This window comes from Eubalaena glacialis, chromosome 6 (genome assembly GCF_028564815.1).
Source record: "Eubalaena glacialis isolate mEubGla1 chromosome 6, mEubGla1.1.hap2.+ XY, whole genome shotgun sequence".
NCBI classification, from domain to species: Eukaryota; Metazoa; Chordata; class Mammalia; order Artiodactyla; family Balaenidae; genus Eubalaena; species Eubalaena glacialis.
Window position 1 is genome coordinate 47135624 of NC_083721.1, and position 72089 is coordinate 47207712.

Genomic DNA, 72089 nt, shown 5'->3' on the forward strand with positions numbered 1-72089 from the left:
ACATTTAAGGAAGAAATTATACCAATTCTCTACAATTTTTTTCTGAAGATAGAGGCAAAGGGAATACTTTCTAACTCATTCTATAAAGCCAGCATTACTCTAAAACCAAACCAGACAAAGACAGTACAAGAAAACTACAGATAAATATCTCTCATAAACATAGATGCAAAAATTCTCAACAAAATATTAGCAAAGTGAATCTAACAATGTATAAAAAGTCTATGCACCATGACCAAGTGGAATTTATCCCAGGTATGCAAGGCTGGCTCAATATTCAAAAAAGAATTAATGTAGTCTTTTACATCAACTGGCTAAAGAAGAAAAATTACATGATCACCTTAATAGATGCATAAAGAGCATGTGACAAAATTCAACATCCAACAAAATTCAACATTCACTCATGATAGAAACTCTCAGTAAGCTAGAAATGGGGAAAAACTTCCTCAACTGGATAAATAATATCTACATAAAACCTACAGTTAACATCAAACTTAATGGTGAGAAACTTGAAGCTTTCCCAGTAAGATCAGAAACAAAGCAAGCAAAAGCACCACAGCTTTTCAACATTGTGCTGGAAGTGCTAGCTAATGCAATGAAACAGGAAAAGGAAATAAAAGGGATACTTGTTGAGAAGAAAGAAATAAAACTGTCTTTGTTCCCAGATGACATGACTGGCTATGTAGAAAATTTGAAAGAATCAACAAAAAACTCTTGGAACTAATAAGCAATTATAGCAAAGTTGCAGGATACAAGGTTAGTACAAAGGTTACACAAAAGTATATTTTAAGGTATTGCTTTTCTATATAACAGCAATGAACAAGTGGAATTTGAAATTAAAAACACAGTACCATTTACATTAGCACCCATAAAAGTGAAATACTTAGGTATAAATATTAAAAAAATGTATAAGATCTATATGAGGAAAACTATCAAACTTTGATAAATCAAAGGAGAATAAAATCAATGGAGAGATATTCCATGTTCATGGGTACAAAGGTTCAATATTGTAAAGGTGCCCCAAATTGATCTATAGATTCAATGCAATCCCAATCAAAATCCAGGCAAGTTATTTTGTGGTTATTGACAAACTGATTCTCAAGTTTCTATAAAGAGGCAAAAGACCCAGAATAGTCAACACAATATTTAAGGCGAACAAAGTTGGAGAACTGACACCACCTAACTTCAAGACTTACTATAAAGCTACAGTAATCAAGACAGTATGGTATTGGCATAAGAATAGACAAATAGATCAATGGATAGAAGAGAGAGACCAGAAATAGACCCACATAAACATGATCGTAAGATCTTTGACAATGGAGCAAAAACAATGCAATGGAGCCAAGACTGTCATTTCAACAAATGCTGCTGGAACAACTGAACATGCAAAACAAAACAAATGAACAAAAATGTCTAACATACCTTACACCCTTCACAAAAATTATCTCAAAGTGTATTGTATGACAGTCTCTAGGTCCATCGACATCTCTACAAATGACCCAATTTCGTCCCTTTTTATGGCTGAGTAATATTCCATTGTATATATGTACCACATCTTCTTTATCCTTTCCTCTGTTGATGGACATTTAGGTTGCTTCCATGTCCTGACTATTGTAAATAGTGCTGCTATGAACATTGGGGTGCACGTGTCTTTTTGAATTATGGTTTTCTCTGGGTATATGCCCAGTAGTGGGATTGCTGGGTCGGGTGGTAGTCCTTTTTTTAGTTTTTTAAGGAAACTCCATACTGTTTTCCATAGTGGCTCTATCAATTTACACTACCACCAACAGTACATGAGGGTTCCCTTTTCTCCACACCCTCTCCAGCATTTATTGTTTGTAGATTTTTTGGTGATACAGAGTGAAGTAAGTCAGAAAGAGAAAAACAAATATCGTATATTAACGCATATATGTGGACTCTAGAAAAATGGTACAGATGATCCCTTTTGCAAAGCAGAAATAGAGACACAGACATAGCGAACAAATGATTGGACACCAAGGGGGAAGGGGGGTGGGAGGAACTGAGAGATTGGGATTGACACATATACACTATTGATACTATGTATAAAATAGATAACTAATGAGAACATACTGTATAGCACAGGGAGCTCTACTTAATGCACTGTGGTGACCTGAGTGGGAAGAAAGTCCAAAAGGAAGGGATAAATGAATATGTGTGGCTGATTCATTTTGCTGTACAGTAGAAACTAACACAACATTGTAAAGCAACTATACTCCAATAAAAATTAATTTTAAAAAATGTATTGCAGACATAAAGGAAAAATGCAGTATTATAAAATTCCTAGAAGATACCAGGAGAAAATCTAGATGACTTTGGGATTGACAATGAGTTTTAAGATACAAGACCAAAGCCATGATACATAAAAGAAAGAATTGATAAGCTGGACTTCAATAAAATTAAAATTTTCTGCTTGCAAAAGACACTGCCAAGAGAATGAAAAGACAAGCCACAAATCAGGAGAAAATATTTGCATAAGACACATCTGATAAAGGGCTGTTATCCAAAATATAGAAAGAACTCTTAAAACTCAACAATAAGAAAACAAACAACCAGATTAAAAAAGAGGCCAAAGATAATAACAGACACCTCTACAAAGAATATATATGAATAAGCTTATGAAGAGGTGCTCATAGCCATCAGCAAAATGAAAATTAAAACAATGAGACACCATAACACACCTAGTAGAATGGCCAAAATCTGGAATAATGACACCACCAAATGCTGGCAAAGATGTGGAGCAACAGGAACTCTCATTCATTCCTGGTAGACATGCAAAATTGTACAGCCACCTTGGAAGACAGTTAGGGAGTTTCTTACAAAACTAAACATATTCTTATATCATTCAGCAATCTCACTCCTTGGTATTTACCCAAAGGAGTTGAAAACTTATGTCCACACAAAAACCTGTGTATGTTTATAGCAGCTTTATTCATAATTGCCATAACTTGGAAGCAACCAAGTTACCCTTCAGTAGGTGAATGGATAAATTGTTGTATGTCTAGACAATGAAATATTACTCAGAAATGAGCTATCAAAGCCATGAAAAGACGCGGAGGAAACTTTCATGCATTTTATTAAGTGAAGGAAGCCAATCTGAAAAAGCTATGTACTGTGTGATTCTAAATGTATAGCATGCTGGAAAAGGCATAAAACTACGGAAATAGTAAAAATATCAGTGGTTGTCAGGGGTTGGGGGAAAAGATGGATGAATAGCAGGAACATAGAGGATTATTAGGACAGTGAAAATATTCTGTATGATACTGTAATGGTGGATACTTGTCACTATAAATGTATCCAAAGCCATAGAATGTACAACACCAAGAGTGAACTCTAATGTAAACTATAGACTTTGGGTGATAATGGTGTGTCAACCAATGTAATAAACGTACCACTCTGGTGGGGATGTTGATAATGGAGAAGGCTATGCATGTGTGGGAACAAGGGGTATATAGAAAATCTCTGTACTTTCTGCTCGATTTTGCTGTGAACCTAAAGCTGTTCTAATAAATAATGTCTATTAAACATAAGCAAAACTCAAACACACAGTGTGTAGCTCATACAAGAATCTTCTTATCTCAGCTCTGTCTAACCAAGTGCTCTGTGGTTTACCAGTTACTAACAAAGATCAGTCTCATTTTATCTCTTCAAAGTCTTCATCTGATTTCTGGTTTCTGCTGCTCTTTTCCATCTATACTCATTATGATGTTGAGCTGAAAAAGTTCAGATTATTTTATGGTATAAATTCTCCCATGTGGCCTCTTCTCATCTTCTCTGTAAAATAACAAATACATGACAATTCCAATTTTCACCTAAAACTGACTGTAAAAAAACAGTCTCTTGCTTGTTTTTCAATCTGTTTCCCTGTTTCCTGTTTGTCTCTGGACAAAATCAGAAGGCTTTTTCTTTCATCTTAATTTTTTCCAAAAGTTGTCCTTGCATTTGGCCAACCTATTTTTGAGGTTTATAATATGTGAAGCCCTAAGGCGGATCCTGGGTGGAAATAAAAATTAAATAAGACCTAATATTGACTTGAAAGGATAGAATTTGTTCTCAAGAAGCAAAGTTATTTCAGGTTAACCCTTGTGAAATGTTTTTGTAGGACAAAAATTGATAGAATATTGACAATGTCATGGTTCATTCCAATATATATTCACAAATAATTCCAATAGTGGCATGACCATCAAGCATCTTTTCTTATACCCAGAATCTCATTAAAATATCTGTGAGTCATCCCATAAGCAGAGTGGCCCTCAGTCTTTGTCCACTATTTCAGCAGGTACTTCATGCAAACTTTAATTTCTGCCTCTGACATTTTTCTTTAGAGGGGCCCAAATTCACTACAGGAGCCAGACCAGGAATGAAAAATATATATTCTCTCCCTTATGCCAAACTTATCTCTCTCAAAAGTAATTGTCACAGGTTAGATTTCCAGAGAAATAGTCTGTTCAATGGAGTTTTGTGTGCTGGATGTTTATTAGAGACTGCCCTGGGGGTCAACTCTTGTGGAAGAAAGAGTTTTAAAGGATTTGTCAGGGAGAGAGACCCAGTATAATACAGACCCCTGATAGCATGGGCCAACCCCACAAATACCCTAGAGCTAAAAGAGTTCAGAGTTCTCAAGAGAAAATAAGCATAGGGAAAAAAACCAAAAAACAAAAAACAAAAAAACTTTAAAGAAAGGAACAAATCAGGTAACAAAAGAAAATTTCAAATAAATTATAATTCATGGCAAATTAAAAAGATATGGCATCCAAAGTACAAGAACAGAAGCTATTTAAAAGAAATTCAATTTTTTGTATTCATTCAGAATACAAAAGGATCATGAAAAATATAAATTACAATAGCAGAAATTTTTAAAAGTCAATTGAGTTAAAAGATAAAGGTGACCTAATATTTTAGAAAGTGGAACAAAATGATTGAAAATTAAAGAAAAAAAGACCAGCAGTTTATATTCAGGAGCTCCAACATTCAAATACCAAGAGTTATCATTATCCTATCAAATAATAGGAAAAATTTACCATAGAAATAATTCCTTCTTGGAAAATATTTATGTATTAATAAATATAAGAGGAATTCCCAGGACAATTGTGAAGTGAAATCTTAAGACAAAAGAAAACAATGATTAAAACTGGAGTAGAGTGACAGAGAGCTCCAGAGAAGTGTTTTGATTTAAATATTTAATGTTCCTGTTGGCCATTCTGATGTCCTCTTTGGGAAAAAAAAAAATGCCTATTTAGTTCTTCAGCCCATTTTTAAATCAGATGGTTTGTTTTTTGTTATTAACTTTTACAAGTTCTTTATATATTTTAGATATTAAGCCCTTACTGGATATATGGTTTGCAAAACTGTTTTCCCATTCTGTAGGTTGTCTTTTCATTTTGTTAATTGTTTCTTTCATGTGCTGAAGCTTTTAAAAAGATGCTCAACGGGCTTCCCTGGTGGCACAGTGGTTCAGAGTCTGCCTGCCAATGCAGGGGACACGGGTTCGAGCCCTGGTCTGGGAAGATCCCACATGCCGCGGAGCAACTGGGCCCATGAGCCACAATTACTGAGCCTGCGCGTCTGGAGCCTGTGCTCCGCAACAAGAGAGGCCACGACAGTGAGGGGCCCGCGCACCGCGATGAAGAGTGGCCCCCGCTTGCCACAACTAGAAGAAAGCCCTCGCACAGAAACGAAGACCCAACACAGCCATAAATAAATAAAATAAATTAAAAAGATGCTCAATGTCACTGATCATTCAGGGAAATGCAAATCAAAACCACAGCGAGATATCACCTCACATCTGTTGGAATGGCTGTCATCAAGAACACAGGAGACAACAGGTGCTGGCATGGATGTAGTGAAAAGGGAACCCTTTTACATTGTTGATAGAAATGTAAATTGGTCCAACCACTGTGGAAAACAATATGGAAGTTCCTCAAAAAATTAAAAGTAGATTTACCAACCCAGCAATTCCACTTCTGCGTATATATCCAAAGCGAATGAAAACAAGATTTTGACGAGATACCTGCACTGCAATGCAATGTTTATTACAGCTTTATTCACAATAGCCAAGATATGGAAACAACCCAAATGCCCATGAACAGATGAATGGATAAAAAAAGATGTGGTACATATACACAATGGATTCCATTGTCATAAGAAAGGAAGATATTCTGCCATTTGCAACAATATGGATGGACCTTGAGTACATTATGCTAAGTGAGATAAGTCAGACAGTGAAAGACAAATACTGTATATTATCACTTATATGCGGAACCCCCCAAAAAATCAATCTTATAAAAAACAGAGAGTAAGATGGTGGTTACCAGGGGATTGGCGTGGGAGTGGGGGCAGTGATGGTGTTTAAGGCCACAGACTTATAACAAATAGAGATCTAATGTATATAGAGACCTAATGCACAGTATAATGAATATAAACAATAATATTGTAGTATAATTATGTAATGTGATAAATATTGTAACGACGGCAATTATATTACAATATATAAATATACTGAAGTAACACACTATACATCTTAAACTTACACGATGTTACATGTCAAATTTATTTAATAAAAAAGTTAAAATTAATTTAGTTGATTATACTTCTGGCAAACAATTTTGTGTCAAAATGGTAGAAAAAAAGGCTTTATTAACCTAAGGGGAAATTTTTTGAATAAGAAAAAGGTGATGATATAGTACATTACATGGCATAGCTATGAGCAATAAATACATATCCATATGAATAGAAATAATGACTACTGATTTAACCAAAATGGTGATTTAACTTTATTGAGAGGGTAAGGGAAGTGAAAGAGTATTCTCTGAGGAGGGCTGTTGTATAGTGAGAGAGCTATATACTCCTCTACAGAAACATTTATAACTAAGAAACTATAAAATAGCAGTATAAGCACATCACTTAGAAATATAAAAGTGAATCCAGAAAAAAAGTTAGGAGAGTTGAAAATGGTTGAGGGTTGGAGAGGGCAGAAATTGTGGTGAAGGTACAGATGCTATTTTTCATTTTAAGCCATTTAAAATTATCTGACTTCCAAAATTCTGCAAATTAAACTGATAAAATAAAATATGAATTTTAAAACATTGGTAATATTGCTTGAACTTTTGCTCCTTTCCACTTCCAATGTTTATAGTAGAAAACTAAATTAGCATTTTTGAAGAAGGATACGTTAGTTCCAAACATTTGAAATTCCAAGGTTTTTTGTCTCTGTGTCCCATTTGCAGCAACATGGATGGAACTAGAGATTATCAAACTAAGTGAAGTAAGCCAGAAAAAGAAAGACAAATACTATATGCTATCGCTTACATGTGGAATCTAAAATATGACACAAAAGAACTTATCTACGAAACAGAAACAGACTCACAGACATAGAGAACAGACTTACGGTTGCCAAGGGGGAAGGAGTGTGGGGGAAGGATGGATTGGGAGTTTGGGACTAGGAGAGGCAAACTATTATATATAGAATGGATAAACAACAAGGTCCTACTGTATAGCACGGGGAACTTTATTCAATATCCTGTGATAAACCATAATGGAAAAGAATATGAAAAAGAATGTATATACATACAACTGAATCACTTTGCTGTACAGCAGAAATTAACACAGCTCTGTAAATCAACTATACACCATAAATGCCAAGGCAGGACCTAAAGGAAAGGTGCATATTAATTGCTGCATACAAGGAATGAGAGAATTGTTGGCCAAAGGTGAAAAATGAGCCTTTAGGCATCTAAAAATGGTAAGGCTTTGAAAAATGCCAGAGCAGGCCTAGACAAGAAGCAGAGCTGGCCTGATGCAGCCACAGGTCCTAAGAGATATTTGTAACCGTGGGGTATATTGGGCCCCTGTGGGGAAAAAACTTCTTTACCACCTCACCGTGACTGATGCTACGGTTATTTATTGTTGCATGGTCCCAAAACTCAATGACTTAAAGCAACAAAAAATCACTATATTATCATCTGTCATGGTTTGGGGGATTGACTGTGCTCACCTAGGCAAGTTCTTGCTCAGTATTTATCATCTAGTTGCAGTTACATGGTGGCTGGGACTGGAGTCGTCTCAAAGGCTCCTTCACTTGTATGACTGGCCATTGATACTGGCTGTCAGATGGGACCTAAGCCAACATGTAGCCTCTCCTTGTGATCTGGTGCTAAAAGTTGAATTTTGGGAAATAGGATCTTTACAGAAGTAATCAAGTTAAAATGAGGTCATTCGGATGGACCCTAATCCAATATGACTAGTGTCCTTTATAAAAAGGGGACACAGAGACAGATATGCAGAGGGAAGACAATGCAGAGAGACACAGGGAGAATGCCTTATGAAGATGGGGGATTGGAGTGATACACCTAAGTCAGGAATGTCAAGAAGTGCTAGCAAACCACCAGGAGATAGAAAGAGGCAAGGAATGATTCTGGCAGGAGTGTGGCCCTGCCATCACCTTGATTACAAACTTCCAGCCTCCAGATCTGTTAGATGATAAAATTCTGTTGTTTTAAGGTACCCTTCTGTGGTACTTTGTTATGGCAGTGCCAGGAAACAAATACACCTGGGTTTCCTTACAGCATGGTTACTGTAGGCAGTCATTACATTTTACTCTCATTTAAGGAGAGGAAACATAGAACCGTTGATGGGAAGAGTGTCAACACCACACTGTAAGAAGAGCTTGTGGGGTTTCCCTGGTGGCGCAGTGGTTAAGAATCCGCCTGCCAATACAAGGGACACAGGTTCGAGCCCTGGCCCGGGAAGATCCCACATGCCGCCAAGCAACTAAGCCCGTGCACCACAACTACTGAGCCTGTGCTCTAGAGCCCGCGAGCCACAACTACTGAGCCCACGTGCTACAACTACTGAAGCCTGCACGCCTAGAGCCCGTGCTCCGCAACAAGAAGCCACGACGATGAAAAGTCCGTGCACCGCAACGAAGAGTAGCCCCCGCTCACCGCAACTAGAGGAAGCCTACGCACAGCAACAAAGACCCAACACAGCCAAAAATAAATAAATAAATAAATAAATTTATTAAAAAAGAAAAGAAGAAGAAGAAGAGCTTGTGGACTGAGATATACTGTGTTGGCGAGCACAATTTACACAATTTACAAGAGTTGAGAAAGATGGTAAGGCAGGGCTGAGGGTACCTCAAGGGCTGAGTTTGAAGGGAGAATGTTAAGGACAGCTTAGCTCACTTATTCTTCATAAAATTTGTTTTCCCCCGGGTAAATGTTAAGAGGGCTGTTGTGAAACAAAGAACAAAGAACAAAGCAGTGAACTCCAAGGGAATTCAGCTTTTCAGATTTGGAGCTCCTCAGATGTCCCCTAACTCCCATGCTCCCAATAAGCCAAAATACTATGAGAGAGATACAGTTATTACCCACATGTGACAGGTGACAGGTAAGAAAATGAAGTTCAGTATGACCGAGTCATTTGCTCGGGGTCCCACAGTAGTATTTGTGTTCTGAACCCCAAGCCAACTACAAATCCCACATTCTCAACTATCACATAAGTCACAAAAGATCATCCAGAGGGTTGCACAGAACAGTTTAGAACTGTTGGCAGTGCAGAACAGCATAGTATTTTTTAACATTAATTTCCAAGATTCAAAAATCAGGAGAAAGTTTATAAAAGCAAATTTCAACTGCTCTTGAAAAACTGGGAGATCTGGCAACAATTAGTTCTTTTTATGCCACCTGCCTGGCCTCTCTGAACATTTGAATGTGTAACTTGCATTTCAAAATACTGCCTCTCATTATACTTCATTATTTCCATACTCGTAGTAAAAACATTTACCAACTTGCTATAATAAACTATAAAATATACTGATTTGAACAATTTCTCACTGTTTCAGGTCACCTTTTATAGTGAAAATGTTAAATAGAAGAGAAATGAGCAAAAAGGCCCAGAAGGGGTAATTTATTAATTCATTGGTTAATTAATATATAGTCATATATATAATGGTTATTAAAAAAGCAAAATAACCAATAAATAAGCTAAATACAGTAATTGTTTTTAAAAGGAAAATCTTATACAGTAGATAACTGTTGAGCTGTAATTTCTTTTTTTAAAAAAAATTTTTATTGGGCAGGAGTTTAAGTATGAACTTGATAGAAATATGATGGAATAATAGTCAATATAATTCATTTTAAGCAAGTGTATGTCATCTTTTTATTAAATACGAACTTACTATTTTACTTAAATGATCTTCATCTCTTTTTATTATAATTTTATGTTTTGTTTTTGTCGGTGAATCAATATCAATCCCAGGGAACAGAAAAAACAAAAAACTAGTTAGTCCTGTTTAATGTGTTAACAAGAAAGTAAACTCCCTTTTATACAGGAAGGAAAGCCAAATGCTAATGTGGGAAAGAGTGTATTATCAAATTAGTATGCTAATTTTGGAGAAATTAGTCATTGCATACTGATATTACTTACAGATCTATTTTCTTTGATACTCCCTTTAGAAGATAAGGATAAAAGAATATATATGAAATTTTAAAAATGAAATAAAAATCCAAAACTTTCTGTTAAAAGAAAAAAATTCTGAGAATTTTTAAAAATATGATTTCATGGAGAGATATGCCTCTGTGTGGAACTAGTTCTTCATAAAACCAGAGAGGGTAAATGAGAGGGAACACACTGAGACACTCTGATGGGCAGGTTAGGGCATCTAAGCACAGGTACATAAGCTTCCTGGTATGTCATCTACAAAGTGGAGGGTGGGGGACATACATTTAGCATATTTGCAATAAATCTGGAACATAGACTAAAAGAGTTGCTTGAGGTTATCACAGCTAGAGACAACAGGACAGGGCAAACTGGATTATTCATCCCTGGAAGACAGCTATGTAGAGACTAGCTCTACGGGTAGGCCAAGAAATGTAATTTGAGGGGTTCTAAACTATTCTCCTAGTCAAAATATTTCTTCATCTCCATAGCAACAACATATTCCACCATTAGAATGTTGAGACAAACACGGTGAATAGATTTTATCTTTCTTGCCAAATGAGCAAGTAAGAGCATGATTGAATGATTGGGGATGTTGTTCATGGATTCAAAAATGAAATATATTATGCTTCCATAGTTTAGTGGTAGCCCATGTTCCACATGACTGCCATGAAAGTAGGGGTGCAGTCTGCATCCCCAGGGCCTACTCCAATGCCTGGCGGCAGGTGAGGTGCTCAAAAATTATATTAAGAAAGAAAGGCAGGAAGAAAGGGAGAAGGACAGAAGCAAAAAATTAGGATTATGGTGTTGAAAGTCCAGGTATTGAAATGGAAATAACTTACCTGGAAGGTGTGACTCATTATCTCAGTAACATAAATCAATTCAATCGCTCTTTTACCAGCTATTCAGCAGGAAACAGCCCAGAAGAATGAGGCACAATTCTAGGAAGCCATTAGTCTCACACACCAAAGGCAAGATGATGCCCTAAATGTGGTTCCTGGAAGGCCAGGGCAGCCTGAGGAAGCCAGGCTGCATTGGAAGAATCACAGCTAGACATGGCAGGGAGAAAGGCCGTGAAACAAGTTATCTTCTCAGTGCTATGTTGGCTGAACTAGGTGTGTGACTCCCCAAAGAATGCATCACCTGAACGCTCTCTTAGTCTTACATTGTCACAAGAAAAACGTAAGCCTGAAATTTATCATGACAAGAATTCTTGCAGGGGCAAGCTATGAGCACCAAAGAGATGACAGCTTTGGCATAATTTCCTCAGCAATCTGAGGGCTGTCCTCCTCTGTTACACTCTCCACTCCCTCCTCCTCATCCCCTCCTGTAAAGTGTGTCGTCTCTTCCTGTCATCATCAGGAAAGCATGTATTGAGTTTACTTCCTCTTAGAGTGGGAAATGATATAGGGCGACACACAGTAAAAAGAATTACACAGGCACAATCCTTGCTCCTCTGAAATTTATCTAATGCAGGACATTAAAAAAGGAAAGAAAATGGTACAGGCTATTTATAGTATATAAATTGACTAATATTAAATATAATTAACATTAATTGGCTAATATAATTGACTAATATTAAACTAAATAGAACTTCATTCTTCACAATCCTTCTCCCTCTCAATTTTTTCTTCTACTTAACTAACCATATTTAAATATGTAGCCTCTACTTAGAGGGAAATAATAATTTTTGAAATAGATTTTTTACTCTCCTCCTGACTAAATACACACCAAGAAAATAACTCTTACTTGAGGACTGATTAAAGGAAACACGAGACTCAAAATTTAGTAATTATGTGTACCTCTATGCACTCACCTCTGAAAAATGAGTATTGTGGCTCACCAGACTTACAAGATTAGTTCATACCTTTCAAGAAAGATAAGAATTTTATTGATTCATGCATCATTCACTAAGTATTTATTGAGCATCTTATTACATTCTAGGCACTGTGCCAAGCACTGGGTTCTATGAGTTAAGTCTGACAAGATTTCTGCTCTCATGGGTTTTAAGTTGTCCAAGGAAGGAAGATGTTAAACAAAATTATTAAAATTTAATACTGTTTAACAGGATTCAAATGTAATGTATACTGTTACCTCAGTTTAGTTTTATCAGAAACTCCATGTTCCAAATTGAGATGTTGGACCCCTGTGCAGGATTTGCAGGGGGTGGTCTAAAAACAGATCTTGTGACTTTTAGCTCATCACTCCCCTGAAAGATTTATAAGAGCCTCGGGGATTCATGAGAGTTTGGAGAAATAGGAGACAGACATCTCTGGAGAGACAAGCTGAAGGCTCTGGGCTTCCCCTGGTCCCACCCATTGTGGTGGGAGGGGCTTGCCTCCCCCTCAGTGGGCTTAGTCACTTGAGAGGGGCTTTACTAAGGGAACTGGGCATGTGCCCACTGGAGCTTGAGAAACCTATGGAAGAATATCTGACTCACCGCTGAAAAGCTAAAAGCTGTAAGGGCTTGGCTGGATGGGACTGATGCAGCAAAGCAACAAGACCCCAGTCTGAGTTGGGAGAGAACTGCATTCCCACCATCCAGGTATTTATTCTTTAGCTGTTCTTGTTTCCTGGGGACTAGATGTCCTCCCCCCAGAAGGAGCTGACCTGGGATCCTAGTAAATGAGAACTCCTGAACAACCTGAGAGTGCTAGGACCCTAACGGAGACGAGCCAGCCTGCCAGCAACCCAGGTACTGAGGGGGGAGGGGTAAGCAGACAGCTGAAGGAGAGACATTGACTTCTCGTGCTAAAAGAACTGCAGGCTGAAAGTCTGCGGGGGGCGGGGTGGGGGGGTGGTTTCTGAGAAACTCCCCAAAGTGGCCCCTAGGAGAGAAAGAGCAGCAAACGTGCATGGGTCTCTGCAGCCCCAAGGTCAGAGGTCAACTGGTACAGCCACACAAAACCGTACTTGTTCCTAATCTACTCTTCCCAGGTTTTGACCATAGAGGAGTCACTGTCTCAGGAAAAAGTGACTGAGGATAGAGAGAAGAAGCTGCTCAAGTCTCCTCCCAGCCAGAGGCAAAACTAAGCCAAGGGAGAAGGGAGTTTTAACTTTGAATGGTGTTTTAGTTTTAATATTTCACTAACTGGCCTGGAATGTGATTATCAGACGGGACTGAACTCTTTCATGCTGCTGTCAGAAAGAACTACTTGCTTAATTATTAAGTAACCCCAAGACCTACCCGAGATTTTACTGAGGTACGGGAAGAACAGATCCATGGAGTTTAAACAGAGTCACTTTCAAACTTGGACTTTACTGTTTCCCACATTCAAGAACTTCAGAGTGCTGTGGACACATAAGAGGGAGAGCTAACTCAAGACAGATGGTCAGGAAAAACTGTGCTGAAGAAATAAATATTAAGCTTTGACTAGAAAAATAAATAGGAGTTATCCTAACCAAGGCAACAGAAAACTTATATTTTCTAGTATAGCACTTCATATGAAATGAGCAAAAATCACAAAAGCCTAAGTGATTGAGTTAAATTGTACACGTGGCATCCCAACTGACAAAAAAATGAACCCTCTTCCTCTGCTAGCTCAGGGGGGAAAATGTTGTATCTATAAATCTCAAAGTTACCTTGAAGGACTGTTGCAGAGCTTTCCCTCCAAAGTAGCAACATAATATTAAACTTCAGCTCTTGTCTATCAGTTCAAATTCTTTCCTAGATAATCTAATTTCGTGTATACACTTTACAGTAGGGCTTTCTAATAATTTCAAGGGTTACTCACTCAAAAACTTCCCTCTGATTTCCTGAGAAACTAGTCTTTGCAAGGCTATGTGGGAGATGTTGCGAGATACAAAGATTAAATAAATAGGCAGTAAGATCTAGTAGGGAAGAGAATATGTATAGTAATCAGTGTTAAACAAGGTAGAAAGTGACAAAAGCTACGGGGGGGGGGGCGTTACTCAGAGTGCTGTAAGTATTCAAAAGAATAATACATTTGAGGTGAACTTTAAATTATTCTATTTGGTAAATAAATGGTCATGATTGTTGAAACGATATAATTTCAACAAAGTGATATGGACAAGATTTGAGTATGTGGAGAACAGTATTCCAGAAACACAATATAACAAGAAGCATCGATCTAAGAAAGTGCAAACTGGGTACAATTAATAGTGAGTTTGACTGAAGTAAAAGAATGGGAACAGAAAATGTTTCAAAGATGGAACTAGCTAATGCTAGATCTTGGATGTGAGACTAAATTTAGACAATTCCAGATTGCTTCTAGAATCATTGCTTTATAAGCAATGAGGAGTCATCGAATGTTTTTTAGCAAAAGGTTGATGTGATCAGATCTATGCTTTTGCAAATCAGACTAGCAGGATATGTAAAATGGATTAGAGAGAGAGTTGGCAGCAATGCTGCTGTCATCATTCAGTAGCCTGAACCAGGGTAGGATAGCAGGGTTTTAGTGAGATAGACATTACATAGAATCAGAAAGTCTTGGTTAAGGCAAGGGAACAGGAGCAATCAAAGACGATGTCACCACTGAAAGTCCAGCTGATAGGGAAAACAAAGAAAATGGGAATTGGAGAAATGATGAGAAGAAAAATGAGTTCAAATCTGGACATATTAAGTTTTAGGTATCATGAAAAGATTCAAATGGAGCTGCCTTGAAGGCAGTTGGAAATTTAGACCTAAAGCATAGGAGAGAAGGCAGGGCTGGGAACCTGAAATCATCTGCTGATCAATTATGATTACCATTTATTGAGATGCGCTGGACACCGTGCTGAGTGCTTTACATGTATTATGTTATTTAAGCCTCACGACAAACATGAAAAGTGGGCTTTATTATCCCACTGAGACCTCAGAAGTGTTATAATTTTCCCAAAGGTTCTCACGCAGTAAAAGAAGAGCTGGGGTTATAAGCCAATGTCTAAATTCGAAGCATGTGATTTAGGTGTGAAAGTCATGGGTTAACTAGAGAGTAGCCCTGCTGGTCCACCTAGGAGGCTGTCTAGTAGTTGGCTGGCGGGATCCGTACCCACCTTCTCTGGTGGAGGCAGAGACGGGCCGCAGCACCCTCCACGCAAAGACTCAAGGCCTTTTCCTCCCTTTCCTTCCTCCTGTCATCTTTTTATTTCAAATGGGAAGAGAAAGGGACCACTGCCATGGGGGATGGTTGGATAGTTACGGTAATAAAAGTGGATGCTGCTGCCGCTAAACAAGTCCTAGAAGAAGTCTTAGCCCCGAGTGTTTGAATTCTTTCTAGATATTTTTTAGATAATTCCTTACTTTCACACCTTTGAATGCTCCTTTAAGTCCAGGCAGGGCAAGAAAAGTGCCACTTTGCAACTTATTATAAGTGTTCATGAATAACGCTCAGTGTCTGGCCCTATGGTGTGTGTCCCTGAAATCCACTGCTACCCTCAGCACTGAAAATGAACCGTCCAAACCAAATTGTATTGCATGTGGTAGTAGTTCATTTCAGGAGCCTGAGAACAAGCCACAGGAATCCAAGTTCCTCGTGTTCTCTCAGTGGACCTGGATCCAATTTAAACAAGAGAAAGACAGATTTTTGATGCAGCTAACCTTAAATCACCAACCGATGCTTAGCAAAATCATTGAAAGACCAAAAAATCCCACACTGGTGCAGACCTGTTTGGGAAAAAGGATAAAAACACAATCTTTTAAAAAATCCTTCCATTTTGACATGCAAGAATGGTTAAAGAGCCTGTCTGTAATGAAGCTCTACCTGTTTTGAAGTGAACCTTACCAGGAAACTATTCTCCCCGATACTGTAGCCCCTGGCCCAGCCCTAAGCCCTGCTGGAGTGCAGCCACAGGACAAGCCACAGCAGCTCCAGCTCCTGCACAGACTGACCACACAGGCCAGGCAAAGGCTGCCCTCCTCCCCCTGTGCTGCCTTCGTCTCCTAACAGTACCTAGTATTTACTGACCTCTGATGTTTCAGGATCTATGTACCTTCTTATCTAACCCTCACAACAACCTATCAAGGCAAGTACTAGTTCATCTTCATTTTATATGTTCATTCTCAAGCATTTCTGGCTTGTGTAGAGGTTAATGTCAGTTACTCATACCTCTGTCCTTTCTGGTTCTAATCAAAAGAGAAGTAATGCAATGAACTGATAAACAGACAAGGATCACAGTATTCACCTTTTTTATGGAGGCCTAGTTACCCCCCCACTACAGAGTCCCTGAAAGTACTGAATTAAAGAAAGTAATTTGGAATTGAAGCCAAAACAAACGAGGCTTTCTATTACCTCCGGCCAAATCTGAACCTTAGGACCAGCCACTGGAGCGTCCTGGGCTGCAGGTAGACTCTTGGTACATCTCCAGCCAGCAGTGGTATGATGGATTGGGGCCCATCTCAAAGAGCCAGATGTCAGCAGAAGAGAGTGCCTGAAAGCACGGGAAAGAAATAGCTTCTGGAAGGCAGGCAGCATGCCAGGTCTGTTTACTCTACAGAGCCCACTGTCTCTTTCTAACAATCTGCCAAGAAGAGAGAGAATCCTATTTCTTGCTTTTAAATGTAGCTTTCAAACAGAGTTTTCAAACATAGCTACTCACTGGAATCACTTGGAAAGGTTTTAAAAAATCAGTGACCTAGCTACACCCCAGACCGACTGAATCAGAATCGCTAGCGCACAAGTATTTTCTGAAGTTCCCTAGGCAATTCCAATATGCAGCATAGACTTAGAACCACTCCATGGGGTGGCCAGGTCACTGGGGGTAACCCCATCCACTCTTACTGCAGCCAGTCAAGCATTTCTGAGTGGCTACTTTATGCTGAGCAATATCCTCATTACAACTCTATGAGGCAGGTATGATAATCGTAGCATTTCACAGATGGAAAAAGTGGGACTTGGAAAGGCTAAGTGACAGACCTGGGATTACAAATTTAGTATGCTGTCTCCTGAGCTGGATACTTAACCACTATACACTTTGCTGCTTTTTGTGGATGCCATGCTCCCAGCACTCTCTCCAATCAGTTAATACGTTCTTCTTCTTTTGTAGGGAGAAGCATACAAGTGTTGGAGAAACTGGAAGAGTTCATTCCAATATGTGCTCCTTAAAGAGAACATAAACTCCATCCGTGGAAGTTGAAGAAAAAGAATACAAGTTTCCAACAACTAACCTTTGTAGAGATTTGAAAAACATGTGTGTTACAGGGTAATAAATCAACAGGCAGTGGGGGGTAATTGTCAAGCAACTAAAGTCAAACAGCAATTTTTTAAACAGAATCAGCTGAATACTTTTGAGCAGCCCTCTTTGGTACCCTGAGACTGAGAATAGGAAAACTGGATGGCATAGTTCTGCTGTGAAGATAAGACTAAGGACTGTGAAGGAAGGTGCCATGGGAGATTATGCAAACAAGAGACTCAGAGCTGCTTGTGTACATCCCAATGACAATACAAGCTGAGCAGAGAAAAACAAGAACACAGGCTAGAAGACTGGGAGGGGCTGGAAGGCTGTAGGAGACGTGAGGTAAATTTCACATCCTGAGACAGAGTCTGAAGATGAAAGGTGATACATTACCCCATAACTCAAATATTTTAAAAGGTGAAGACAAAAGAGAATTCTCTCTCTCCTTATTCCATCTTTTTAAAACTCTGCAAAGGTAGAAAGTGATATAAATTGGATCTTGCTTTATACAAGTTTGCTGAAAGTGTGCAAGTATTAGTATGTCAATGTATTAATTTTGCTAACAGAAATTTTAACACTGAAGAGGATTTAAATCTCTTCTTCTAGAGAGCAAATAATTACTCTAATTTATTCTTTTCATGTAATGAATTTGCAGGACACTGGCATATATCATACTTTGATCCAAGGGAAAAATATATCTCATTACAATAGTGTGTTGGAACACCTGATGAGCAAAAGAATTCCTATACATAGATGTGTTTCCTTGTTTTATTTCTCTCAAGTCTGAATCATTACTCCCTTAAGAGAAGAGGGCTGAAAGGAGGACAACAGACTTCACCCATCTGTGCCAGGACAGAGCTGGGTGAAGCCTGTGAAGTAACAATTTGCATCTTCAGCACTATACACATTACCTGCTCCTTTAGCTGCTGGGAAACTTCTCAAAGTGTTGCAACTGGCAAAATCAGGTTAAATCAACAGGTTGTTTTCATTTCTGGTGAAAGCTTACATAAGGGTTAAATTTTATTTTATTTTTTTATTTTTTTATTTTTTTAAATTTATTTATTTTAATTTATTTATTTATGGCTGTGTTGGGTCTTCGTTTCTGTGCGAGGGCTTTCTCTAGTTGCGGCGAGCGGGGGCCACTCCTCATCGCGGTGCGCAGGCCTCTCACTGTCGCGGCCTCTCTTGTTGCGGAGCACAGGCTCCAGACGCGCAGGCTCAGTAGTTGTGGCTCACGGGCCCAGTTGCTCCACGGCATGTGGGATCTTCCCAGACCAGGGCTCGAACCCGTGTCCCCTGCATTGGCAGGCAGATTCTCAACCACTGCGCCACCAGGGAAGCCCTAAGGGTTAAATTTTAAAATGCCTTCACACTACTTTACAATAATTGAAAATGACTGGATATATATTACGTAAGTTTTAACAGTGCTAGTCTGCAATTTAGCGATGTCTCTGGAATGGAAAAACAAACTCTAAATTGATTTGCTGTATGGTCAACTCCCTCTTCTCACTGGGGTCACCAATCAGTTCACCTGTGACTTAACTCTATCCACTGCCTCCGCCCCCCCAACACACACACACCAATACTTAGACCAGGTAAAACTTTTAACACATTACAATTAAATTCCCGAGACCCTAGTATATTATGACCTAGACAGCAGGCACACAATATTAATTGAACAAATAAATTCTGCCTTTTTTATTGTATTAACTTTTACTGTGTTTATGGCTATCCTTAAGAAATTTTCTAAAATGAGTCTTTGCTAAAAAGGATATAGAAGACATTTATTCACATCATGAAATGAGATCAGGAACCATAAAATTAAGATCTTAAAACATGTTTCTTAAGTTGCCATAAAACTCACATTCTGAAAAATCTGAAAATTATTTTTTTACACTTCGGGGGTTGCTTTCAAAGATTAGGTGAAAAGAGATTAATAGCACTTTCCTTGCCACTGATTTTATGTATTAGTTTAATCAAAAATGGTCAAATATCAGTAATTTCATATGGTTCTACTTGACTAGAATCATTAGACAGCTGAAAAACCGTAATATTTACACATCAAGTGGAACAATGCAAGCCTTTGTATTCCAAAGAAAAAAATCTTTGCAGGAGAGAATGACCTCAGCTACTCTGAAATGTGCTTAAACGACACATACTCAGCACCAGGGCTTATGGTGCTAGCTTTCCATATTTAAGGGTGCTACTGGTGAGGCTCAAAAGTCAGATCCTGACTAAGCTTCCTCAATGCACACTAAAGACGGGTGTTAGAGTAAGTTACAGGTAATTCTGGGGTGACAAGAGGCAGGGATAAAATAAATAACTTCCAAATCCAAAAATGTCATGTTGGTCAATAATTTTAAAATCTCATTCCCAAAAAAGTGTGCTGTGTTTTGTTCACTTAGCTTTTCTACCTTCCACAAAAGGTGCTGAAAGGCAATGAAACTTCAAGAGTTAGGAGGTAGAAAACTGAGTAACTAGCCATTTCACAGGCAATAATCGGCTGCAGAGTAATACTGGCTTTGTTGTAAGTCAGAAGCCCACTTGATTAATATACAACATAAACATCCACAGCCATTAAATGACTTTATGAAAAACTAGCCACGTTAAGTATGATACACAATGATCACAAAACTACTTTGAAAACATGCTTTAAAACGCTGAAGCATAAGAAATAGTCTCTTATTTTCTAATGGGGGCAAGGGGTTCCCACATTTTCTGGAAGATAAAACAGAGACCCAAACACTGGACATAAAGATAGGCCTACAGAGCAACAATGCATTTCCCACAGAAAATCACAAAATCCTCATTCAGAATCCTGTACTTCTTAATCCTAAGGTACTGAGATTTAATCAACTCAGACACTATACACAATTCTGAGTCTCTTCTCATTTTTTATTTTTTAAAAAAGACAGATCTAGGATTTTGTAAGAAATTATTACTAAGTTACATTTATTTTTTAAATCTGTCAAGTACTACAGTAATGGAATAAATAAATAAGATTTTTTAAAGTTCAATGTTTATAGACATATTTATAAAAAAATGACTGAATTAGAAGACATTAAATAATGTTGATACACACCAGGAAGGGATTAGGCAAGGAAAGGCACATCATTTCACCACAAGAAATAAAGACCATAGTTGGAAGTTAACGACCAGCCAAAGCTTTAGATCTTGTGGTAGTTTTCCTAGCTCCAGAGGGTCATTATGGTGTAACCTTCTTTATGGTACTTAGCTGAAATAAACGTATGGCAGTTGGAGAATTTTACTCTGTGACCCCAATGTAGTGTTAAAAAAAAAGCACTCTTTTAATGTCTGGTGTGTGAGGAGGGAAGGAACAAAAATCCAAAATGGTTTGGCGATACTGAAAATCCTATTGACGTATTAAGGAGAGTTTTAAAAAAAAAAGTAAAATAAGGTTAATCCTCTTCTCTGGCTGAACTGGAATTCTTGCAGTTACAAAGTTAAAATTCCATGTAAACACTTCCTTTCTTGTAAACAGACACAGTACAGATAAACAACTGAAGATATTTCACCTCAGATGAAGTTATATGCCAATATTTAGAGAAAAAGATCTTAGATAATTTCCTTATTTTAGATAGCCTAAGTCCCTGAAAACAGCACTAATACCTCTGGCTGACTGGCTATCTACAACAGCAAAGTGAACATAAGTTTTGACAATGATTGTTTCCCAAACAAACTAGAGTTTCCAGTTAAACAGATACTTTATCCAACAGACCTCAGCAGAACTTGCTTTGGGTCAACCTCCTACTACCAATTTTCTTTCACAAATTTGTGCCAAGAGTTTACCCATTTTGTTTCTGTCTGGACTCTGAACCTAGATTAGTTTGACTGAAAGATGGAATCACTCAGGTTCCATATAAATTTTAGTGGTATTAAGGAACAACTGTCTGTGTGAATAAATAAAATGGATTTTCAGGATAAAACGGTATACCCATTAAAAAAAGAGTTAAATTAAAAACAATTGGGGGGCAGATAAGGGAAACTATTAATATCAAAAAATCATAAAAATGGCAATTGTAAAGCAGGCAGCTTCCCACTCATGCCACACGATATGCCTTCATGAAGGTGTACTCTTTCCGGTTGGTATGAGCGGCCCAGACGAAGAGAGCAGAAGCCATGAACTGTAAGGGAGCTGAGACGCAAGCCAGGCAGAAGGACCATCCGAATTCGCCAGACACATTCTCAGGCAGCTCCAGTTTCTGGTGGAGTAGTTCAATTCCAGCAACGTAACAGCTCACTGAGCCCAGTGTACACAGACCTTGGAGGAAAATTTAGAAAAAAACATAGCTAGATAAGAGCATGGTAAGAGCTTTCCAGGCAACACAACAGGGCAGTAATATGGGATCCCTAAGGAGACAAGAAGTAGGTAAAACTAAGTGTGATGACAAGACCCACCTGCAAGGAGATGGAGAATGCCTGTGGCAATGGTGGGGTACAAGCTTCGGCAGATACAAGCACAAAGTCCAATCAAAGCCCCAAAGCACATCAAACCTAGACTAACAAAAGGTAAAAGGAACTGGCAACGCCAAAGATCTGATTTTAAAAAAGAGAGAGAGAAAAAAGAAACGTTACCATGATTTCAGTTTTCTCACAATTTCTTTCATATTCTAATTAGAACTTTTCTCAAAAAGTGAGAATGAAGTATGCTAATATTGAGGTTTTTTCCTAAACCACATTATTCAAAAACAATGCTAACTTGGTCCTGATAAAAGTAAAAGGACACTAACAATTAACTGTTACTGAGGGCTTCCTATGGGTCAGGCACTGTTCTATACATGCTTTGTGTATTAAACCTCCCAACATCTCTATGAAGTAGGTACTATTACTATTATCTCCATTTTATAAATGAGGAAACTGAAACAAGAGGTATAAATAACTTGTACAAGGTAACACAATAAGTGGTAGAACCAGATTTGAAGCAAAACATTCTGGCTCTACATACAAACAAATTTAAGTCCTTATAGGATCTTAAGACAGGAATAACAAGCAAATGAATAGAGATTATAAAAGACCTGTTAAACGAATATACATAAAGCACAAAGCAGAGGATCTGGTATATACCAGGCACTCAATAAATGGCCGTTTTAATTATCATAAATTCCCTCAGCAACACGGGAAAAAAAGCTGATGACTTTACAAAGCATCCCATTACATTTTCAAATTATTTTAATTATTATCAATGTAGTAACATCAACTCTAAACCAAACTTTACCTTTTAGTGCTAGTTTTACTTTCTGGAACTATATAAAAGTCTTTTCTCTAACTTCCCTTCAAACTCTGTTAGTAATAAACTTCTTCCTATGCATTCACAATGCAAAACTGAATACTCGTCATTTATTCAATGTTCCTTCTCATGACGTGGTCATTCTTCCAGGCAAGCTCCAGTAACTCTCTAGCCTAGAAACGGTCCAAATATGAAGACAGCATTTCCTAGGCCACCTGACCATCAAGGAATAGAATGCTCGTAATAAATACTTTCATTTGTTTTTGACATCTACACCTTGGTTACTACCACCTAAGACTGGATCAATACTTCGGCAGGCCTGATACTTGTTGACTCATATAAAGCTTGCAGTCAACTTATTTCACATATCCCGATCTGAACTCAGATAAATGAAGTGTTTAACTTAAATACAAAAATGTATTATTTACCCCTGTTAAATTTCCTCTTTAAATGGGCCCCTTAATAACATCTTTTGGATGGTCTGGATTCTGTCACCCAATGTATTAGCTGCTCAACTTCATAGTTGTGATTTGGTAAGTATGAATCTCACTTCTAAAATGTGTTATCAACAGAACAGAGTTTGTTGGGATAATGTTAAAGACCTTATTTCAAGTTGACACAATGTACAATGTCATCCTGTTCCAAAAAGAGTTCAACAAAAGGGAAATAAAATTATTTTCTTTTTTCCCAATTGTCTTGCTGCGTTCAAACTACTCACAGGTCCGAAGCAGATCAATCCCACTATTGTGGTTTCCAGGATCAACAAATTTCTCCACGAACTGCTCATTTAGCGTGAAACTGATACATTTTGTGACCATATCAAATGACTCTGGAACGAGAATAACAATGATTGCTTGTTGTTTTAATTTTAAACATTTAACAAAAATCTCTTTTAGTAATTATTCTCTGAAATAAAAAGTGATATGGAAAAATGTTCTCAGGGGAGACAGCAACCTCTTTGGTCCTGAGTGACACACAGGCGTCACCAATGCCCAAAGGACCAATGGTTCTCAGCAGCAGGCTTAAGACATGGGTTCAGGAAGGCGCAGTAAGAGGAGCACTAAAATGAATTAGAATAGGTAGTAAGAAGACTAGGAAGAAGGAGTGGACAAAGACTGAAATAAATAGAAACTTTGATCTTCTCCCCCAAACCTACTCTATAAGCCATGTTCCCCATTTCAGGTAATGACAATTCCATTCTTCTCGTTCCTCAGACCAGAAACTTTAGAGTCATTCTTGCCCATATGCATTCCATCAGGAAATCCCAGAGGCTCTACCTTCAAAATATATCCAGAATCAGTACTGGTAGCTCAGTACTACCACCCTGGTCTTGAGTCATAATCATCTCTCACCTGAATTGGTGCAATAGCCTCCTAAGTCTCCTGGCTTCTGTCTTGGCCAGCCACCTGTCTGTTTTCAGCACATCTTCCTAGGTGACCAGATTATCTTTCCTCTGCACAAAGCCCCCCAGTGGCTTCATCACACTCAGAGCAAAAACCAAAGCCCTCATCACACCTAGAGAATCCTGCGTGATTTGCCCTACTCCCTCTCCCAGGATGTGTCTCTGACGCATACCCAACTCTTCCCCCAGCCCCCTCCCTTCCAGCCCAGGGAATTCCTTGCTGGTTCTTGAATACTTCAAGCATGCTCCCACCACAGGGCCCTTGCAGTTGTTCCTTCCAACTTAAATGATTCTCCCTGCCTCCACAACTACCCATATGGTCAACTCCTTCACCTTTAGCAAGTCTTTCCTCAAGTGGTATTTTCTTGTTGCAGCATATCTTGCCTTTACTATTTAATAGCATAACTTATGCCCCCTTATGTATGTATGTATAACATACATAACTTATGTTATGTATGTATGTATGTATACATACATAACTATGTATTTCCAAACCCCCTTTATTGTGCTGTATTTTTCATAGCACATGTGATCTTCTACTATATAATTACTTATTCTGTTCATACTATTATACTTATTTATTGTTTGTTGCCTGTCAGCCCTTATTAGAATGTTAGCTCCCCGGGAGTAGGGATTTTTATTTGTTTTTTTCCCTAATGTACTCCAAGCTCCTAGGCCCTGGAACATGAAGGAATGCAATAAATATTTGTTGACTGAATAATAAACGATTGCTAAGATTCAAATATCAAGTGTTCCTATGCTCTCATAAATAGAACTGAACATTTTAAATAAAATTTAACCAACTTTCACCTCTTTCCAAACTACTTTCTTTTTTCCATACAAAATCACAACTATCAGCCTTCCGATGTATGGTAACTCAAGCCTGTTGTGCTGTGATTTGAATACAGTGCTTCCCACCAAGAGCCCAACAGAAGTAGTCATAAATAGAAGCAATTTACAAAGCTGTTCCTTACAAAGAACTCTAAAGCTTCCATCTTAATAACTGGAAATTAAAATTTTTAAATGTTAAGAATGCTTACAAAATAAACTTGAGAGGCAGTTTCTTAGATTTTTTTTTTTTTTTTTTACTTCTGTAATGGATATTTTTAACCTAAAAACTCCATCAAGACTGTTGTAAAACAGTCTCAAATATGCAGACTTAAACACAGAAGTGGTCGAATTATATCCTCTAAGACTTAGAGGGCAAATGATAATATCAACTATAACACAGCTACATATAAAATGACTATGAATTCATATGTGTTGACTTCATTTTGGATACTAGTCCGTTTTACCAGTTACCAAGTATTTGAAATCTTCCAGTGTTCTTTTCCAATTATTTTCTCATGACATGTGAGTTTAATACAAATATTTTAATGAGTGGGTAAATAAGTACAAAGATTTAAAACGATTTTCCCAAGATAAGGACAGTTACTCATCCAACCAATATTAATGAGTACGATGGTAATTCATGGAAGCTGGGGAGGGAAGTGATGGGGAAAAAAGAGATACATAAGATTTCTTTCTTTGGGGAGAGAAAGAACCCACAAACCTGCTTATACATAACTGGGCCATCATCACATCACTTTCTCTATTATAGAGTAGGTAAAGGAGACAAAAGTTAAAATAAGAGAAATACCTGTCCTTTCTGGTGGACTATACCAGTATGTGTTTTGGGGTATAGTGATACACCGTCTCCACAATCCCACTGTGCCATTATATCGGAAAAGTGCATCATTATAAGTCTTTTCATCTGCCTCATCACTAGCAAAGTCAGTCCAGATACTTTTGTTCAAATCGCTGGAATTTTCTTGAACTGGACTTCGATACTCATACCAGAAGTCTGTGCCAATTGAGGCCGCCATGTAGATGGTAGAAATGAGGCTAAGCACACAAGCAATTACAAATGCTGTAGCAAAACGGTTATCCATTCTGGCATTCAGACTGCTCTGTTTAAAAGTTGAAGAAAGAACAAAAGTTAGACTTCAAGGACAAACACAGATTTTGAAAGGAATTATGTCAAAATCACCCTTTACCCTATTCCCCCTCCCAAGGCTCTTTAAAGTAATGTATAATCATTAATGAATTTAAAAAAAAAAGGAAGCAAGCATTTTTTAATTAAGTTCAAAACAAAACTCATTATCACGAAAGTACTTATTGAATGCTCACATACCCAGGATGCTACGGAGACAGAGGTCTTGTTCTCTAGTCTATCACCTGCACACTAAAACAGACAACACTGAAATGGACATACACATTACAGATACAAACAACAGACATGGCCAGAGTCAGCAATGTACCTTGCATAAATTTTTAATGACAGACTGCAGAGCGTTAAGTGTTCTGGGTCTGAGTGTGAAAAAGGCATAGGAAAAGGAAGCAGAGGAAATCGGCTTCTCTCAGTTTCCTCTGCATAGGGAAACCTTCTAAAACAAGGTTAAGAGTAAGGAGCTATTTAAAAGACAGGTGAAAATGTTTGTTAACCCAGAAAGAAAGGTTGTTCCAGGTGCATGGCATAGCAAAGAGAATAACAACATATAATAATGCTAGATACCAATCTGCCACTAATCCATTAAAGCTAAGCCAAGCTCTTTTACGCTGCCAAAGTCCTCACTCCTATCTACACTACCCATTCCTTATACTTCTGAACCTACTCATCTGCAAACTAAATGATCCCTCCTCAGCCAGAAAGAAAACTCTGGATTAGGCAAATATTAACACTCCCAAGGCGTGGACGGGGCTCGCTGGCAGTAGTAAATGGCCGCAGTAAAATGACTCAAGGCGGATCAAGCTTAGTCAAATACTGCAAGTGTATACCATGACCGCGCCAAACACCTTAAAAAGGAGCACGAAAACGGGCTCGCAAACTGGGGTTGCTGAGTTTGGGAAATGGCAAGTGACTCAGGAGAGATCAGAGCAATTACAATAATTAACGATAACTCCAGAAGTTGGGTTTGTATTTTTATTCTTTTTAATCCTTTTTCCTCCCGGTGGCTCTCAAATGACCTTAAAAGGTCCCGAGCACCGGGAGCGGCGGTTCGCCCAGGCCGGACGCCTGGCGCTGTCACCTCGTGGGGCGCACCCTGGGGCCGGGGGTGGTCGAGACCAGCCGGAGCTGGGGCGGGGCAGCCCTGCGCGGTCCCTGGCCAGGGGCCTCAGGTACCCGAGCAGGCCCCTCCCCGGACCACTCGGCCAAGGGAAAAGCCCCGCCCCAGGCCCCCACTCAGAACCCGCACAGCCCCGGCCGCGCCCGGGGAAGGGGCCCCTCTTCAAACGGCTGGAAACACCGAACGGCTACGCGACCCCCGCCCGGCGACGTCGGCCCCGCTCACTCACCGCCCATCCTCCTGCTCCGCCAGCTTCACCCTCAAGCTCAAACCACAGCACCCTACTCTCCCCGCGCCTCCTCTGACGCACTTCCCTGCAGAGCCCGCCCCCTCCATAACTCCCGCGCCTCCGCCTCCTCCCCGGGCCCGGCCTGGCCCCGGAGCCGAGGGGGCTTGTGGGAGTTGTAGGAGGGACAGAGGAAAAGCTGCGATAGGCGGCGGACGGCATTCTCGGAGCCGCGCGGCGCATTGTGGGAGATGTAGTTCAGCTCCCTAGGTGCGCAAAAGGGAAGTCCGAGCAGATGGATTCTTATGTTTTACTAAGAAAGGGACGAAGGTCCACCGAGTAAGGCGACCTATTTCCGGTCACTACTACTCATTAATTGTGACGAATATGACTCAGATTTTTCCAGTCCTGTGCTATCCCTACCACCACCCTGCTAATGAACAACAATGCGATTGTACTTTTAAAATATTAACCCATTGATTTTCTCTCCCACAACCTCACTCCCATTGCAGGAGATAGTCTTTCTGATTTTACTGATTACGTTTAGACTAAGAAGGATGTAACCTGACAGAAGGTATCCAACTAGAATGTAATGACATTCTTTGGGTTTCGTGTAGTTTTTGTTTGTGGCTGCTTTCTCTTTGTGGCAAGTGATATCAGTTTCCTCTTTATTGCAGTCAAGTTTCCTTTTAAAATAAATTACAATTTGTTGAAGAAAAATATTAAGTTAATACTGAGGGTCCCAGATATGTCAAAAAAGTGAATAAAAAAATGTATGTAGTATGAAAAAGACTGAAATTTGGAGAATATTGCCTTAAGCAGATAAGGTCATGGACAACCTCAGAGATTGCAGATGACTGTATGGCACAGAGGCAACAAAATGATTCTAAGCCTTCAAGTACTGCATAGAAATCCACAGACGGGAAGCAGGGACATCTTTTTAGTGACGTGTGTGGACTCATGAATGTGCTCTGAGAACAGCAAATGATGGATTTCTCAACAGATACCTACAGAGACAGCCAACACAAGGACCAGAGGGGCTCTCAAACCCTTCCTCGTCCCCCAAATGCCTTAGAATGTGGCCACAGCACAGGAGAAAGGTGGGAGGCCCAAGTTGATACTAAATTTCTACCTCCCCTGACAGACTGAAGGCATATCATTTGTTTTTCTACTTTTAGCTATAGTTCTTTTGCCTGAATGGCTGAACTGATATTCACATCCAGTACCTAATTAAAATAAAGTAATAGCCGAATATAATATTCAAATATGGCTGGATTTTCCTGTAGAATATCTGGTCATAGGAGAAGTTTGTCAGAGACACCAACTAGAGAAAATGGAGGAGGTGCCCAGGCAAATTGTTATTGTGCAATAAGACTCCTCAAAGCATTTATTCACCAGGAAATGTTTTCATCCACTGGCTTCATTAGAAATCCCCTACCTTCTCTCTCCAGTGGAGTAGAACTATCTCTCCAGTGAAGTCACATGGTAAATAAAACCAGGCTAAAGAGAAGTTTAAAAAAGGAAGAGGAAGACAGCACCTCAGTTCACAAACAAGGGAACGGAGCCCAGGGAATAGCTGACTTCAAACTTGAATACTGGGGTGAGCTGACTAGCTTTGTGCCGTTAGACAATTTACTTACTTACTCTTACTTACTCTTTAAGTCTCAGTTTACTTTTCTCTAAATTATGATGTTGACAGTAGCACCTATCCTGCGTGATCATTGTAAGGATTAAATGAGAAAATATACATAAAATACCCAGCCCAGAGCCTGGAGCGTAGTAAACAATCATTAAATTATTAGTATTTGCAAATATTTGTTCAACACCTGTAATCTTTGAGTAGGATCAGTACTGTATAAACATCTTTTTAAAGCTCTCAATTCCCCTGGAGGCTGGAAGTAAGCCATTTATCTTGGTCCCTGCTCACATCAGGAGGTTTATGAACCTCTGGACTAACTGCCAAATGACTAGGAAAGACTTTCCAGGACCAGATTTCAGGCATCCTTACTTAGCTCCGCTCAGGAGATTCCCAGGCTAGGCTCATAGCATACGTAAGTCCTCATGATTCAGGAGATGGATGTTCCTGGGGAGACCTGCATACAAGGATGACACTTTCTCTTTTTTATTTTATTTTATTTTATTTTATTTTATTTTATTTTATTTTTTAATAGATCTTCATTGGAGTATAACTGCTTCACAATACTGTGTTAGTTTCTTTTGCACAAGGGAATCAGCCATATGCATACACATGTCCCCATATGCCCTTCCTCTTGAGCCTCCCTCCCATCCTCCCTATTCCACCCCCGTAGGTCATCGCAAAGCACCGAGCCGATCTCCCTGTGCTATGCTGCTGCTTCCCACCAGCCAACTATTTCACATTCAGTAGTGTATATATGTTGATGCTACTCTCACTTCGCCCCAGCTTCACCCTCCCATCCCATTTCCTCAAGTCCATTTTCTGCGGCTACCTCTTTATTCCTGCCCTGCAACTAGGTTCATCAGTACCTTTTTTTTTTTTTTTTAGATTCCATATATACGCGTTAGCATATGGTATTTGTTTTTCTCTTTCTGACTTATTTCATTCTGTATGACAGACTCTAGGTCCATCCACCTCACTACAAATAACTCAATTTCGTTTCTTTTTATGGCTGAGAAATATTCCATTGTATATATGTGCCACATCTTCTTTATCCATTCATCTATCAATGGACATTTAGGTTGCTTCCATGTCCTGGCTATTGTAAATAGAGCTGCAATGAATATTATGGTACATGTCTCTTTTTGAATTATGGTTTTCTCAGGGTACATGCTCAGTAGTGGGATTGCTGGGTCATATGGTAGTTCTATTTTTAGCTTTTTAAGGAACTTCCATACTATTTTCCATAGTGGTTGTATCAATTTACATTCCCACCAACAGTGCAGGAAGGTTCCCTTTTCACCACACCCTTTCCAGCATTTATTGTTTCTAGATTTTTTGATAATGGCCATTCTGACCGACGTGAGGTGATACCTCATTGTAGTTTTGATTTGCATTTCTCTAATAATTAGTGATGTTGAGCATCTTTTCATGTGCCTCTTGGCTATCTGTATGTCTGCCTTGGTGAAATGTCTATTTAGGTCTTCCGCCCATTTTTTTTTTTTTTCACACACACACACACACACTGTATTTTATTTTTACAAGAGATAAATAAACTGACACCAAGCATTGTAAATGGATAACCACAACAAAAGCAACAATGATTGCAATTACCAAACACGAAACACACTCATACTATGTCATAATATTGACATTCAGTCCAGTAATCCTCCACTGTAACAGCTCCTTTACTTTGCAGTGAAAATTGATTTGTATATTTTTTGCCTCTGAGTCCTTGTGGGATTTTTTTTTTTATTCAAACAGAAAGTCACAAAAATTATAATCATCCTCATCAGTTCACTCAGTCCCATGTAATTATTTTTTTTATCTTGATCTTTTGTTAGCACTTTTATGAATTCATCAGTTTTCCATTAGAGTTCTGAAAATGCTTATTCATTCAGTTCAACAGTATAGTCAGTTACCAGAAACCTGTACTTGTCAGAGTCTTTTCCATGAATCCCTTGAAGATGAAACCCTTTTATAGGAACATTTTTGCAAAAGCATCAGAGTACACCCAGAACTGTCTGTAAATGACAAAAGACTTAAAAATGACCACGGTTAAAGATTTGATGAAAGTTCATAATAATGCAATTGACAAGGAAATTTAGTTACTTCTAAGATATACATTTTAAAGTAATAACTAGAATTATGACTTATAACATTAGACCAGAACATATAAGATTTTTAGAAATTTCATGTAATGTCTGAAACATTTATATTAATATATTTCCATACAAATAACCCAAAGAAAGTTTAGTATTAGTTGGTTTTTTGTTTGTTTGTTTTTTTATACTGCAGGTTCTTATTAGTCATCAATTTTATACACATCAGTGTATACATGTCAATCCCAATCGCCCAATTCAGCACACCACCATCCCCACCCCACCGCGGTTTTCCCCCCTTGGTGTCCATACTTTTGTTCTCTACATCTGTGTCTCAACTTCTGCCCTGCAAACCGGTTCATCTGTACCATTTTTCTAGGTTCCACATACATGCGTTAATATACGATATTTGTTTTTCTCTTTCTGACTTACTTCACTCTGTATGACAGTCTTTAGATCCAAGGGATGACACTTTCATCCATTAAGTCTGCAGAATGCCTAGAAAACGCACAAGACACATTTCAATCAGCAATTTAGTATGGACCTGGGAGTGTCTGCACGCTTGAGGTTGTGACCATCCTGCCCACTCAGCCCAGAGGACTTGAACCATCTCGTCACACCCAGTACCACTAAGCACACAACTGTGTTTCTGATTTATCTCTACATCTTGGGTGTTTCTGTCTTCTATTTGTGCAGCTGGTCGTGTGGATAGGCAAAATAAATCCTTAATGAATTAATGGAGTTAAATGTCTGTTTCCATTTCTTACTGCACTGTTTGGGAAACAGTAGCTGCCTGACATATTTTCACAAATATTAAAGATGATTTAGTACAACCAAATACAGATCATGAAATTTAGATTTAAAAGCAAAGTTGAACTAGACCTCTGGCTTAATTTGTTAAGGATGGTTCTAGTTTCAGCAAGAAGGTGTTATAATTACACTATACTTTAAATAAACCAAATAACCGAAAATCTAGATATGCAGGTATTATAACCTGTTTATATTATGTGCTTACAAAACAACTCTTTATGTGAGAATTCCCTTCAATACCAAATTCCCTAATATACTTACATATACTTACATATTATTTTTAATTGTACTTTTTTAGAAATTAAAAATTATGTTAAGCAAGATATATCTACATTATATTTTTCTCATATAGTTTTTTTTTAATTGGAGTATAATTGCCTTACAATGTTGTGTTAGTTTCTGCTGTACAATGAAGTGAATCAGCTATATGTATACATATATCCCCTCCCTCTTTGACCTCCCTCCCCCCCACCCATCCCACCCATCTAGGTCCTCACAGAGCTTTGTCCTGGTTGTTTTCCTTATGAACTTTGGAGTGCAGAAAGGAGGAAAATAGAAATATATGCAAATTAATGGGTTCCAGTCAACAACTACCCTCAAAAAGATGTGTCAACCTTCGAATTTCTTTGTACCAATTCACTATAGAACAATGGCAAAATTAATCAAGGACAAGGCAAATAGAAAACTACATCCAAAATAGCTCTTTCCTTTTAGTAATTCCTGTCAAATGTTACACAGAGCAACAAACTATAGTTGTTCAGATGTCCGTGCTTCTGAAGGACAGAGGATGGACCATACGTAGACGAGAACTTTAAATTTAAATTGTCCTTTATTTTAAAATCATCAATGTGAATCTTTGGTAGATGACCTCTTTCTGGGCCCCAGTGTCCTCATTAGTAAAATGGTTGTACTAGATGATCACTAATGTCACTTAAAGCTCTAAAATTTTATGACTTATAATTCTGCTGGAAGAAGAATAATGTAACTCCGAAATATGGTTGTCATAGGTCCACAGCATTAAAGTTTCGTTGGGGAATTCATGTATCCTACACCTCCAGCCAAGGCAATATGCAAGAAGACAGAGATAGTGGGAAATGCAGATAGACAAAGAAAAAGGAGGAAGACTATATGCATTCTGATTAGAAAAGATGCAGCAACTCAGACCTTTGCTGTTTCAAAATAAAACAGTAATCATGGAAAATAGAAGCTGTTGGAGAAGTTTGTGAAAAGTCCTTATTCATTGCAAATGGCTCAAAACTCAATCATAATTCAGTCCAGATCTACAAACATTTACTGATCACCTATTGTATGACAGACACTGTGCTGGGTATGAGGGACACCAATATAAATAAATACAATTTTTTGCTGTACACAACCTAAATCCAGATTAAATCAACTATTATGAAGAAGCCTGAAGTGTGCCTAAAATACTAATATCACTGCTGTTTACGTAAATATGAGGTACCAGGGGAAATAATCCAACAAATAAAGTGGGGGAGGACACTGAAAATAGCAAATAGGTTCCACTTAATTTGGCATGATATACTACATTATATTGCACTAAACTCTCCAAGTAACTGTCAGAATAAAAAAAAAATCACTTAACTCTTAGACTATAAACAGAGCTCTTAAACTGGACTATTTAAATGGTTATACATGTTATGATACTCAAGTAAGAGAGTGTTTCTAACAAATGAATATATAATCACTCTGATTGATAAGATTTATGAAAAACAAATAGTTTGCTTCATGATCTTTGCCATTTATTCTGGGACATATCAGTAGACCATGTACGAACAGAGGTTTCTTTCTGCTGTGCTATCTGCTACCTAATCTAATGAATCCTTTCTAATATGGGGGTGAGAGTGGTTGATAGAGAAAAAAAAGAGGTAATATATCATAGTGCCAGTTGGGGTGGCCATATTCACACAAAGCCTTCAATCCACCTGTGCAGCAGAGGCTTGTAGTCACAGCTTTGGCTGAATGATGATAGTAGATCCACTTGAGCAGATGCCTCAGTGGACAAAAACTTACTTTCTCCCCATTTTCAACATTTGAGCCAATTCTGAACATATCTCAGGAATTGGGACACAGAATAAGAGAGGGTTCAGAAGTCTAAATTAATTCCTAAAAATTTCTGAGATCCAGGCCAGAAGACTTCTAAGAAGTTCAAATTTAGAGGTGATTTTTAAACTTTTTTAAAAGTTAGCCAAAATAATAACAAAGCATAATGTATAAAGTTGGTTAAGATGTATAAATTAGAACAGGGACTCTAAACTTTAGTGTGTTTAAGAATCACTTTGAGGGCTTATTAAATATAAAGTCCTAGACTCCACTCCTAACAACTCTGATTCAATAGATCTGGGACCAGCTTCAGAAAGCTACAGTTTAGTAGGCATCACAGGTGACTCTAACGTGGGTAATGTGGTCTGGCATCCACAGTTTCAAAACAATGACATTAAGAGGCCAACAAAGACTTTAGTTAGAAAAATACTATAAGCTAGAGGCCAGTGGAAAGATATTGATGGTCTCTGCCTTCAAGTTGCTCATGATCAGCTCAGGAAGTCAGATGCCAAAACAACTTACCATGTAAAATGAGATAATAAGTACTTTAGAAGCAGTGTTGTAAAAGTTCTTAGAGAACACAAAGCTGAAAACAATGATCTCTGCCAGGGATGAAGGAGGAAAGTTGAGTGTTTTTGTTTTGTTTTTTTTTTCTGAAAAAACAATTCTTGAGAGGTGACATGTGTGCTGTAATTCAGTTACTGATATTTACAGCTTACTCTTTTTTTTTTGGTCATCACTTTGTTCATACTGCCGTTTCATATGCTTATGTTGTCCAGTGTTGTTTTTGAGTTTTGGTCTGTGCGTAGCTGGTTATTTTACTGTTAGTTTCCTCATGTTTATTTCAAAGAGCATTCAAAGTTAAAAATGATTGTCGTTCCTAATTTATTTAGAGCTATGACCTCCCCTACTCTATCTAGTCAGCCTTTATTGTGGGTTCTGTCTCATAATAGCTCTGTACTCTTTGAGCTATTAAAAGACCAGTACTATGCTGTTTGTACTATGTACAAACTAGTACTATGCTTTTTGTACTATGCTTTTTGGCTTAAAACAATTTATTTTCTAACTTGGGTCCCAAGATACTGTTGATCCATGATGGGTATTCTCATACTGCAGCATTCTACCACTAATTACCATAATCCAAAGTGACTATATATGATAAAGCAAATCATTTTGTCTACAACTGCTTCAAAGTTTACTGAGGAAGTCAGATTTGAGATATTTTACATCAGCAGGCTAACAGCTTTGGAATGCTGAAAGAAAATTTAAGACCTACAGAATAAATGTGCAGACAGATGTTTTCCTCTAGAGTATGAGCATGAACTCTTTTCCATTTTATAATTCTTTTATGTGGAATTCTTGAGACATATCTAAAAAAATTTTTTTCAATATCTTAGCCCCAGAATCAGCCTTATCTTTTCAAATACCAGAAGAACTTCTGGCTGCAGAATGCAAAATTCCAATAATACAATTAAAGTACAATTACAAAGAAATTTAAAAATATATACATATAATTGCTTCTTTAATGCACACACACACACACACACACACACACATACATATAGTGTTTAAATATTTAAATTTTCCATGTTTACCCCATCAGTCCTTTTCAAGTAAACATTGTCCTACTTCAAACTATTTGAAAAATGAAATATTCTATTAAATAGTTAAAGCTTACCCAGTGAGAAAGATTTCTATCCAAGAAATGGCAAAAAGTTAATTAGTTTATCTCCTCTGCAGCCTATACTTAGTGAAGGATATACCCTCCCACACCCCCTCCAGGAACAACACAGAGCAGCCTAGGACACAAAAGAAGGTAGACCCAGGCCCGTAAATCAACTCCCAAGTGACTTTCTGGGGCTGCCCCAGATCAGGGTAGCCCTCATCCTCCCCTGACCCAGACTAAATGCCTGAGACTGAGGTGGCAATAGAACACATCAGGAAGAAGACAGAAGAAAGGAGCACAGCAGGCAGGATCATTCTTTTCAATATATTAACTATGGGGGAAATAATTCAGTAGAAAGGACTTCAAATGTTTAACAATTATATTTTCATCTATGCAATAGTAGTATCAACCTGAAACTGTAATTTTGACGAAGAAATGAGATGGAGGGAAAGTAAGGACAGAAGGGTATGAAGGAAGCTTGAGCCACTTTGGCCGGTAAAGAATTGAAATAAAAGGAGTCAGTTTCAGAATTTGTTGTATTTTACTACGGTAAAATACAAATAAATAAAAGGGAACAGATGAGAGAAAAATATGATAGAATCTTTTTGATATTAGCCTGTTTCTCAAGTGTTTTGAATGAACCAAAAATCTTCCTTTTATAGTACCTATACTGGCCACTCCATTGTAATGTCACCTAATATAGTTCTGTCTGTTGCCAAGTCAGTAATTCCAAAAGTGAAGTTCACTGATGTGTGCAGGCACTTACTGAAAAGTCAGAGCTCAAAAGCTAAAAAATCACTGCTATCAAGGTGAGGTGTAAAGAAGAAAAGATCAGAGGGGATCTAGAGACTGATGAAGGATAGTTATTTGAGGGTTAGTAGGGAGAAAATCTCCTGCTCAAGGATATTAACACTAACAAAAGGGAACTTAATTGGTTGAATTATAATAATAGGTAACAGCGGAAAAATTGCAGTTTGTGACTTTTAAACCTGTGTTTGTAAGCTGCATAAATAACAGCAATGCCCACAGTTAAACCCCAATGAATTCATCCTTGCTAAATTATACTGGATCATGAGTAACATTTCCAAAGCACCTACTACATGCAAGGTTCTGAGCTAATTGTAGTGAAAAATTTTTTTTAATAATGATAAACGCACAAGACATGGTCCCAGCATTTTGGGTATTTTTTAAAACTTACTGAACAAGACAGGATCAATTATGCATGAACTGAAAGAGCGAAATAAATGGGAAGAAACTAATACCCTAATTGGAATCATTATGTTTGCCATAGATGTGGACTGCTATGATTTGGGGAAATTTCAATTTACTCTTTATGCAATGGAAGACTGTTTTCTTCACATTTCACCAATGATGTAGATGAAACAATATCTTCAACATCACCACCTTAAAATTCTAAAAGTAAAACAGTATCCTGTAAGTGAAACAGGAGGCTAGATCGAAAGGATTCTCAGTGTCAGAAAAGCAAAGATGTCTTTAAAGTAGGTAAGGAGAAAAAGTTAATTCATTTCCTAATCTCTGGAGATTTAAAGAAACAAATTGAATATCTTGAAGAAAAAAGTCAAAAAGCACCTCAGTTTCCTGGGCAAATGCAAATAAAGAAAACCATAACCACAACTACCCAATACCAATCAGGGTGGTGTTCCTTGCGGGCCCTTTCTGAGGATTGGTAGAAACTGTGTTTTTTAATCTCTGTTTTTCTGCGTGTCCCAAGATCTTTTAAGGAAGGGGGTGGGGCAGGGAGAAGAGGCAGGCATTGTATAAAAGAAGCCGCCTTGAGAATTCTAAAATTCATACAAAAACTTCCTAGGTAAGAAAATTTACCAGATTTGGCACCTGCTGGACGCAATGATGGACCCAGAAGCAACCACGGTTTATTTGGAATATTTCTATGTTACAAGCCAAAATCCTGATATTGAAGAGACCCACTCCCACGTTCCTTATACATCAGTCTTCCTTCCGGTCTTTTACACAGTGGTGTTCCTGACTGGAGCGTTGGGGAACGTCATTCTCATGAGCGCATTGCATTTCAAAAGGGGCAGCCGAAGACTGATTGACATTTTTATCATCAACCTGGCTGCCTCTGACTTCATCTTCATCATCACGTTGCCTCTCTGGGTGGATAAAGAAGCATCTTTAGGACAGTGGAGGACAGGCTCTTTCCTGTGCAAAGGCAGCTCCTACATGATCTCAGTCAACATGCACTGCAATGTCTTCTTGCTCACCTGCATGAGTGTTGACCGCTACCTGGCCATCATGTGTCCAACCATATCCAGGAAATTCAGAAGTAGAGACTGTGCGTATGGAGTCTGTGCCAGTGTCTGGTTTATCTCCTGCCTCCTGGGGTTGCCTACTCTTCTGTCCAGGGAGCTCACCCTGATTGATGGTAAGCCATACTGTGCAGAGAAGAGGGCCACTCCAACTAAACTGGCTTGGGGCCTGGTGGCCTTAATTTGTACGTTTTTTGCCCCTTTGGTGAGCATTGTGACCTGCTACTGTTGTATCACAAGGAAGCTGTGTGTCCGTTACAAGCAGTCGGGAAAGCATAACAAAAAGCTGAGGAAATCCATAAAGGTCATCTTTATCGTCGTGGCAGCCTTTGTCTTCTCCTGGCTGCCCTTTAATACTTTCAAGCTCCTGGCTATTGTCTCTGGGCTGCAGCAAGAACTCTACTTTCCTTCAGCTTTTCTCCAGTGGGGCATGGAGGTGAGTGGGCCCTTGGCATTTGCCAATGGCTGCATCAGCCCTTTCATTTACTATATCTTTGACAGCTACATCCGCCGGGCCATTGTGCACTGCTTGTGCCCTTGCCTGAAGAACTATGACTTCGGGAGCAGCACCGAGACCTCAGACCTCACTAAGGCTCTCTCCAACTTCATTCAGGCAGAGGATTTTGCCAGAAAGAGGAAGAGGTCTGTGTCACTCTGAAAGGGACAGTGACATTTCAAGCTCTGTTGGCGGATCGGAGGGTTCATTTGTGTCTGAGACAAGGAAAGAAGAAAAGTATCTCTAGTGGTAATATTGCTTCATGAATACAAGGAAGTGTTCATTTTTAAAGAGACATCTAGAAAGTCTCTGTGTTCATGGATGTAATTAGGCTGTATGCTGTTTTGTTTTGTTTTGTTTTTCTTAGCTGAGTGGCCTTATTTGACCCTTGCCAATCAAGTTCACCAGGCAAAATACAACTCTTATGTCTTTGAACTCTAAGATAAAGGCTCCTGCTTGGGCCAGTTCCTTCCTTCATGGTTGTTAATGAACATTCAAGCCTTTTCCTCTCTCAGGAACCTAGATCCACACGACCCTTCATACCGGGCTCCAAAGTGGGCAACATTTAAAGGATTCTGCCCACTTGTATCTGGTGAGAAATGTGGTGACAATGCAGGTAGTAAAAAATGTAATATACCTGTGCTCAGTAATTAATTATTCCTGAGTAATGAAGTGAGGTTCTGGCCTTAATCTTTAAAACTTTATATGGTAATTCTATACCATCTTCCAACATTGTCTTTCACCTTATACCATTCACAATAACTTTGGACTGGCGAAAGCTCACTGGGATAAAATCATTTTGTATTGTGTTTATGATTTGGGACTTGCTTTACCACTTGGTCTTCAAGAGTATTTTAACAAGAAAGCATAGGACAAGGTTTGACTTTTATTTTCCTTATAAGATATGTCGGTTAAAATGTATCTCATTATAATGATGTAGTAACTACTTTTCAATGGGGTTTTACTGTGCTCTTTGTTTCCATTGCCTTTACAAATTAGGATATGACTTTGTTTTAATTACATGTTTTTAATTACCTAGTTATCTAGTTATCAAATAAAAGTGCTACTACTACTGGAGGTCAGTAACTGGAGGTCATCAAATGCTTAGCAACACCCTCGTGCAGATTATCATTTTGTATTTTAATTAAAGTGTTAGTGCTACACATTCCCTATAGCATCATTTGCTTGGTGTATGTAATTTCATGATTTGATCCAATAACATAGGAAGACAGGATGCTCTGTATTCAGCTGAAGGGAAAAATCCATAACAAAGATGTTACTGGTATTTTACATACATTTTTTGAAACTCAGAGACCTTCTGGACTTCCTTACCTGATAAAGATTTACTGAGTCAATTTGTGCCTATATTCTTTTTAAAGAATTTGAAGTGGAAAATGTAATTAGCAGCAACCACAAAAGGCTTTGTAGCAGCAAACATACTATTGTAATATATCTTTTGGTTCAAGATAAAGTAGGTTATGTTTTTACCCCCACTGTTTACACAAATGAATTATTGCTTTATTTTTAAATATTAGATTTGAAGATCAGAGAAAGCTTAGAATCTTTTCAGAGACTAGGTAATTCAAGTTCATCCTATGTATCTTTCATATTAAGAGAAATTTCAAATATTGTGCATCTTCTCATAGTCTATTCAGAAGTTTTTGGTTTTATAAATTGGTTAATTTATTACTTTCTCTTAAACTTTTATTAAATAAAAATACAATTTTGTTATAAAAGTATTCTTCTATGTTGTATTAATTTCTATTAACATATCAATTAATACTGATATTCTAACAGACTTTTAATAAATTATCATAGATATAGAAAAAAAAGACTGTGTAAATCATAAGAAATAAAGTTTCCGGGAAAACTTCAAAAGTGCATTCAATATAATTAAATAGATCTCCAAAGGTTAAATAAAAGCAAAAATACAGAAAGTAGAAGACATTCACTTTTTTAAAACAAATCAACAAAAGCAATGTAACTAATCACAAAATCTGTGCCTTTGAGAAATGGTACCTTTAAAAAATAGGCCAGTCAGTCAGCTAAGGTATTTATGAGAAAATGAGAAAACCTAGGTTATTTGGTTTAGCTTCACCCTCAATGTTGGGACATTGAACAAGTCATTTTAATCTTTCATACCTGGATGTCATTGGTAATATCTATGTCTATAGAATCCTCAAGGATATTGTAAGACTAATAAATATAAGTAAAAGGTTTTTTAAAATATTGAATAAAAAGTTATATAAAACAATTCTGTTTCTATCATTAATTATTGAATGTTACATAAAAGTTTCCAAACTAGCTCATCAAATGAAACTTAATCATTCTCATTTAACAAATATTAGAATCTATCCTACTTCTGTTTCATCCCTTTCATTTTTTCGTTTTAACATGGAAGAAAAATATATTGTTGTACTTTTTAATACTTTAAGTAGATATGCTACTTGTGTGCCTTATGAAGATCTTAGCATATTTTATATTCATAAGGTACCAGTGATGAAAGGAAAAATAGGCATAATTTTAAAGATAGCACAACTCTGATAGAAAAAAATTCAAAATGTGATTAGTGTTATGTTACTATGAGAACTTACCACAGAAAAGCTCTCCATTAAAGCCTGGGTGAGAAGTTGTCTGATAACTCATAATTAATTTTAAAATTAAAGCACACAGTCACAAACACACATTTAGTCCATTTGGGTCATATGGAAAGAAGAAAACTAACCTGATATTCCTGGGAGCCCCACAATTCGTCCACTCTAATGAGTCAAAATCACCTCTGAGTGAGAACAACACTAAGTAAGAACAGTCTTAAAGGAAGCTATGTGCGTGACTGAGAGGGGACGATTACTAGGGGTCATAAGTTAATTTTTAAATAGACACAGAAATGCACAGTATGATGGGAAGCTGAGTAAAAGAAATCTTCCTCTGATTCATCTTGACTCCTCAAATCATTCTCTATTCCCCCAAGAGATCTCAGAAGTGAGAAATGACTTGTCAAATGTGCATGCCACAGAGAACAGCGAGCCTCAGTTTTCCTGCAGGGCTCATTCACAAAAGTCAGACAATAATAAAAGAATTACAAATTTATTTCTAAAAGAGCCCCTGGTGTGGCCTGCTAGCAAGATGATGCCTCCAGCCCCATGACAGCAGTGCTGTCCAGAGAAAAAGCAGGAACATAATGCTAACTACCAGAAATGGGTAGTGGGTTTTGCTTCCCACAGAGCTTGTGGGTTGGATTATCCCTTGCAAATGTCTTTTCTTATTTTAAGTTCTTTTCTCTCAGTCAACATTCTTTGCTTTTATCAATTCTATGAATAAGCAGTTATGACAAGACTTTACATATCAGTGTACAGGGAAAAATAGTTCCAGCAACTTGACTTTAAATTGCAGATGCAAAAATCCACCTTAGGATTAGTTCCTCTTGTCTCTTGTTATCTCTGTCATTTTCTTAATAAAGCTACATTTCCTAAATGTATTTGATAAGTGGGAATTTCATCCTAAGATTGATTAACCTACAGCATTAAAACAAATAAACAAGCAAACCAAAAAAAAACCACTTTAAATATCCAATGTGCCAAACTGTTAATAAAGTGAAAGTTCTTATGATAAGTTAAATCAAATGTAAACTCACATGAAGTGTCCATTTATTAATCTAAAAGTAGAAGGATGTACTCTGTTAGTTGGCAGACATTATTAAACTAAAAAATTCTTGGCTTATGTATATGAGTACCAAATTTCTAAGATCCAAAGGCACTTTAAAATTACAGTGGAACTGTTTCTGGGTTGGCCACATGAGGTTAAGTTGAATTGTGGCTAATTTAGGCAAGTGGTCCATTTAAAGGATATATGATACAATGTTCATATTATTTTTATAATGCTCTGCAGGTATCATCAATCTGACATTATTCAGTGATTTTCTCATTTTCTAATGAAGAAGATTTAATAATTAGCTAGTTTACTATCACTCCCATATTAACAAGAGTTAGGCTTCATCTATGAGTACTTTATGTTTGTCAACACTGATGGGAAATTTAGAATTTTTATCTGCTAGCCTCTATCAATTCTGATTAGCAAGATTTCATTTCCTTACTACTATTAGTTCAAAATGAAATATAAAAAGTTCTTCTTGCTAGAATACTTTATATTTGCAGAAGATACAGGTATTCGTGTGATGTTCTTAAATCAAATAAAATTTTATGCATCAAAAATTATGTGTGGCTAAAGACTATTTTTAATTTTTAAAAACTTTTCTGTGGCAGAAAATTTCAGCAAGCAACTCTGCTCTTTTCCTTATAGACATATGTAAAAACTGTCTACTGTAAAACTTTCACAAATTCTTAAATCTGCAAATTCCAGTGTAACATATAATTTACTCCATACAAATTTCGTAAAGTTTAACCTCCTCAGAGACACTGCATGATGTGTAGGAAATAAAACGGAATTGAGATGTCAACCCTAGGTGTTTGGCCTGACCTGCTAGTTAAGTCAGTCATTACTCATCCCATCATAGATCAATGGTTTAATTTTGTGACTCTTATACCTAGACCAGTGGAGTTCCTTGAAAATAGTCAATATCTCAAACATCAAACTGTGAATGCAAAGTGTCTGTTGTACATAATGCACTATGTCAGCCACAAATTTGTTATTATGACTGATGGGTTCCTTATTATAACTGGATTCTGAAGCAGGCGTATTGCAGTCACTCACTCACAAAACTTCCCTCTCTCTCTCTCTCTCCCCTATCTCCATCTCTGTCTCTCCCTTTCTCTGTCTCACACACACAAACACAATGTACAAACACAGCTGATAAGCATCTATTGACTCTTGTTGCTAATATTCAGTTTAAAGTACTTGATAGAATGCAATAAAGGAGAAAATAAAGCAAAGAAAAATATAGTAAATAGAAAATACAAAATAAAATGGCATATATAAAAATAAACATATCAACAATTACAATAAAAACATAAATGGATGAAAATATCCTATTAAAATTGAACAAGTAGCCCATTCCTACAATCAACTACTATATATACGGCACTATTAGACTCTGGAGGATTTAAAGAGGTAGAAGTAGAATTTGTTTCCTCATGGAGTTTACAAGCCCTGAGTTATTTTTTGAATCAAAGAATGAAGTACTGCCCCCAAGAACAAGCCAAATCACTTTCTTTGATCTTTTCCAATGTTCAGGGAAAAGCCCATATTTGTCCATACACAAGTCACTTCATGTAGCTACCATTTTGATAGGGTTATTTCCTGAATATCGTCGCATTTCCTTAAAGAAATGTACAATGTGCACCCCCAACACTGGCATCCCCAAATGAAAATACTTTTCTTGCTCTTAAAGATTTTTAGGTGTAAAAGTGTGTTTTAAACATAAGAACACAACTGAACAGTATCAGGTTTAAATTTATTTTCAAACAACTAAAGAGGATATGCAAAGTAGATTACTCTAACCTTGCCCAAAGACTGTGATTTAATGAGATGCCCTCTCTCTTACCCTCAGTTTATACCAAAAGCAACACTGACAACTCAGGTGGAGAGGTGGTAAACGAGAAACGAAACTTGGCCCGTGGTTTCATGTTTAAAGCAAAAAAAAAAAAAAAAAGAATCAGATTCAGAGGAGTTGAAGGTAATGCAATGCAAACTTGACTTGTATGCATTAATAAAAAATAGTTTCAAATTTGTAAAGAATTGAAAAAAAGTCCTTGCAGAACTGCATAATTTACACAATCTTTAGGATTTCAAATTACAGTAACTTCACTTATATAACTCAAACATAGAAAAAATACTGACAGTAAATTTATGAAAATATTTAGCAAAATAAATAATCAAAGATGGCCAAATTAAAATTTAAAAATATAATTTTACCTATTAAATTGGCAAAGATTTAAACATTAAATACTGAAGCTGAGCAGGATAAGAGGTGTGGAGTGTGGGTAAGACTTCTTGGACTATTGATTGAGCATAATTTGATTAAGCTTTCTAGAGGATACTTAGAAACATCTTTGAAAAGAAATCCACTTCTAGGATTTTACCCTGGAATGTAATTATGGCCACGTGCAAAGATATACATGCATTTTTACTGCAGCATTGTTTGCAAAAGTGACTGGTACATATTAAGAGCTTGATAAGTAATAGTTGAGAAATAACTCCATTTTAGAGATGGAGAAAATAGAATTCAAAGAAATCAAATTTCACATAATTCTTAATGGACTGAACCAAAAATGAAACCTGATTTCAATTAAACCCATTTAGAATTGTCTATGCAATTCCAAAGCTCATGCTTTTTCCACATCACCATATTTTTTTTCTCTGATTCCCAGGCTCTTTAATAGACTCAACATCAAACCTTCTCTTGGTTTAGTTTATTCTCTCTATATAATAATTTCTCAAATTCAAACTATATTTCTTATTTTTTCCAATGCAAATATCTCAAATCACCAAACCCTTTGCCTATTCATGACTAACATTGCTTGAGGGGGGAGGAAGCCCATTTTATTAAAAATACTTTTCTTTTTAAAAGAAAAACGTTTTCTTGTAACATGTTTACCATGATCTCTTAATTGTGACCTATCCGAAATGGCATATTCCATCCAATAGTCACTAAAATCCTTATCTAGAAAAACAAATATGTGCTCATGTAATAAATGGACAGTTATCTATTTTACTCCCCCTCACACCCAACCCCACATTAAAGGATAGTAGCACTTAATGACAGTGGCTCTCACAGGAAAATATTTTTTTTTGAAGAGCATATACGTACTAAGTAAGAATCATAGTCTCATTTTCTTTATCCCTGAAAATTTTTCTAGTCCCTGATTTCTTAGAATATACCCACAGCAAGAAGAAAAAGTAAATCTAATGCCAAAGCTCACACTATAGACTGTGTGTCTGTGGGCAATGCAGCCTAAACCAGTCCAGAGGTTTAAAGTTTCACCATCTTTCTTATTAAGTGCTATTTGTTATGCCAAGAAGCTGCACTGGTCTGTGTGCAGAAAACATTCAGTAGCCAGTGCTCCTGTCTTTCAGGAACTTTGTTTACACTTTTCAGAGCGCATGTTTGTATAAATGACTTCCTAATTTTAGTAGGGACTCCCAAATGTAGTTTTGAGAAGCACAGGAGTTTCTCAAATTAGGAACAGTATAAACTGCCCCAAACATAAGGTAAAAACTTGATTGAAATTTACATTAAATAAGAAATAATATTTACCATCCAGCATTTTTAGCAGGCGGAGTTAAGAATGTTAGGAAGTAAAATGATAATAAGGTTAATAATTACTGGCCCACAATCAAGGAGAAAAGGAAACATAATATTTAAGAATAAGAGAGCATGGTACTCGAGTATTAAAACATTTATTTTTTAACAGCAAAGAATAATTACCTCAGCTCACTTTATTTAGGGAGTATATTAAAATGTTAATAATGGTTTTTTTAGATAGTAGAAACAAGGACAAATTCACTTTTTCATTTTAATTTATTTTTCTTTACATTTTTATGAATACTTTACATTTCCTACAATGAATATGTATTTCTTTTTTAAACTTTAAAATAAAGGGTGCTGGAATAAATGTCACATGTGGCATAAAACACATATTAATATTTCAGTACAACTTTGCCTCTTCCTCTAAAGGCAAAATAGGGATTTTTTAAATGTCATATTCAATTTTAAATTTCATATCCGTAACTTTGGGATGATTTAACTTTGGACAAAGCCTTATCAAATTAAATCTCAACCAAATCATACTTGTTCTTATATCAAATGCAGCAAGTCATTGTTTAGTTCAAAGATTCCAATTTACTTTTACTAAATTGACTTGCCCATTAAGTCAAATGTCAGCCTAGTTTGAGTACGTAGATGCAGTTTTTATGTTATTTTTAAATATTTAAACTTTTCAATTAAGTGCAAATTAGAATTGGTTCAATAGAATGATAGCATTTGGAATAAATTGAGACTTACCAACTTATTCCAAATGCTCTCTTCTAAAACACTTGAAAATAATATGATATTTCTGGAAAAGTGCAAATATTTCCAAGTGAAAATTTTCTAAAGTAATGAACTTTTTATTTGAGCAGTCTTACGAGGATGCATGTTGACTTTTAACATTTTTCTCTTTCACTCGGATTTACCTAGAAGTTTTCTAGTATCGAAGACGTCTAAAGATAGTTTACGAAGCTCTCAAGGAAGGAGAACCACTGGCCTGATGTCAGTTTTCCACTGTAACGGTACAGCTCTATTAGCAAGAAAAATGCACAGGGAAAATGACTTGTAATAAATATCTATAATTCTCATTGCAATGACTTTTTAAAAGTGGAGATTAAGAATGAAATCTGTTTACTGAGTATTCATTTGGTACCAAGGAACTTTTAAGTGGTTAACATGTATTATCACATTTAATTTAACACAGTCCACCTTCCTTCCCTCTCTTTTCCCACAGGGGTAAGACCTCCATCTCAGTCCTAGGGTCTCTCCCCACCTTCTCTACCTCCATCTCCCAGTAAATCTCTTGCCTACTCTTGTCATGAGGGCTGCTTCTCTGCAAACTGGAACTAACACGTGAAGAAAAAATTTTTTCTCTGAGAGAATATAAATTTTCTGAGGGTTCAAGAATTCTTTTGGGAAATGCTTTCCTTCAGACATGTCAAAATGCAGCATTCTACACAGTGGAATAACAAGCATTTTATACGTTTTCATACTGCTAAAGTCATATATAAAGCAGAGAATTATAAAAGGGTGCCTCTGAGAAGTATCTTGATTAACTGGCTTAAGAAAAGTCCTGGATGACACCTTAGGTAATAGGTAATAGTTCTTAGTACTATAATGGTGAGTAATATTGTAGCTATTATTAGAGTTTATTTGCACCTTTCTCCCACTTCCCTGGAAAATTTAAAGGAAGAATGCCTTAAAATAATGGCATAACTACAAAACTATAATGTGATGTAGTGGGAAACATAAAGGCTTTAGAATCAGAAAAATTTGAGTTGGAAACCATAACAACAAAGCACAAGTTACTGACATTCTCTGCCTCAGTTTCTAACCTGTTAAATAACACTGTTTTCCATGGAGTTGTTGAGGTAGGTCACACAGTAATGTCTGTTTTGGTTTTATATTCTTTATTAATCCTATATGCATAAACACAAATATATATTTTAACTAATTTAAAGTAATTTAATTGTGAGGACTTAAAATTTATCAAGTTGTTTTTGAAGTATATATATATGTTATATAAACTACACATAGCTCTATATATTAGGCATAATATATACATACCTAAACATGCAGACCCAAAAAAGCAGCATCCTCGTTTACTCTTTAAATAAATTATTTAAATTTATTAAATAATAAATTTATTTTAGCTCTTGGGCAGCAAGTTTTATCAATTATGTTTGAGAACTATTTTTATTCAAAGCATTATAAGACATTTATTATTTAGCTCTAGCTAGTGCTATAACAGAAAATACCTTTAAAGAGATAAGACAATCAGTCCTTATCCCTGTGACTCTGTCTTTCCTTAGAAGTCTCTGTAAGTAAAGTTTTTCAGCTGGGTTAATTAACACAGTTGTGTGTATATACCTGTAACTCTATCAGAAATTATATATAAAGAGGGAGGGAGGGACTTAAGGATCTACCAAGCCACGGTTTTGCTCTGAAGATAGGAGAAAGCACTAGCTATAGGCAAGAAATTCTCTCTTTGAAAGTCAAAGTCTTTCTTGGCTTTGACATTTTTGATGACTTAAAGTGCAGAAAAATCTACAAATACAGATCTGCAAACGTTTAAACTGCTCCATCAAAGATCAAAATATCACAAACATTTTATTTATTTCTCTATGTAGAAAAAATAAGAAATAGATATAATATTTTTCCCACTTGTCTATAATTGTGGTGCCTACAACAGCGCCCTCTGGAAAAATCAACTCTGTTTTGGGGCAGGGGTGGGGTTGGCAGAGGGACAAGTAAGGGAATGGGAGATAGCATCATCATTATTGCTGATTTTCCATTTATTTTAGGAAAAAAGTTCCTCCCCTGTGGTTTTTTGTATCTAAAATGACTAGCCAGCTGAGAACCTAAGCTGTTGGGAAGGCTTCTCAGGGAGAGTTAGAACAGGCAGGTGAAGCCTGGGAGAAAAATTCATGTTCTCCAGCTGCACTTCAGCTCTGCACTGTGAGGGCACCGACCCAGTGGGAGAGCGGAATGACCTCGTGGCCACCACTCCCTCCCTACCCTCCACCATTGGGGAACCCTGCCAACAGCAGCTGCTGTGATTGGATTACTTCAGCCACTGAACCATCTTCACATGAATGCGTGGCTTCCATCTTAACACTAATTTTTCTTCAGCCATTTCTGTTTTTGTGCCTCTCTGCTTTTCATTAAATTCAAAACAGCACTAATTTTTTTAATTGAATGAAAGATGCTTTAAATTCTATAGTGCTTTACAATTTTCAAAAGTTTCACACACATGATTTCATATAATCCCATAATAACCCTTTTTATTCCTCCTGCCCCTAACTTGCCCCTCCCCCCTTCCCTCTCCTCACTGGTAACCACTAGTTTGTTCTCTATATCAGTGACTTTGCTCCTTTGTTGTTTTATTCACTAGTTTGTTATATTTTTTAGATCCACATATAAGTGATATATATTTGTCTTTCTCTGTCTGACTTATTTCACTTAGCATAATGCCCTCCAAGTCCATCCATGTTGCTGCAAATGGCAAAATTTCATTCTTTTCTATGGCTGAGTAGTATTCAATTGCATAAATATATATATATACCACATCTTCTTTAATCCATTCATCTGTTGATGGATATTTAGGTTGCTTCCATACCTTGGCAATTGTAAATAATGCTGCAAAGAACATTGGGTTGCATGATCTTTTCAAATTAATGTTTTTGTTTTTTTCAGATATATACCCAGGAGTGGAATTGCTGGGTCATATGGTAGCTCTATTTTTAGTTTTTTGAGAAACCTCCATACTGTTTTCCACAGTGGCTGAGCCAATTTACATTCCCACCAAGAGTATACAAGGGTTCCCTTTTCTCCACATCTTTGACAACATTTTTTATTTGTCTTCTTTTTGATGATAGCCATTCTGACAGATGTGGTGATATCTCCTTGTGGTTTTTTTTTTTTTTAAGTATTATTATTTATTTATACATTTATTTATTCATTTATTTTATTTTTGGCTGCATTGTGTCTTTGTTGTCCTGTGCGGGCTTTCTCTAGTTGCAGTGAGTGGGGGCTACTCTTCGTTGCAGTGTGCGGGCTTCTTATTGCGGTGGCTTGTCTTTGTTGCGGAGCACGGGCTCTAGGCACACGGGCTTCAATAGTTGTGGCTCGCAGGGGCTCAGTAGTTGTGGCTCGCGGGCTCTAGAGCACAGGCTCAGTAGTTGTGGCGCACGGGCTTAGCTGCTCCGCGGCATGTGGGATCTTCCCAGACCAAGGCTCGAACCCGTGTCCCCTGCATTGGCAGGCGGGTTCTTAACCACTGCGCCACCAGGGAAGCCCTCCTTGTGGTTTTGATTTGCACGTCCCTGATGATTAGTGATGTTGAGCATCTTTCATGTGCCTGTTGGCCATCTGCATTTCCTCTTTGGAAAAATGTTTATTCAGTTCTTCTGCCCATTTTTTAATCAGGTTTTTTTTTTTTTGATGTTGAGTTGTATGAGCTGTTCATATATGTTGCATATTAACCTCTTATCAGTCATATCATTTGCAAATATTTTCTCCCATTCAGTAGGCTGTCTTTTTGTTTTGTCAATGGTTTCCTTTGATGTGCAAAAGCTTTTAAGTTTAATTAGGTCTCATTTGTTTATTTTTGCTTTTGTATCTTTTCCTTTAGGAGACTTCAAAAAAATATTACTGCTATTTTTGTCTGCCTATGTTTTCCTCTAGGAGTTTTAACATGTTAAAAAACATGAGTTTTTTAACATGTTAAATGATTGGTTTTTTCCCTTGCTTTACTGCAAAACACAGAAAGTGAGAAACAATGAAAGCATGACCTTTAGAAATAATGTATTTGAAATTTTCAATGTAAAAATCTAGTTAAATTCAGACTCAAAGTCAGTTAAATTTCATCTGCCAAATTTCAAATGGAAATTTGGTTCTCTGCACTTTAAAATTTATAACATTCTGTTTATAATTATAAAATTTATAATATTCTGTTTAATACAGACATATCACAATGTGCATGATAGATCGAATTAAAGGCTTATTTATATAATTTTTTATGGAATACAACACAAACATTTCTTTCAAAGGAATTGTAAATCATCTACTTCAACCCACTCATTTTTCAAATGAGGAAATTAAGTGAAGGGTCTTATTCAGAAGCAAAAATCCTTCGCGTTTTTAAAAAACTCATTGAGCCTGTACACATGGGTACAATTATAAATGCTGTTAAGATAGTGATATATTTCAGTTCCAGGTGGTATGTAGCCACTGTCCTGAGTACTCTGAGTGCTCACCTATCGTGGCCTTCTGTCACCTTCTCTAGGAGCTCCTGGACCCTTCAACATCAACCAACTCAAGGATTAACACTTTGTAAGCAGGAGGGCTTTGGGAGACAGGCTCCTGAACAGACTGAAGTGGTGCCCACGAGGGTATAGGTTGTTAAATAGTTTTGAGCATCACCTCTGCCTGCAGTCAATGACAGAAACGTAAATTCCCAGCTGTACTGGACATTTGTTGATTGAGCCAGCAACCATTCACAAGCTTTACTCCCACCCCCAGGCAGTCATCTGTCTGCTTCTTCCCAAAGCACAGCTCACGCGTTTTGGTAAAAGTTGAACCCACTCTCAGCCCCATGGAAAAGCCTTCACAGACTTCAGGTCCTCAGTACCTTCCATCCCCTGGCCACAGTCACCACAGGGTGAGCATGTGACCAGCCAACCAGGCTATTCAGAACACCGGCTCAGCCTTGCTCTCTCCCATCCGGGCTCTATTGAAACTTGCAGCCAATTTAAAAACTGAGTTCTTACTGGCATGGCCAAGCTGCTAAATCAATGAACCCTAACTCCTCCCTACGTCTGGACTTTCCAGTCACCTGAACCTAAGCCCGTTTGTTGTCTTCTCTTGTTGTTTAAGCCCGTTTGATTTGGGTTTTCTTTGAAACTTTAAAGGATCTCAAAGTTGTCCCAGCAGTTTTGCCAGAATTCTCCAGTATACCACTTTAGTTAATTACACCACAAAGTTATAAAACAAAGTAGAATTTCCCAAAATGTGTTCCAAAGAGCACAAATTCCAGGAAAAGCTAATAGTTATTATGGTCCTGGAGAGGAACAGCTCAATAAAGTCAGTAAAATAGACCTGGATCCTCTAACAAAGAAGATTTGCGGCGTACTCAAAATATAATTTTTATTTTTTATTCTTCTCTAATCTTTTCAAATTTATTCATTACTGTAATTGTCCCCTGCCCCTGCCTGAAGACCTTGGCAGGTCTCTTGACTTTTCTACTTATTTGGGGGGAAGCGCTTTAAATCTCGAATCAGAGCATTAATTCAGAAAACATAATAACTTCTGTTCTTTCTTTCTTCTCACCATTCACCTACTCACCAGCTTTTTGGCGAAAGGTGGGGTGGGATAAGCTTGCCAGATTTAACAGATAAAAACATGGGAGGCCTAGTTAAATTTGAAATTCTGATGAATAGCAAATATTTTTTAATATAAACATGTCCCAAATATTGCATGGGATATATGTATAATAAAAAGCATTCATTGTACACCTGAAATTCAAATTTAACTGAAGACCTTGTATTTTATCTAGCAATCGTAGGTGAAAGCAGGGAGAAAAGGTAAGGGGATTTTTGTCCTTACTTTGCTGAATGACTTCATGTTCTTTGGGGATGGGAGATGGTGAAGGTGACTCATATGGGCCAATGTTAGGGGTTCTTTGAACATTCCATCATCGGGGACCTCTCCAGCATCAACTCTCAAGATTTGAGGGATACTCCTCATTCCCTTAGGATGTCTACCCCCCTTATCCCCTAGTCCATCAACTGGGAGACTCCACACCAGCCCACCCTTGATCCAGGGGAAGCAATGAAACCTTTGTCCCCATACATCTTTGGCTCCATACAGATTGGGCATCAAAGTGATGATGTGCCAACTTTTGCTTCTACATTTCCCAGGAGAGAAGCAATTCTAGCCTGCAGTGTCCCCAACATATGGGGACATACATTAAGCTCTTCAAGTAGTCCCATTAAGCCCTTGCTCACTTGGCTGGTATAGAAGGTAGCAACTTTCCCAAGTGGAAAAGTTTGGGGCCCCATAGCACAGCTACTAGTCTCTCCCAAGAAAATCTTACAAAACCTCTCTATTCTCTGAAAAAAATCCAAGTTATGGACTAGCTTGCCAGATACTATGCTTGTACAGTCTGTATATGATGACTTAGCAACTCCCTTGGGAATTTTGCATTTATTTTATCTTGTGCTTAGTTGAAACCTCAATCTTACATTCTGTTATACAGGTTTCTTTTCTGGGAAAATTCTCACAATTTTTAATATAGACTACATTATGAGTCTACATAGATAGCAGCAATTCCCACATGTATTTAACTACGTAAATGTTTTCCTTTTTTCTTTTTTTCAGGAGCTTTTAATAAAATTGGTGTTCTGTGGCATAGACTTTGGAATGTTCTGCCCAGGAGGATTTTTTTAAAGATTAAGAGGAAGAGCTCTGAGTCCAGATTTGAATTCTGGCTTTGCCATTACTGTGTAATGTTAAGCTCTGGGCCGCAGTTTCTTTAATTATAGATAATGGTATTTACCTCACTGAGTTGTTGTGGAAGTGAAATTAATCAAAACATGGCAAAGCACTTGGAACAGTGCCTGACACACAATATATGCTCAATAAACATCAACTGTTATCATTACTAGTAGTAGTATCAGCATTAGTAGCAGTATAAGTAGTAGTACTGGGGCTGCTTGGGTGATAATTATAAAATGGCAAACAGTTTTAACTACATTGAGATGTGTCATTTTGCAAATTCATATGTTTCTGATTTTGCAGGTCTAAAAAAGCAAATGTTTCCATATGTTTGAATATGGCTAAGTGGATCAAAATGCTTCCAGAGTCCTTAAATAATACTATAATTTTTGTATCCTCTTGCATTTTAGCCATATAAAACCTTTTTTGAAATGTAGACATTTTCACATAATTAGAAGATATATAATTAGGAATTATCTTTAGCTCTTATTTTTAAAGAAAGGAGGATGCTTAATCTAAAAGAAAAAACATTATTAGCAACTTTGGATAAGAATGTAGTAATTACAAAACACAAAGTTGTCTATTTTACAATGAAATTTCCAAAAATATGCAATCATTTTTGTTCTGTGATTTTTCAACTCTTGCAGCTCTGCCTGAAGCCACAATCTTATGACTTAGAGTACAACACAAGCACACCATTGTCATTAATTTTTGAGCTGTCTCACTTGCACATGAAACTCAGAAAGGGCAGAAAGAAAAACAGCAAGCCCCACCAGCAGATACCTCAAGACCACTAATTTTAAACACACAGTTGGATCCTAACTTGCGGTAAGCAGCACACCAAGCAAAGGTGGGCCCTAGATGAGCTGGTGAAAAGTCCCGGTCAGAATGTTTGGGTGTGTGTAGCTCAGCAACGTTGAGTAGCAATTCCATTCAATTTCAACAGACTGTATTGTTATGAGTTGAATTGTGCCCTCCAAAAAGATACGTTGAAGTCTTAACCCCTAGTACCTTAGAATGTGACCTTGTTTGAACACAGGGTCTTTACAGAGATAATCAAATTAAAATAGGGTCATTACGGTGGGCTTTGTTCTAGTACGACTGATGTCGTTATAAAAGGTGGAAATTTGGACACAGACACAGAGGGAATATGATGTGAAGAGACACAGGGAGAAGATGGTCATCTACAAGCCAAGGAATGCCAGAAGCTACCAAAAACTAGAAGAGAGGCCCCAAAACAGATCCTTCCCTAGAGACATCAAAAGGAGCATGGCGCTGCTGACAACTTGCTTTCAGACTTCTGGCCTCCAGATCTATGAGACAATAAATTTCTGTTGTTCTAAGCCACCCAGTTTGTAGTACTTTGTTATGGTAGCCCTAGGAAACCAATACAGTGTATGAAAGTATGTCCCTCCAAACATGCAAATTACTAAAAGCAGTTGTCCTGCACTTTTTTCTGCTAACTTCTAATAGCTCATCAAATCTCAGGATCTGCCCTTTGAAGTTAGTAGAAATTTATGTACAGAAGAACCCCACAAAATGAAGAAACAAAGGAGATAAAATGACAAGAATGCCATTTCAGTATTCCCAATTTTTATTTCAAATGGTTAAGGAAGCATCTCTTTTACTGAAGGGGGTCACAAGCCTATTCTGCCTCTGAGATTGCCACATTTAAAAGTAAAATATTAGTGTCAGAGACCAGCCATGTTATACTAAGAATAAATTTTAATTATAATGAATAACCCTCAGATCCAAGGAATGATAGCAAACCTACAACATTTATTGGCTCCACTCAGAGGATTATTTCCAGTAACTAACAGGTCAAAGCTTAAGCCCATTCCTGCACACACTAGCCTCTGAGTCCCACTGGAGCCCTCACTTACTGTGCATGACTTAAGCAAGGCAGGGGAGGAAGTGAACTGCTTTCTCGCTACCTGCCTCATGTATCACCCTATTTGCTGAAAATGTCCACCCTATTGAAAAAAAAATGGCAGGAATTTTTGGTGGCTGGATTGTTGTAGGATTCCTGGTAAAGCACAGTCTTCAAAGCATACCTCAGAAAATTCCCACAGGAGTTAAAAACAGTTTCCCTTTTTTGTACTCTTCTCTTCTCCCTATTTATTCTGCAGAACTCCCCACAGAGGCCTTTTCCCCTCAGGCATCTAATCTGAATAGTATCACGTGTTATGTCCAAAGTCTCTGGACAGAAAGATAAGACCAGGGAAAACAGGGCTGTGGGTTTCATGGGCTCTAACACTCGCAATAACCACGAGATGTGGGTCTTTGCACGAGGCCCTTCCACATCGGCTACAGAAACCTCAGACTCTTATGTGTGAAAAGAGGAAGTTGTACTACATGGCTTCAAACAACCCTTACAGCTTGAAAATCCTATGACTTTGATTCTTTTGTTTTGTTTTGTTTGTTTTTTGTTTTTTAATTTTTATTGGAGCATAGTTGATTTACAGTGTTGTGTTGCTTTCTGCTATACAGCAAAGCGAATCAGTTACACATATACATATATCCACTCTTTTTTAGATTCTTTTCCCATATAGGTCATTACAGAGTATTGAATAGAGTTCCCTGTGCTATACAACAAATATCATATGATATTGCTTATGTGGAATCTAAAAAAAATGGTACAAATGAACATATTTACAAAACAGAAATAGAGTCACAGATGTAAAAAACAAACTTATGGTTACTGGGGGGAAAAGGGGGGAGAGGGATAAATTGGGAGATTGGGATTGACATATACACACTACTGTATATAAAATAGATAACTAGTAAGTCAGACAAATATCCTATAACTTTGATTCTAAACTCCCAAGGGAGCAGGGCATGGATGCTACAGTGATCTCACACCTTAGGTTAATTTTAAGAAGAATAAAAAGAAGAACCCTGACTGAAAAGATGGTGATGTTATCAAAGAAGAGGGGTTTTGTGGTAGATTCCCAAGTGTTACAGTATTAAATGATCCTACTTGGAAATAGAGAGGTAAGACTTCCAACTGCAGCCGACCAAGCCATTCCCAGGCAGTGGGTCCCACTGGGCCAGTAGGCTGTGTCTCTATCACAAGTTGGGTGATCCATTAGTGGAATATCTCTCTTTCTCTTTGTCTCTCTCTCACTCTCTTTCCCAGATTGCTCTTACAAAACTCTCACTTCACACTGAGAATGACTCATATTCTTTCATGATCTTAGGTGTTGTATCAGGATCCCAGGAGGAAAAAGGTGGCATCCCAAAATTTGTATAATTTAAGGGGGGCTTAATAAAGGGAGATCACAAGGGATAGTGCACTAGCCTGGGATTGGTAACAACAGAGCTTATATCTATGTCCAAAAGGAAGAGGAGAGGGGGCAATTGCCAGCACCTGAAAGAGGAGCATTGTGCAGCCCTCTCTAACCATCTCGAGAGAGGGCTGCCAGCTTGAAGCAACCGCACAGGGAGGGGAGCCAGGGGAATAAATACTCTGGAAGCCAATACATGGCATTTTGAAAACATCTCAATCCTCGCTAATTGAAGCACTTCCTGAAGTAATTCTCTTAATATCTCCAATCTGCTGAAAGTGTATCCCTACTGAGGAGAGGCAGAGGTAGAAAATTTTTATTTACCAATGCACTCTCAAAACAATGCAAAGTTTTTGGTGTGGAATAGGTGTAAGTATACAAATCGAACCTGATTCCTTACCTCCAGAATGTGCTCCTCTACCAGAGATTAAAAGGTTGGCCAAAAAAAGTTCTAAAAGTTTGCTACTTGTTATTCTTTGTAATTAAATACATGAAAGACTGGTTTTTCTTCGGATACACTCTGTGAATATACTTAACCCATGACCAAACGCCTAGATTTAAAATGGGGGAAGTCACTCTAGAGCTCTCTCTTGAATGCCCAGCATTGTTTCAGAAGGCCATTAGGGTCAAACTTCTAGAGTCTTACCATAGAGCTACTTCAGTCTGAGAATCTTACACTGTGTCCTGCTTTATCTGGTATGTTTCTTTATTTAAAAACCCCAGTTGGATCTATTCTCTTAACTGTGTTTCTACCCAAAAGAATAAGTCAAATTATTCAGCGTCTAACCTGGGGTAGCCAATATATGGCGAAGTGCTTCCACTCTTCACTCCAGTATACTCACAACAGATGTGACTGATCCACCGTTTCTATTTCCTGGAAATTGCAAAATATGGTAGCGTGTGTCTCTGTCAACAAATTCTCTGTTGACCAAAGGAATGAGCTTCTGTTTCTTTCTTCTTTTAGTCCCCTGAGGTTTTTCAAAATGGTATGTGTGTACGTATATGTATAGCTGATTCACTTTGTTATAAAGCAGAAACTAACACACCATTGTAAAGCAATTATACTCCAATAAAGATGTTAAAAAAAAATGGTATGAATATGTGCTCTAAAAGCCTTGTTAGGGTCTACTGCAATAAACCATTACAACATAATAATAGCTTACTCCCTGAAATTACCCTTCTGCCAGCTTACTTATAATTCATGCTTCTCTTTCTTATCTGAGCCTCTTAATCTTGTAACATCCCTGGTGTTAAGGAGTAGTCACAACTAATTAACATTTATCCTTCAGGTAGGTCATGCTGTAAATACTTCAGTAATCAGTGTGTTTTCTTATGGGAATGTTGTTTATAATCAAAGCCAGCATTCTTCCACTCCTGAGTGAAACAGGGTCAGCTGAGGCAGGGAGAACATCAGCTTGAGGGTATAGCATTCCTTCTGTGTCTTATGCTTTAAAACCAAACAAATCAAACCCTGGAATACCAAAGTTGCAGGGTGGGGGGGGGGACTTTCTTGATGTTCAAGATAGGTAATTTTTAAGATAATATAAGACAATTAAAACAAAGAACCTGTCACGTACAGTTGGTAACATAAACTAAGATTAGCTTCAAGGGAACGTAGATAATTACATGTTGGTTGACTTCATGGCTCATTCATTTGTTCAGCAAATATTAATCACTCCTAAGCCAAACATTTGCCAGGCACTGTTATTGGCATTGTTTATAGGCTCTTCCTAAACTTAGGAAGTTGTCTGGAGGGCAATCAGCAGGTCATTGCATATATTAACCCTGGATCAGTCTGAAACAGGTGGAATTAGGATGGATGGATCATAGATCTGACCCAGTTTGGCATTTCCTGTAATCTAATAACATTTTTATTGTGGATATAGATTTGCTCAAATACATAAGCGTAATACACCTAATACAAACCCTTTGATCTGAGTGATTATAAAGAATGTATAAATAGACAAAAATAAACACTCCACCTGACGTTCCACCTGTTCACCTGATTAAAATTCTATTTTTTTTTTTAAGATGGATGCTTTGGAAAAATACTGAGTTGACTTTTTCTATCCTCTGTACTGGGCTAAACCAGTTTCTCTAATATCAAAGTTTCCTTTTACACCAACTTTATCCACTCTCCTGCTGCCCAAAGTTCTCATCCCCACAGCTTCACTCTACCCAGTCTGATGACAATACACTGAACGCTTGCAAACAAGAAGGAATGCTTGTGGGATACGATGACAAGTGACTAAATAATTTCAAAATGCTATTGATTTGCTTTCTTTCTGGAGCATACATATAGGAACAATAATAAAAGTTCAAAGGAACTAAAATCCTTATCCCTTTCACCACATAAATTAACACCTCCTTTACATGAAAGTGATTAAGTACAAAGCTGTTCAAAAAAGGAGTTTAGATTTGGGTTTCATTTAGAATCTCTCAGTGGCATATTTTGTTTTTCTCCTATTATTTAACAATTATTTTAATGTACATATCATTCCTAGTACTTAAAACAAAAACTTGTTATGATTTTTTAAAATGCAGTTAGAAAAACAACAGAGAAGAAAACATGGCACCAGTTAGGAAAACAGTCATTGAAACAAAATTTATCTCAAGAAAAGGAAACCAACAATGCAGCATAAGCAAAAAGATCTTTCTAGCATTATACTTGTTGACTAGTGACTGATAATTAAGAGAATAAACATACCCACTCTCTTCTACTATTCAAAATACCTTCTCTTTACACATAATTATGCAGAATCTTACCTTAAAGAGGAAGATCACAGGCTACTATATCACTGCTTTTTTATTCAAACTAAAAATCATACCTTTGTGTTTTTAAAAAGTTGAATGAAATCCTGAAAGCCAAATACAAGGCAAATAGAGAGAGAGAGATAGAAACCAGATGCATGCCTGTATTTCTGGAAGAAGGGTTTCTGAAGGGTTTTTTTTTTAAACTTCTTTAGCTCCAGCTAAAGTTAAGGTTAGCCTGAGCATCGCGTGCCATTTTTGAAGGGTCCTTGGGGCTGACTCATTTGCTTTATCATATCTTGTGAAAACGAGAGGTGGCAGGTATCACTGGAGGGCAAGGGGTGACTTGGTGACTGATCTCTTTACTGAACTGAGGGAAGCAATCACACGCAAGGTTCAGAACCTCCCCACTCCCAGAGAAACCCAGCAGCTTTGTAGAAAGGAAGTTATTTCTATCCAAGAAGACAGGTGGTAACTGAAAATACAAACATGAAGAAAAGAAGAATAAATATCCTTTTCAGAAATATATCAACAGTAACAGTCAGAATTATTCTACTTCTCACCTCTACCTGATGCTCTTAACTGTATATTTCAAGTTAAAATAGAATTGATTGTTGTTCTGTGTTTTAAAAATTCTCTCCCTCTCTAAATGCAGCACTTCACTTTTAGCTGTCCAAAGAACCCTTTATAGTTTACTTCCTCTAAAACAGGTGAAATTTTAATAGAATGATGGGGGCAAAAGCCACAAACCCACCCAAAATGTTGAGGAGTGAGCAATGCAGACAGTGCGCAGAGGGAGACAGAAAGTAATAAATGCCCTAAAAGAAGTTATGGGAAAAGTCAGAGATTCTTCTTTTCTGGGTCAGTGGGGCTTGACTTCTGATTGAGCTGAACTTCAGAGACAGACAGTAATGTCTTTTTGCGTGGATTTGGGAAGGAAATAGAAAAAACAAAAACGTTTGTTGGATACTTACTGAGATGGAAGTGGGGACAGACAGGCACTTCTCTAAACACTTTACAAACATATCTTTTTTATCCCAGTTTTAGAGATGAGAAAGTTCAGACACCAAGTTAATGGAAAAGGAGAGTAAAACAGGCAGACTGATCCCCTTGTCAATCTGGAGTCTAAATGTTTCAAAAGCACACCTGCCTTCTTTGTGACTAATAACCAACATTTTTTATTACTTCAATTAATGAAGAAGCATGTTCTCCTATATTAACTGAATTCATCTTCATGAAAGCACTAATAGGACGCTCTTATTATTTAGCTTGTCACTCAGGTGAGAAAAACGCGTCATGGGGAGTTCTCAAGATCACTCATCCTGGAAATGACAGGGCCAAGATCGGAACATAAATCTTGTGCCCTCAGCTCTTCTGCTCTTTCAGTTTTTCCTTTTGCCTTTCAACTCTGCTCCCCTCCTCTCCTTAGGATTCAGGAGAAGGCTGTGATGTTGTAAACTCTCACATCCACCTGCAAGCCAGAACTGAAGCTTTAGCCCATCAGCTTTACAGCTTCTTTCCCCATTGAAAGACAAAGGTTCTTAAGAGAGATAGCACTTTAATCTTCCATCCATCATTTGCACTTTAGTATGACAAAGGGTCTGAGATCAGTTGCTTGTTTTTTTATAGACTTATTTTTTAGGGTGATTTCAGGTTCACAGCAAGATTGAATGGAAGGTACAGAGATCCCCCATGTACCCGCTGCCTCCACCCATGCAGAACCTCCGCCCACCCCCCAACCCCTGTTACCAACATCACCCACCAGGGCGCCACATTTGTTACAACTGATGAATGTACATTATTAAAACATCGTTATCACCCAAAGCCACAGTTTACATTAGAGTTCACTCTTGGTGTTGTATATTTTATAGATTTGGACTAACGTATAATGACATATATCCACCATTATGGTATCATCCAATGTGGTTTCACTGCCCTAAAAATCCTCCGTTCTCTGCCTATTCCCCCCTCCCTTCACCCTAACTAACCCCTAGCAACCACCGATCTTTATACTGTGAAATTAGTTTTTGATGGGGGGTGGGGAAAGAAAATTAAAACAAACAAACAAACAAACAATCAAAAAATGCAGAAGATGAGAGCATTTAGTCCTAAGGTATCCGGGGTGATGTGGGTGGAGAAATTGAAGACCTAAAGAGAAACTAAAACAACTTTATAAGTAAGTTAGACACAACTTTCTCTGCCCCACTCATCCTCGCATCTTGCTGAAGACTCAGCTCAGTGGATTTGAAACATTTTTAACAGTGAAAACCTATATTGAAATAAAAGCTTACATTTTTATACATAATATAGTAAGAATGTAATCGATATAAATATGTTAGCATGAACGTTTAGCTATTTTAATGAAAGTTATAGTCTTATGTGCATCCCAGCATCTACCTCAGCTGGCAGCATCCAGTCTATTTTTTAAATTTTGATTTCGTTTAATTGCATTGAGATTAAAATCCAATTCACAATAACAAATATTTGCAAATGGTTCTTTAAAGGAACTCACACTGCAGTTTAGGACTACTTCCATTAAATTGAATCAGAAGTTTTGAAGAGCACTAACAACTTGCTTGCATTCTGCAGTATAAACATAAAAGGCTAACACACACCTAAAATGTACAGTCCGTATTAACACCATCTATGTCAAAATATTATCAAAATATGACCAAGTTATGTGTTCAATTGCTTTTATCCAATTGTACTGTACAGTATTGTATTGGTGCATGAGGAAAGAATTCACCAAAAAGCGTTCCTGAGTCTTGCCAGGAACATGATCACGTAAGCATTATTATGGTGTAGTTTTAGTTGTGCATATTTATAGACTTAAATTTTTTAAATGACCAGTGCAAAGCCATAAACCTTTCTAAACCAAGGGCACATCTGTAAGAGCAATATATGAACAGAGCCAGAGAAAACTCTGGAAAAGAAGATTATTTAAAAGGACTAGCCTTGTGAGGTATGAAAAGATATTATAAAACTCTAGTAATTAAGCTGTTTGTGTGGTGGAACAGATAATCAATGAAAGAGACTACAGGGTACAGAAATAGACCCAAATACATATAGGAGATATAAATATGATCAAGTTGACCACTTCAGTATAGAAAAAAATGAGGACTTCCCTGGTGGTGCAGTGGTTGAGAATCTGCCTGCCAATGCTAGGGGACACGGGTTCGAGCCCTGGTCTGGGAAGATCCCACATATCGCAGAGCGACTGGGCCCGTGAGCCGCAATTACTGAGCCTGCGCGTCTGGAGCCTGTGCTCCGCAACAAGAGAGGCCGCAATAGTGAGAGGCCCGCGCACCGCGATGAAGAGTGGCCCCCGCTTGCCACAACTAGAGAAAGCCCTCGCACAGAAACGAAGACCCAACACAGCCATAAATAAATAAATAAATAAATAAAATTAAAAAAAAAAACAAATGAATTTGTCACTTGGAAAAAAAAGCCATATGGGGGAAAAAAGCTGGATTTCCCTCATTTCTTATGTCAAAATACATTTCTGGTGCAGGGATGTGCTGGACCTGGCATATACCAGCTGGCAAGAAGCAATTGCAAACAACTTTTTCTAACTAACTCTGTGTTCAGTGAAGTTACATTGATAGCTTGTAATTGGGCATGGTGGGAGTGTTTACACTTCAGAAATTGGCAAATACTACAAATCAGGGCTTTTGTTTTTATTTTTTGAGATTCAGTTTTCCAGTCGCCACTTCTGGTAGGGGGAAAGAAAACCATGTAAGATATGAACCAGAAGATAATATGAGCGTTTTTCTTTTTCTTTTTATTTGGAGTATAACTGCTTTACAATGTTGTGTTAGTTTCTGCTGTACAGTGAAGTGAATCAGTTATGTGTATACATATATCCCCTCCCTCTTAAACCTCCCTCCCCCACCATCCCACCCATCTAGGTCATCACAGAGCACTGAGCTGAGCTCCCTGTGCTATACAGCAGGTTCCCACTAGCTATCTATTTTACACACGGTAGTGTATTTATGTAAAACCTAATCTCCCAGTTCATCCCACCCTCTCCTTCCCCCTCTGTGTCCACATGTCAGTTCTCTACATCTGCCTTTCTATTCCTGCCTTGCAGATAAGTTCATCTGTACCATTTGTAGAGATGTGGATGGACTTAGAGTCTGTCATACAGAGTGAAGTAAGTCAGAAAGAGAAAAACAAATATATATTATCGCATATATGTGGAATCTAGAAAAATGGTACAGATGAGTGTTTTAATAATTTTAGAGATGGTATAGAAAACTTTATATAAAAATCTAAAATATTTTTTAAAAGATACAGTTTACCACAAAAAGTAAAAATATTCTACTCAGAAAAAACTCTATAAGTAATGTCAAAATGGGTGAAAATACGTACACAGGTAAGACAGGGCTAATTTTCTTATTATACAAAGAGCTCTAACAAGTTAATGGGGAAAAGATGAGCAATTCAATATAAAGCTGAGTGAAAGACATCAATTGACAACTAACAGAAATATAAATATAACTGTCCAATAAATACAAGAAAAAATGCTCAACCTCATACCTAAGAAATCCAAATCTAAAAAAACATTTTTTTAAACCTATAAAATGGCCAAAATTTAGCGTGGGCTGTGATGATGAGGGCAGATATGGGGAAGCCTATTCATTCACTGTGAGACTTTGTTAACTTAAATTTGATATTATTAAGTAAGACTTAAAATTCACATTTGTTTCGGGACTTTCCTGGTGGCACAGTGGTTAAGACTCCATGTTCCCCAGTGGTTAAGAATCTGCCTGCCAATGCAGGGGACATGGGTTCAATCCCTGGTCCAGGAAGATCCCACATGCCATGAGCAACTAAGCCCGTGCACCACAACTACTGAGCCCGCGTGCCTAGAGCCCGTGCTCCACAACAAGAGAAGCCACCGCAATGAGAAGCCCAAGCACTGCAATGAAGAGTAGCCCCCACTCGCCGCAACTAGAGAAAGCCCACACGCAGCAATGAAGATCCAATACAGCCAAAAAAAAAAAAAAGACTCCATGCTCCCTCTGTGTAGAGGGCCCGGGTTTGATCCCTGGTCAGGGAACTAGATCCCATGTGCATGCCGCAACTAAGAGTTCGCGTGCCACACAAAGGAGCCCACGTGCCGCAACTAAGGAGCCCACCTGCCACATCTAAGACCCAGCGCAACCAAATAAATAAATAAATATTTTTTAAAAATTAAAAAAAATAAAATTCACATTTGTTTCAATCCAGTGATTCTACTTCTAGGAATTTGTTTTATAGACTTTCATAGACCCACAAAAGTGAGTAGACATGGATGATTATTATGGCATTGTTTAGGTAAAAGTTATCTATTGCAGCATAAGAAATTACTCCCAAACTTAAAAGCTTAACACATACCAAACATTACTTTTTTTTAGATAAATTTATTTATTTTTGGCTGCGTTGGGTCTTCATTGCTGTACGCGGGCTTTCTCTAGTTGCTGCAAGCGGGGGCTACTCTTTGTTGCGGTGCGCGGGCTTCTCATTGTGGTGGCTTCTCTTGTTGCGGAGCACAGGTTCTAGGCATGTGGACTTCAGTAGTTGTGGCTCACAGGCTCTAGAGCACAGGCTCAGTAGTTGTGGTGCACGGGCTTAGTTGCTCCATGGCATGTGGGATCTTCCCAGACCAGTGTCCCCTGAATTGGCAGGTGGATTCTTAACCACTGCACCACCAGGGAAGTCCCCATACCAAACATTATTATCTCATGCAGTGTCTGTGTGTCAGGAGTTGGAGAGCAGCTTAGCTGGGTGGGTATCTCACAAGGTTGTGGTCAGGTGTGGGTACAGTCATCTCAAGGTCTGACTGTGGCTGGAAGATCCAGTTCCAGTGTGACTCACTCTCTTGGCCGACAAGTTGCAGGAGGCCTCAGTCCTTCACCCCACGGACCTCTCAGTAGGACTGTTGGAGTGTCCACATGACATGACAACTGGCTTCCATCAGAGTGAGCAATCCAAGAAAGAGCAAGCAGAAGCCACAATGCTTTGTATGACCTAGTCCTGGAAGTCACACATCACCATTTCCGCAATATCCGTGTTACACAGGTCAACCCAATTCAGTGAGGGAAGTGACTACACAAGGGCATGAGTACCAGGAGCTAAGGATCATTGGAGGCCATCTTCTGAGGCTAGTTACCACAGTTTGGACTAACAAGAAAAAAAAAAGGAATCTCAGTATTCATTAATAAAGTAAAATTTTAAATTTTTTAACTTAATAAAATGTTATAGAACCATTGAAAAGAAGGAAACTATCTATGCTGCTATGGGAAAATGCTCAAAATATAAAGTGTGTGAAACACATATCTATATGTTTATAATAAGATTCCCTCAATATTCTTATAAAAATAGTCATGTATGCACAATTACACACATAAGCACATGAAATTTCTGCAAAAATTTATAAGGAGATCTATCAGTGGGCCGTGGAATTGGGGGTGATAGTGGTTAGGGATATATAGCTTTTTATTGTATGCTCTGAACTTATAGAAATGTTTGAAAAAATGTTACTATGCACATATATCACATTTATAATTTTTAAAACTAGTTAACAGGGCTTCCCTGGTGGCGCAGTGGTTGAGAGTCTGCCTGCTAATGCAGGGGACACGGGTTCGAGCCCTGGTCTGGGAAGATCCCACATGCTGCGGAGCAACTAGGCCCGTGAGCCACAACCACTGAGCCTGCGCGTCTGGAGCCTGTGCTCCGTAACAAGAGAGGCCGCGACAGTGAGAGGCCCGCGCACCGCGATGAAGAGTGACCCCCGCTTGCCGCAACTAGAGAAAGCCCTAGCACAGAAACGAAGACCCAACATAGCAATCAATCAATCAATCAATCAATAAATCAATAAATCTTGAAAAAAAAAAAAACTAGTTAACAATATGCTCCACAGATATTACAGGACAGACAGCCAAAGGGGGATATCATTTTAGCCAAGCTCAGGCAGACTTCCTCCAGACTCAAGTTCCTGCTCGGAGGAGCTGAGTAGAAAAGCAGGGGAAACATAGGATGGTTTTCTGAGTTGAGGACTGAGTGCTGCCAATCTCCCTAGTCTCCAGGTCTCCAGCCTCTGCAAAGCTGGATTAACATGAGACGGGAATTATCCCCCAAATAGAAATCTGCTGTGGTGGGTTTCTCCCTATTCTGAGGCCACAGGGTCCTTTGGAGCATCTGGCAGCTGAGATGTGCAGGAATGATAAGGTTTGCAGTAGGCAGCAGTTACATGGGGTCACACATCCACGGAAAGCCTCTCAACACCTTGACGTTAGTGAAACTTGGCTCCAGTGGATTTCCAAAGCATCCGCTACCAGGAAAGCTGGAGCATGTGAACACCTGTCCTGGAAGATCTTCAGGGACTATAGCTGCTGGAAGTTGAGTGATCACTCCTGATGGATTACCTTGAATAGGTTGGAGACCCAGGAAAGCCCATGCTCAGTTTATTATAAGGCCAAGTTTAGGGTTTGAAGCTCAGAACCGGGGGTTTCTTCCTCAGGTTGAGGAAGAAAATAGCTGAGAATTGTCTACAGCAACATGAGCAAAATAGAGTCACAGAGTTTTACGGAAGCCTCCTAATAGCTTATATCAAATGCCAATAATACAATGATAATAATTATAAAGATGCATCTAACATTTATTAAGTGCTTATTATTCACTTACTAGTTAGACTCATTTTACAGGTTAAAAAGCTGAGAATTGGAGAAGGTAAGCAAACTTCCCAAGGATATTACACACCCTTTTTTTGAGTTTCAGTTTGGCAAATAATTCAGAAATGTACTTTAAAAAAAAAAAATGGAATCAAACATTTTAAGAATTCATGAAGCACTTCTGCCCTAGGAAATGGAAGACAACTGCTTGCTAACCTCACTGGAACCAATGAGTGGCATTTACAGAAGGGGAGATTTCTGTTCAGTATAAAGTATAAGCTTATTCATAATCAAAGTATTCAATCATGATGTGTACTTTCCTGAGAGGTAGTAAGCTCCCCATCACTGGGAATGTTCAAGCAGAATCACAATTACCACCTGTTAGGTATAATATAGAGAAATGTGAGCAGCATATCGTTAGGTTCCATTTCAAATCTAAGTTCTGATGTTCCGATGAGAATAGAGGCTTCACTTTGTTATGCTTTGGGTTGAACTGAACTGAAGCTTCTAATTGCACAAGGCTGGATTAAGTATATTTCCTGATTGTGGGGTTTTAAAAATGATAGTAAACACTTAAAAAGTGCTTATTATGTGTGTGGCACTGTTTAAAGTGCTTTACATAGATGAACACAGGTAATCCTTTCTACCACCCTAGTGAGGTACATATTATGTACACAGTATTTACATAAGATCCTAACCTCAAAATCTGGGAACCAAGTCCATGCTCTTCAGCACTCTGCAATGTTTATGCTCTACATAGTGAGATAGCTGCAATTATAGGACCCTACAAGTGGAGAAGAGTTTAGCTAAGACACTGCAGATAAATGAATAAACAGACAAAGGAAGTGGTTTGTTGCATAACAGGGAGTTTCTATCCATGTTTCTATAGTTATGTCACCAAACCACAGACTGATACTAAGAAAAAAATCAGTGCCAGAAAAGCCTCGATATCATTAACATTCCTTGATTCTGAACTCAGTACAAGTCAGCTTAATCTAAAAATTTTAATTTAGTATGGGAAAAGAAAGATAAGGAGAAAACAATTAAAATAGCATTAGTAGAACATAAGTTCCCTAGCCCTTGTTCCTTTATTTTTTCTATAACAATAGAATTTTTTCTCAGAGCAACAACCACAAGACATTTATCGTCCCTTACTGGATGCAATTCATGGTGAGGTGCTGGCGGTACCATGGTGAGAGGCAAGGTCTTGGCACCTGTGCGCTTCTGTAACTCAATGGTTCAATTGCAGCCTCAGAGCCAGACCACTGGTGGCTGGACACGTGGCTCTGGGTGTTGAGCAAATACTTCATCCATCCACCCTTCAATTTTTCTCACATATGCAATGGAAATAATAGCACCTCTCTCATAGGATCCTTTCAAATATTGAATACATTAACTCATGTAATTTTAGAACAGTGCCTGGCACATAGTAAATCCTCAATTAGTGTTAACTATTAATATTAGCTGGTGTGAGGGGAAATGGAACATTTAAGTGTAAATCTAAATTTGCAAAGAGATATATAATGTTACTGAGTGGTATGTGAGAATCAGATGAGAGTTACAGATACTAAATATGCCTGGGTTCAAAACAGGGTGAGATGGTTACAGGTGGGAGTGGTAGGGGCCACTGGGACAGACTTTCAAGGCGAGGAGAGGAGCAAGGCCAAGAAACGAATTCTTTTGCCCACCTCTGATGTGGCATACTTTGAAATGCTGTCACGAGTAAAATGTTCTCAGCTAATCTAAGGTGGTCTATGATATACACTTGACCACAAAGGAAAAAAAAAAAGGAAGAAGAGAATCAAAAAGTTAAACAATAGGTGGAAAACAGTAATACATAAAAGAATTAAAATACACAAAGAAGTCACTTGTTATTTCCTTCCCAAATAAAACATACATACATATAAAAATATGTGCTTAATATTTTGATATATGTATAAATACCTATCACTGAATTGTTTTTCACTTTCCAGCTAAATTCCTCCATCAGATTACTCAAATTTCTTAGCTTTAAAAATAATTATTATTTTTGATGTTGACCAGAGAAAGTGAAAAGCAATTGACAGAGGCATCTATCTGTATAATGTAAACATACACGTATATATATATTTTCCACTGGGAGGGGAGCAAGTATAACTTGCAAATGACTAAACTCTTCTTCCTGACTAATCTCATCTACTCCTTTTCCTACTTGGAAAATGATAAAAATTATTTACCTCATTTTCTTTTTATGAAATATCTGATCACTTGTTTTAATGTCTTCAGTACGGCTTTAACTGATTTACTAAATACGTAATGTCCGGATGCACTTAACAGTTTACAGAACTCTTTTCCATGCATTATCTCAGTTACCTCTCACGGTAATTTTGAGAGGAACACGTTACTCATTCTATTTTACAGATGTGGTAACTTAAGAGTAGAGTCTGTGTGACTTTCCCTAGATCCCACAGCTGTGACTGGTCTGAGATCTGGGCTCAGGTGGTATGGTAATATTAGCAAAGGTTTCAGAAATGATTGTTATACATTTAAGGGTCCTCGGTTGGCTGGTTAAAAAAAGAAAAGGGGGGGACAGTACAGACCTATAAATTTTTTAGTGTTGCCATTTATTTGTCTTATTTTATTTCATTTTTATTTTTGCTTTCCCTGTTGAAAGCTAGAGAGTTATTTTTCCTCACAAGCTTCCAAAGCCTGCCAGGGTCAGTAACTAATTGCCACAACCCCTGACTATGGTCTGGGCTTTATTCTTCAGGGGAGGAAGAGAGGGAGTAAAGCAGAGACACACAGGATGGCTAGGTCTTGGAAAATTTTCCCAGGAACTGTCCTATTGTTTATCCTCATTAGGGATTAAAGTAAATTGTTAAAGCTATGGCCTGTGTACTGGCTTCATTGGCCCCAGAAAATGTGGCCTAGGTCAGCAGAGCTACTTCCTACTGTAAAACCCTTGAGCAGAAGTGCTGGCTCATAACAGGCTTGCAACAATGTAAGGAATTTTTACAAAGACCTGGGGGGCAGGGCTGTTGGAGCAGAGGTTAGCCGGAAGCCCAGGATAACCTAGAAGCCTATTCATAAGCAATTGTTGGCCACCAGAAAAGAGACGAGGTTCACCCAATACTGGAAATAGGAACTCATGGCCTGATGGCCCCTATGGAATTGAGTCTCGCAAGTGTAAGGAGTGAGAAAAAAGGATTAAGAGAAACTTCATGGATTAGGGAAAATGGAAGGGGGAATGTACCTCCAAAAAAGGCAAGTGGATGGTAAAGGCAAGGAAGGAGCAGGCTTCAGTGGTGTTATGGTTACTTTTATGTGTCAACTTGGCTGGGTCATGGTGCCCAGATGTGTAGTCAAACATTATTCTGGATGTTTTCGTAAGGGTGTTTTTCAATGAGACTAACATTTAAATGAGAAGATTTTGAGTAAAGCAGATTTCCCTCCATAATGTGGGTGGGCCACTTCTAATCAGCTGAAGGCCTGAATAGAACAAAAGACTGACCTTCCCGAGCAAGAGGAGATTCTGCCAGCAGATGGCCTTCATTTGACTTGAACTACAGCACTGGCTCTTCCCTAGGTCTGCAGGCTGATGGCCTTAGAACTTGAACTGCTTAGAACAAGATTTGCTAGCCTCCATAATTGCATGAGCCAATTCATTAAAATAAATCTTCTGAGATAGAGATAGAGAGATATGTATCTCCTGTAGGTTCAGTTTCTCTGGAGAACCCTAATACAGGGGGGTTGTAGCCCTCAGCCTACAAGGACGGGACTTGAAGCTGGTGAACAAAAACCAGGGATTGAACACCAAGCCAAACTGTGACCATCTGGCAAGTATTTGGGTACTGATCTCACTCTTGGCTTCTTAATTTTCCAACATTAATTTCTTCTTGCTAACTTTTCTTACTTTTAATTGAATACATCCTATTATATATTATGTGTTATAAATCACCTTAATTCTTTTTTAGGATAAGTCAGAAGAATAAATAAATAGATCCTCATAATTTGAAGGAATTATTTATGACTAGATTTAGATTTCTACATATAAGGAAGAAACATATGAATTATCCAAACCTAAGAAGAAAATGTTGAGGAAAAAGGAAAGTATTCTAGTAATAGAACAGAAAGTATTGAAATTAATCCAGAGGATAAAACATCAAACCACAGAGATATAAGCAAGAACCATAAACTCTATATTAAAAAAAAAAAGGATGAGTTATGAAAGAGGGAAATGAGTTATTTGTTAGTATGCCTACCTAAATTTTTATGAAAATTATATATTTAAAAATATTTTCTGGTGTGAGAAAATTAAAGGGTTCAAGGATATGACATATAAGTAATGAAAACATGATGCTATGTTGTCTTTGTACATATACTTTTCAAAATGTGTATGCTTCTAACTCAAATATTTTTCTAAATTAAAAAAATGCAGGTAAAATTTCATGCTACGTCAATAAGAGGATTTTAGGGCATTTCTGACTCTAACTACGATTACAGCAATACACTAAAAAATCACGAGGAACAAATAACAGTGAACTCAGAATGTCACACCACAAAAGGAGAGTAGGAATGAGAGGAATCCACCGACCTGGACACACAAGAACCTGGCCAGGGTGAAACCAAACCACATAACAACACTGAGAGAAAGCCCATAGACTTCAGGAAGAAGCATTCTTCATCTAGTAACTCATTTTTCTTAAACAGAAAATCTCCTTCAATCTGATTTCCCTGCTCTCCTGTATTTTATCACACCAATCCAACCATGAATTAACGACACTGTAGTGGCAGCACATAGATTGTATGATAGTCCAGGAAGGAGGCCAGATATTTTTCCCAAGTCCCAGGCTGGCGCATTCCTTCCACTGAATTTCTTCTAATCTGGAGGGGATCGAGGGGGAGCAGTGAGGAGTTGTGGGCTTTTCATTGGGTAACTTTCATTTCCATTTCATATTCTAGTGATTGCCAAGGAAACCATGTTGAGGTTTTCAGCCACTGGTAGCAAGCCCTTCAAGTTGTCATTAAAATAAACTTGAAGAAAACAAAGTAGAGCTATAAAAACAGGAACGTTTATTTTTTTAGGTTTCTTTCTTTACAAACACA

The 72089-nt window shown here is 37.9% G+C and overlaps 2 protein-coding genes across 2 annotated transcripts; one reads left to right on the forward strand and one right to left on the reverse strand.

Moving 5' to 3' along the window:
• Positions 1 to 20445: 20445 nt before the first annotated feature.
• Positions 20446 to 27616, reverse strand: CLDND1 (claudin domain containing 1). The gene is made up of 5 exons (XM_061193010.1): positions 27552 to 27616; positions 25855 to 26164; positions 23532 to 23642; positions 21985 to 22122; positions 20446 to 21847 (listed from the first exon to the last, which is right to left on the reverse strand). Exons 2-5 carry the CDS (start codon positions 26144 to 26146, stop codon positions 21627 to 21629), a joined length of 762 nt encoding a protein of 253 aa, XP_061048993.1. The 5' UTR covers positions 26147 to 26164; positions 27552 to 27616; the 3' UTR covers positions 20446 to 21626.
• Positions 27617 to 37695: 10079 nt separating this feature from the next.
• Positions 37696 to 38772, forward strand: GPR15 (G protein-coupled receptor 15). The gene has a single exon (XM_061193011.1). It carries the CDS (start codon positions 37696 to 37698, stop codon positions 38770 to 38772), a length of 1077 nt encoding a protein of 358 aa, XP_061048994.1.
• The last annotated feature ends 33317 nt before the right edge of the window (positions 38773 to 72089 follow it).

What these genes read in the sequence shown, in the direction of transcription:
- CLDND1 (XM_061193010.1), bottom strand. Translation starts at nt 26,146, where the DNA reads ATGGATAACCGTTTTGCTACAGCATTTGTAATTGCTTGTGTGCTTAGC. An exon ending in TAGTCCACCAGAAAGGACAG is followed by an intron (nt 23,643 to 25,854) that starts GTATTTCTCTTA and finishes TTCTCGTTCCAG; the next exon opens with AGTCATTTGATATGGTCACA. An exon ending in CATTCTCCATCTCCTTGCAG is followed by an intron (nt 21,848 to 21,984) that starts GTGGGTCTTGTC and finishes TTTTCCTCCAAG; the next exon opens with GTCTGTGTACACTGGGCTCA.
- GPR15 (XM_061193011.1), top strand. Translation starts at nt 37,696, where the DNA reads ATGGACCCAGAAGCAACCACGGTTTATTTGGAATATTTCTATGTTACA.